Source organism: Mauremys mutica, chromosome 12 (genome assembly GCF_020497125.1).
Source record: "Mauremys mutica isolate MM-2020 ecotype Southern chromosome 12, ASM2049712v1, whole genome shotgun sequence".
NCBI lineage: Eukaryota > Metazoa > Chordata > Testudines > Geoemydidae > Mauremys > Mauremys mutica.
The window spans coordinates 37,222,801-37,294,889 of NC_059083.1; the positions used below are offsets into that span (position 1 = coordinate 37,222,801).

General features: G+C 43.5%; 2 protein-coding genes and 1 pseudogene across 2 annotated transcripts; 2 read left to right on the forward strand and 1 right to left on the reverse strand.

The window, feature by feature from the left end:
* Positions 1–428: 428 nt before the first annotated feature.
* On the reverse strand, positions 429–1,385 carry LOC123346734 (olfactory receptor 14A16-like). Its single transcript, XM_044984202.1, has one exon. The coding sequence runs from the start codon at positions 1,383–1,385 to the stop codon at positions 429–431; it is 957 nt and encodes a 318-aa protein (XP_044840137.1).
* A 15,557-nt stretch (positions 1,386–16,942) lies between these two features.
* LOC123346735 lies at positions 16,943–42,829 on the forward strand (annotated as a pseudogene).
* A 27,723-nt stretch (positions 42,830–70,552) lies between these two features.
* On the forward strand, positions 70,553–71,512 carry LOC123346253 (olfactory receptor 14A16-like). Its single transcript, XM_044983548.1, has one exon. The coding sequence runs from the start codon at positions 70,553–70,555 to the stop codon at positions 71,510–71,512; it is 960 nt and encodes a 319-aa protein (XP_044839483.1).
* The last annotated feature ends 577 nt before the right edge of the window (positions 71,513–72,089 follow it).

The window sequence follows — 72,089 nt, forward strand, 5'->3', positions numbered from 1 at the left end:
ACTTTTCATAAAGTGATCATTCTATATCTGCAAAAAAATTCTATATCTGATCTCTCAGTCCTTCTCCCAAAGGAAACTTTCACAACTTCAAGGGATGGGCCTGGGAGCTTAAATTCATAACGTTGTTAGATGTCAAAAATTATGGACTGAATAGGGACACTGGATTTATGGCTTATTACAACAATCCGTAATCCACTAACCACCCCACTCCCCACCTCCTTCCCTATGACTGGAGACATGTTAATGGACATCTTACTTACACTGGTATAAACCTAGAATAACTCCATTGACTTAGTGGAGCGAGTCTGGATGTACCACTATAAATACAGCATTTTGCATAAAAAATCAAACAGCATGTTCTTATGGGGACAATAACAAAGTATCATCAATTGATTGCATTTGTAAAGAAACACAGATAAAAACCATGTTCATAAGAGAAATATAGACATTTTATTCTTGCTGAATAACCTCCAGCCAGTGAGTTTCCTAAGGGAAGCTTTGATTTCCTTGTTCCTCATGCTGTAGATGATTGGATTCATTACTGGCAGCAGCACAGAATAATGAACAGCCACCATGAGATCCAGATTTGATGGAGAACTGGAGGTGGGTTTCAGGTAGGCAAAGACGCCAGTGGAAACAAACAAGGAGACAACAATGAGCTGCGGGAGGCAGGTGGATAGGGCTTTATGCCGACCCTGCTCAGTGGGGATTCTCAGCACTGTTTGGAAGATCCTAGTGTATGACAGAATTATAAGAACAAAACATCTTAAGACTAAGCATGCACTCAGGATGAGTACCTCAACTTCACCAAGGTACGTGTCAGAGCAGGCGAGCTTGAGTAGCTGGGGAATTTCACAGAAGAACTGATCCACCTTGTTACCACCACAGAAGGAGATTGCAAATGTGTTCCTGGTGTGCAATGATGAATAGACAATTACACTGATCCAGGCACTGGCTACCATTTGGACACAAGCTCTCCTGTTCATTATAGTCTCATAGTGCAGTGGTTTGCAGATGGCGACATATCGATCGTATGCCATGACGGTGAGTAAGGTGAAGTCAGATATAGCAAAGAAGACAAGGAAAAAGACTTGGGCCACGCATCCAGAATAGGAAATGGACTTGGTGTTCATGAGGGAATTAGCCATGTATTTGGGGACAGTGACAGAGATGGTGCCGAGATCTAGAATGGACAAATTCATCAGGAAGAAGTACATGGGGCTGTGAAGGTGGTGGTCTAGGGCTATAACCATGATGATGAGAAGATTCCCCATCATGGCTGCCAGGTAAATCACTAGAAACACCACAAAGTGCAAAATCTGCATCTCCCAAATGTCAGAGAATCCCAGGAGAAGGAACTCAGTTATGTTGGTTTGGTTGGACATTTTCTTTCTTAGTTCATCATGTCCTGCATGTGGAGGGAAAGACAAGGGCAATGGTCAGGATTATAGTGAGAGAGAGAGAGTGACCCTGATTCCCCTCTCCATAATCTCTCATGATGTGAAAGTCAAAGGTGCACAGCATTCGTCACTTCTATTAACTGGAGGAACAAGTGTTCTTCACCTCTCACAAACAGAGCACTACTCTGGTGTGTTATCACAGAAGTGTAAATTGGCATAGCTCCCTTAAAGTCAATGTAGCTTGGTCAGTTTACATCATCTGAGGATCTGGCCCAATATGTGGCTTGATCAAATGCAGTATGGAGGATGGAATAAAATACAACTCAAATCCAACAACATTAGCCAACATTTTGCCCCTATTGCTACAGACACCATGGCTTGCATCTGAAGAAGTGGGTACTCACCCACGAAAGCTCATGCTGTAAAACGTCTGTTAGTCTATAAGGTGCCACAGGACTCTTTGCTGCTTCTACAGGCTCATAACTTGGCCCTGAAACTAAAATGCTCACACATCCTGGTTTCAGCAAATGTGAAAAAATCAAGATGGGGGTGGGGGGTAATAGGAGCCTATATAAGGGTACGTCTATACTTACCTGCCATGTCGATGCATAGCGTTCGACTTCTCGGAGTTCGAACTATCGCGTCTAATGTAGACGCGATAGTTCGAACTCCGAACGTGCTCCCGTCGACTCCGGAACTCCACCACCACGAACGGCGGTGGTGGAGTCGACGGGGGAGCCGCGGACTTCGATCCCGCGGCGTCTGGACGGGTGAGTAGTTCGAACTAAGGTAGTTCGAGTTCAGCTATGCTATTCGCTTAGTGTAGACCAGGCCTAAGAAAAAGACCCACAAATTGGGACTGTCCCTATAAAATCAGGACATCTGGTCACCCTAATACGCACTTTCCTGGGAAATGCAGTGTAGACTTATCCGGAGTCCCACATGGCAGCACAACTGTGATGATTCCATCCCAACACCACACAGACAGCCAGCTGCCTGTTTACATATTGATTTATGGCACCACATCATATCTGCATTTCCATCTTTGGCCGATGATAGGCTAGTAGCGTTGCTCAGTTACTGCTAGGTTGTATTGTTTCCCTCTGTGAATTTATGTCTGCACTGTGCGGTCAGTGGCAGCCAGGAGACTTGGGTTCTACTCTTGGCTCTGCCACTGACCTTGACTGTGACATTGGGGCAGTCACTTCTGCCTCTCTTTCCCCTCCCTCCATTTGTCTGTCTTGTCTACTTTAAATGGGAACTCTTTTGGGGATGGACTGTTTCTTCCTAGGTGTATGTTCTGCGCACGTGTGGACAGTATTTTTGTTTAGAGGGCAGCAGTGTGGGACAGAGACAGTGACGGTAGAAGAGGAGAGCTGGCTTCTAGTTCCATCAATCTTCTGCAAGTCCTTTGGTAAGATCACAATAGAAAGGCTTTGTCTGAGGGCTTCAACTCTCTGGGCTTCAGTTTAGAGAGGTTAGTATGTTTAAAACATATTCTGTGGGCTACCAACTTCGTTACTTACTTAGTTTTACCATCCTGCAGCTACCTCTTTGAAAGACATAAACACAGTTGCAATAGAGGGAATGGGTTGGAAACTGTGGTGTCATTGGACAATATTCATGTTCCCCACCCTGCCTTAAAGCTAAATTTCCACTTAGGAGTACTTAGACAATTTCTGCTTTAGTTCAAAGGAAAATTGGATTTTCATTTGAATACATTTTCATGGAAAGTCTCTGCTAACCGTAAAAATGAAAATATTTTTTTTATTATGACTAAATATTTTGAGTTTCCAACAGTTTTAGGATACAATTGTTTGGTTCTCACAACCTCAACGAAAAGTCAATTTTTTCTGATGAACTTTTTTTTTTTAAATCTGATCATCTCTAGATGTCTGCATAATTTGATAGTATGACAGACCCAAACCAGTGGGGTACAGGGAGTCTGGTAGACGGCAAATCTACTGGTCACTGGATGAGTAGTTTTCTGTTCCCTGAGTGACCAGAGCAGGGGCTGCACTAGAGTAATCAGGAACCTGCTAGAACCAATTAAGGCAGACATGCTGATTAGGACACCTGCAGCCAATCAAGGCAGGCTAATCAGGGCACCTGCGTTTAAAAAGGAGCTCACTCCAGTCAGGTGCGGGGGAGCCAGAGGAGAGGAAGTGTGTGTGAGGAGCTGGGAGCAAGAGGCACAAGGAGCTGAGAGTGAGAAGGTGTGCTGCTGGAGGACTAAGGAGTACAAGGAGAAAGGTCCTGTTTTGAGGCTAAAGATGTTTGGAGGAGGCCATGGGGAAGTAGCCCAGGGAGTTGTAGCTGTCATGCAGCTGTTACAGGAGGCACTATAGACAGCTGCAATCCACAGGGCCCTGGGCTGGAACCCGGAGTAGAGGGCGGGCCCGGGTTCCCCTCAAACCTCCCAACTCCTGATCAGACACAGGAGGAGTTGACCCAGACTGTGGGAAAGATCACTGAGGTGAGCAAATCTGCCAATAAGCGCAGGACCCACCAAGGTAGAGGAGGAACTTTGTCACAATAGTTAAAGTCTTAAAGAATTCTAATGGCAATACATAGTTCTGATAGTAAATTTTCCCTGTATACTAATACCCTAACATATTTATTTTAATTAAATAGACAACTTACTTTCATAGACTCATAGAATCATAGAACTGGAAGGGACCTCGAGAGGTCATCTAGTCCAGTCCCCTGCACTCATGGCAGGACTAAGTATTATCTAGACCATCCCTGACAGGTGTTTGTCTAACCTGCTTTTAAAAATCTCCAATGAAGGAGATTCCACAACCTCCCTAGGCAATTTATTCCAGTGCTTAACCACTCTGAAAGAAAGATTTTCCTAAGATCCAACCTAAACCTCTGTTGATGCAAATTAAACCCATTGCTTCTTGTCCTATCCTCAGAGGTTAAGAAAAACAATTTTTCTCCCTCCTCCTTGTAACAACCTTTTGTGTACTTGAAATCTGTTTATCATGTCCCCTCTCAGTGGGATGGAAATTGTTAAAATCATGGTGGAATTCCTCGAGGGCTTCTTTTCCATGGGTCCAGATGATGAAGATGTCATCAATGTAGCGCAAGTAGAGTAGGGGCGTTAGGGGACGAGAGCTAAGGAAGCATTGTTTTAAGTCAACAATAAGATGTTGGCATACAATTTCCATCCCACCGTGAACCTCAGTCTAGACCAATCCACACAAGCGGTCCATTTCCTAGACACTACCGTGCTAATAAGTGATGGTCACATAAACACCACCCTATACCGGAAACCCACTGACCGCTATACTTACCTACATGCCTCCAGCTTCCATCCAGGACACACCACACGATCCATTGTCTACAGCCAAGCTCTAAGATACAACCATATTTGCTCCAATCCCTCAGACAGAGATAAACACCTACAAGATCTCTATCAAGCATTCTTAAAACTACAGTACCCACCTGCTGAAGTGAAAAAACAGATTGACAGAGCCACCTACTACAGGACAGGCCCAACAAAGAAAATAACAGAACACCACTAGCCATCACCTACAGCCCCCAACTAAAATCTCTCCAGCGCATCATCAAAGATCTACATCTATCCTTAAAGATGATCGCTCACTCTCACAGATCTTGGGAGACAGGCCAGTCCTCGCTTACAGACAGCCTCCCAACCTGAAGCAAATACTCACCAGCAACCGCAAACCATACAACATAAACACTAACCCAGGAACCTATCCTTACAACAAAGCCCGAAGCCAGCTCTGTTCACATATCTATTCAAGTGACACCATCATAGGACCTAATCACATCAGCCACACCATCAGGAGCTCGTTCACCTGCACATCTACTAATGTGATATATGCCATCATGTGCCAACAATGTCCCTCTGCCATGTACATTGGCCAAACCAGATAGCCTCTACGCAAAAGAATAAATGGACACAAATCTGACATCAGGAATCATAACATTCAAAAACCAGTGGGAGAACACTTCAACCTCTCTAACCACTCAGTGACAGACTGGAAGGTGGCAATTTTGCAACAAAAAAAAATCAAAAACAGACTCCAAAGAGAGACTGCTGAACTCAAATTAATATGCAAATTAGATACAATTAACTTAGGTTTAAACGGAGACTGGGAATGGTTGGGTCATTACACTAATTAAATCTATTTCCCTATGTTAAGTTCTCCTCACACCTTCTATGGGTTATCTCAATTATCACTTCAAAGGTCTTTTTTCTCCTGCTGATGACAGCTCATCTCAATTGATTGGTATGCGTACTTCCACCTTTTCATGTTCTCTGTATGTATAAATATCTCCTGTCTGTGTGTTCCATTCTATGCATCTGAAGAAGTGAGCTGTAGCCCATGAAAGCTTATACTGAAATATATTTGTTACTCTCTAAGGTGCCACAAGTACTCCTGTTCTTTTCTCTTGGAACAGTTTTCCAACCAGTTAAGCACCCACCTTATAGTAGCCCCATCTAGGTTGCATTTCCCTAGTTTGTTCATGAGACAGTATCAAAAGCCTTAGTAAAGTCAAGATATACCAAATCTGCTGCTTCTTTCCTATCCAAAGGGCTTTTTATCCTGTTAAAGAAAGCTATCAGATTCGTTTGACTCAATTTGTTCTTGAGAAATCCATGCTGACTGTTACTTATCATCTCATTATCTTCTAGATGTTTGCAAATTAATTGCTTAGTTATTTGCTACATAATCTTTCCAGGTACACAAGTTAAGCTGACTGGTCTGTAATTCCCTAGGTTGTCCTTATTTCCCTTTTTATAGATTGGCACTATATTTTCCCTTTTCCAGTCTTCTGGAATCTCTCCCATCTTCCATGACTTTTCAAAGATAATCGCTAATGGCTCAGATATTTCCTCAGTCAGCTCCTTGAGTATTCTAGAATGCATTTCATCAGGCCCTGGTCACTTCAAGACATCTAACATGTTTAAGTAATTCTTTCCCTGTCTCAGCCTCTGATCCTACCTCATTTTCACTGGTATTCACTAAGTTGGACTTTCAATCGCCATTTACCTTCTTGATGAAAACCAAAACAAAGAAGTCATTAAACACCTTTGCCATTTCCACATTTTCTGTTCTTATTTTCCCCCCCTCATTGAGTAACGGGTCTACCCTGTTGTGGAAGCAGGGAAAGAATTAACAAGGATTTGAAGGGCTCTTAATGCATGTCAGTTAGTTAGCATGAGTTAGGCTAACTGTGACCCTAATGACGTGAGATTTGTAGAAGCAAAGTTAGTGTAAGGCAGAGGAACGAACTGTGTAAAAAGTTATTACGACCTTGCACTGATAACCAAATATGCAGGCTTGCTTTTTCTAGTAGTGAGACAAATAAGATAGCAGAAATGCTTATGTATAAACAAAATGCAATTGTTTCTCTTTACTGTCTGTATTATTGCTAGTTATTGTCTGTAACAAAAGTATAAAGGCTTGCTGTAATTGTTTACCAATTGAGAGAGACCTGTCCGGGACTGGGGCGATCCTGTTTCCTAGGACACTCCCTCTCTCTATTGTAGTTACTAGAGAAAGAATAAAGTATTTGATTTTGCTGCACCCAAACAGAAAACGAGAACTGAGTTTTTCTCCGACACTGTCCTTAGTCTTCCTCTTGCTTCTAATGTATTTGTAGAATGTTTTCTTGTCAACCTTTATGTCCCCAGCTAGTTTGATCTCATTTTGTGCCTTGTCCTTTCTAATTTTCTCCCTACACACTTGTGATATTTCTTCATATTCATCCTTTGTAATTTGACCTAGTTTCCACTTTTTGTAGGACTCTTTTTTGAGTTTTAGATTTTTTGAGTGGTCTCTTGCCATACTTACTATCTTTTTTAAACAATGGGATAGTTTGCTCTTGCCTTTAATAATGTCTCTTTGAAAAACTGCCAACAGTCTTCAGTTGTTTTTCCCCTTAGACTTGCTTCCCATGAGATTTGACCTACCAACTCTCTGAATTTGCTAAAAAGTCTGCCTTCCTGAAATCCACTGTCTTTTTTGTGCTGTTTTCCCTCCTACCACTGCTTAGAATCATGAACTCTACCATTTCATGATCACTTTTAACCAAGGCACCTTCCACTTTCAAATTCTCAACCAGTTCCTCCCTATTTGTCACAATCAAATCTAGAACAGCCTCTCACCTAGTAGCTTTCTCCATCTTCTGAAATAAAAAAATGTCTCCAATGTATTCCAAGAACTTGTTGGATAATCTGTGGTCTGCTGTGTTATTTTCCCAACACATGTCTGGATAGTCTCCCATCACCACCAAGTCCTGTGCTTTGGATGATTTTGTTAGTTGTTTAAAAAAAGCTTCATCCACCTCTTCTACCTGGTTAGGTGGTCTGCAGTAAACCCCTACCATGACATCACCCTTGTTTTTTTATCCCTTTTATGCTCACCCAGAGACTTTCAACAAGTCTGTCTCCTATTTCTATCTCAACCTAAGTCCAAGTGTATACATTTTTAATATATAAGGCAACACCTCCTCCATTTTTCCCTGCTTGTCCTTCCTGACTAAACAGTACCCTTCTATACCAATATTCCAGTCATGAATATTATCCCACCAAATCTCCATGATGCCAACTATGTCATAGTTGTGTTTATTTATTAGCATTTCGAATTCTTCCTGATTATTCCCCATACTTCTCCCATTAGTATACAGACATCTAAGATACTGATTTGATTCCCCTCCTGCCCCCACAGTTCTGTCTCATCTCTCCCTTATTTCTGCTATAGCAGTGCATGCGCCCCCCAGATTCCGACCCTTTTCCCAGGTCTCCATGTTTTTTACTTACCTGTGGGCTTTAGTCACCTGCCCCCGTTGAACCTAGTTTAAAGCCCTCCTCACTAGGTTAGCCAGTCTGTATCCAAATATGCTCTTGCCCTTCTTCTTTATCCCAATTTGCAGTGCATTTGATCTTGCAGTGTTAAGAATCATTGGTCATTATCTAACCTAATCTATCTATACGCCCACTGCCAGGATTGTTTGGTTCTCTCTCTCTCTCTCTCTCGTATTCCCCCATCACTGTATTATCCAATAGTTGTTGTCGTGCCCCTTCACTGCATGTTCTGAGTTGTAGCGTCTTTCTGCAGTTCCTAGCACAGACGGGTGCTTCCCTGCTTCTCTCCTAGGGCAGGCTTGGGTGAGATGCGATGGACTAAATGGGATCAGGGACTGAAAGCCACTCCCAGCTCTAGAGATGATCCCACCTTGTGCAGGCTTCAGACACGGTCACAGCCCAGGGTGTCCCTACTCTGGGGCTAAATAGCTGAATCCGGTCTCCAGGGTTGTGATCCCATCTCTTATCTCACCTCTGGAGCAAATCACTCTGACAACCTGCACTAGCTGATCCTAACCCCCCAGAGGGGGAACAGCACCTGCCCTGGATCTCACACAATGGCAGCATCCCTGGAAGGACCCTTGGCTAAAAACAAGGCAGGGCTGAGTCACAAAGGGGGTCCTCACAGGATGGCAACATAAAATATAAATTAGTAGCACAGACATGTGACCTACAATAGCTGAGAGTCTAGTGGCACCAGAGTCTCAGCTAGTTCAAATCAGGGTAGCACCACTGGAGTGAATGGGTCAGACCCCCAGCTTCTGTAAATCACCTCTAGCTGCCTTGGAGTCAAAGGGTCCAGATCCCCAAACAGCTCTTGTGTAAATCAGTCCCAGCCCCACTGAAGTCGATTAGACCAGTTCCTCAGCGGATGTAAATTGGCATAGTGCTATGGAACCGGCCAGGTGACATGAGCTGAATATCTGTCCCGTGCTGTTTAGCTTTTTGCTTGTTCCTGTATCTGATATTCTCATTGCTGGACGTCACAATCCCATCTCAATGCTCATGGAATATTCCAATAATATGGTTAATAGAAACCTATGAGATGGGTACCCAGCCAGTAAATTAACAGATTAATATTATAACTACACAGCAACACCCCGATAGTGAAGGTTGCGTCATGACTTCTGTTTAAATTTCCACCTTTCTTTAAAAAAAATGACACACTTAGGCAAATTTCATTGACATTTAACGTGCCTTAGGAGGGTGCAGGGTAGGATTAGTAACCTAAATTTGGGGTCATTTGAGCTAAGAGTTGTGGAAATATGAGCCCACTTAAAAGTTTTTGGGTTTGTTTATTTTGCTCATAGCTAGAGATCAAACTATTGATGTGATCTGATTTCACTTCAGGACGAAATGCAGAGATAAAATTTCTCGATACTTTAAATGACTGCTTCATGGAGCAGCTGGTAAGGGAACCCACAAGGGGAGATGCAACTCTCGATTTAATCCTGAGTGGCGCCCAGGAGCTGGTCCAAGAGGTGACTATAGCAGGACCGCTTGGAAATAGTGACCATAATACAATAGCATTCAACATCCCTGTGGTGGGAAGAATATCTCAGCAGCCCAACACTGTGGCATTTAATTTCAAAAAAGGGAACCACACAAAAATGAGGGGGTTAATTAAACAAAAGTTAAAAGGTACAGTGGCTAAAGTGAAATCCCTGCAAGCTGCATGGGCACATTTTAAAGACACCATAATAGAGGCCCAACTTCAATGTATACCCCAAATTAAGAAACACAGTAAAAAAATTAAAAAGAGCCACCGTGACTTAATAACAATGTAAAAGAAGCAATGAGAGATAAAAAGACTTCCTTTAAAAAGTGGAAGTCAAATCCTAGTGAGGCTAATAGAAAGGAGCATAAACACTATCAAATTAAGTGCAAGAGTGTAATAAGAAAAGCCAAAGAGGAATTTGAAGAATGGCTAGCCAAAAACTCCAAAGGTAATAACAAAATGTTTTTAAGTACATCAGAAGCAGGAAGCCTGCTAAACAAGCAGTGGGGACCCTGGATGATTGAGATACAAAAGGAGCACTTAAAGACGATAAAGTCATTGTGGAGAAACTAAAGGATTCTTTGCTTCAGTCTTCACAGCTGAGGATGTTAGGGAGATTCCCAAACCTGAGCCAGCCTTTGTAAGTGCCAAATCTGAGGAACTGTCACTGATTAAAGTGTCACTAGAGGTGGTTTTGGAATTAATTGATAAACTTAACATTAACAAGTCACGGGGACCGGATGGCATTCACCCAAGAGTTCTGAAAGAACTCAAATGTGAAGTTGCGGAACTATTAACTAAGGTTTGTAACCTGTCCTTTAAATCGGCTTCTGTACCCAATGACTGGAAATTAGCCAATGTAACGCCAATATTTAGAACGGGCTCTAGAGATGATCCCAGCAATTACAGACCAGTAAGTCTAATGTCAGTACCAGACAAATTAGTCGAAACAATAGTTAAGAATAAAATTGTCAGACACATAGAAAAACATAAACTGTTTAGCAATAGTCAACATGGTTTCTGAACAGGGAAATCGTGTCTTACTAATCTATTAGAGTTCTTTGATGGGGTCAACAAACATGTGGACAAGGGGGATATGGTGGACATAGTATACTTAGATTTCCAGAAAGCCTTTGACAAGGTCCTTCACCAAAGGCTCTTACGTAAATTAAGCTGTTATGGGATAAAAGGCAAGGATCGAGAACTGGTTAAAGACAGGGAACAAAGGGTAGGAATGGTAAATTCTCAGAATGGATAGGGATAACTAGTGGTTTTCCCCAAGGATCAGTCCTCGGACCAATCCTATTCAACTTATTCATAAATGATCTGGAGAAAGGGGTAAAAACTGAGGTGGCAAAGTTTGCAGACGATACTAAACTGCTCAAGATAGTTAATATTAAGCAGACTGTGAAGATCTTCGAAAAGATCTCACAAAACTAAGTGATTGGGCAACAAAATGGGAAATGAAATTTAATGTGGATAAATGTAAAGTAATGCACATTGGAAAAAATAACCCCAACTATACATGCAATATGATGGGGGCTAATTTAGCTACAACTATTCAGGAAAAAGATCTTGGAGTTATCGTGGATCGTTCTCTGAAGATGTCCACGCAGTGCGCAGAGATGGGCAAAAAAGCAAACAGGATGTTAGGAATCATTAAAAAGGGGACAGAGAATAAGGCTGAGAATATATTATTGCCCTTATATAAATCGATGGTATGTCCACATCTTGAATACTGCATACAGATGTGGTTTCCTCATATCAAAAAAGATATTCTAGCACTAGAAATGGTTCAGAGAAGGGCAACTAAAATGATTAGCATTTTGGAACGGGTCCCATATGAGGAGAGATTAAAAAGGCTAGGACTTTTCAGTTTGGAAAAGAGGAGACTAAGGGGTGATATTATAGAGGTATATAAAATCATGAGTGATGTGGAGAAACTAGAGACGGAAAAGTTATTTACTTATTCCCATAATACAAGAACTAGAGGTCACCAAATGAAATTAATGGGCAGCAGGTTTAAAACAAATAAAAGGAAGTTCTTCTTCATGCAGCGCACAGTCAACTTGTGGAACGCCTCGCCTTAGGAGGTTGCGAAGGCTAGGACTTTAACAGTGTTTAAAAGAGAACTGGATTAATTCATGGAGGTTAAGTCCACTAATGGATATCAGTCAGGATGGCTAAGGAATGGTGTCCCTAGACTGTTTGTCAGAGGGTGGAGATGGATGGCAGGAGAGAGATCACTTGATCATTACTTGTTAGGTTCACTCCCTCTGGGGCACCTGGCATTGGCCACTGTTGGCAGACAGGATATTGGGCTAGATGGACCTTTGGTCTGACCCAGTACAGCCGTTCTTATGTTCTTATGGTCTGCTGTGTCAGATATCTGTGCAGAGCCAGGGCAGCACACAGAGGGAACACACGCACTCAGTTGACTGTTATCAACATTGAACAAAGCAGAGCACCACACTGGTAGCAGCCCCACCCCATTACCACGCGGCTCTGAGCGGGGAGGAGCTCAGGGGCCCCGCCAGAGCCATGCTGCATCTGTCCAGGGGAGCTCCTGGATGCGCTAAGGCTCTGGGAGAGGGGCAGAGACGGGGTCGGGTCAGGCTGGGGCCGGGGAGGGAGCCTCAGCCATTCTCGTGGGAGCCCCTGTGGAGCCGGGGCCTGGGACAAATTGCCCCACTTGCCCCCCCCAGGTGGCCCTGGTCTGATCTGTCATTTCTCATGAGCCCCTAGTACATTAGGTCTGATTATCATCCCATTGTCACTGGCCTAAATCACAAGGTACTGCGCTGAATCCAATAGGCATGATTCTACTTTCCATGTAGATGAGGGGTGGCTCTTCTGAAGGAAATGGAGTTATGTTGGTTTAAATTGGGAAGAATTCCACTGGAGTTTCAACAGCCTAATCAGGAGTAATCTACTTACTTATTTGGTTCTATGTGAGAGGAGAACCCAACCCACTATTAATAAATCAAATGCAATTTAATTTTGTTTTTTTTTTAGGTTGCAACTTTGAATGAGTCAAAGGGAGATAAGTGCTCAACTCCCATTGGCTTAGTCCCCTTTGAAACTCCCAGCCTCAGTTTATACAACACTGCAATCAGTAAACTAGATGGGCTTCCTAGAAGAGCTGCCCAAATGCTAAATCAGATGGGTAGATTGATTTATTAGGCAAACAATGGGAGTCCTCTGTATTGACAATGGTGTAAATTATAGCCAAGTCTAGCTCCACTGTACATCTGAGGTAAAAAATACTCATTCAAAAATATAATATAGAGTCCTCAGCTGGTTTACACATCATAGCACCACTGAGAATGCTGGGTCTATTTCTCTTTAGGCACAAATTGGCGCCAATCCAGGAAATCAATGGGGCTGTCCACTATATACCCCAGTTGAGGATCTAGTCCATCATGGTAGAATCTGTTAAAATAACAATAACTATTTAGTTTACCTAAATAGTCAAATCTGAAGCTGGAGGATCCTTTATTCACTGCAGATGACTTCTTTTTCTGACACCTAAGCATAAGACAGTAAAGAATGCCCATCAGTGTAGGTGGAATAGTATTAAAATTGCTGGTCTGCCAGCTTCTGGGACTGGATGAGAGAGAATGAATCATTTGATAACTGCCCTGTTCTGTTCATTCCCTCTGAGGTATCCTGCACTGGCCACTGTCTGAAGACAGGATACTGGGCTACAAGGACCATTGGTCTGACTCAGTATGGCTGTTCTTCTGTTCTTACGGTCTTAATGTAAAACAAGATTTTTTTCCTTGAAGTTTAATCTATTAAGCTATTAAGTTATTAAGTTACCTAAGAGCTTAAGAGGTGGCTTTAATATGATCTATAAAGGTCAGATTCTTGTAGGAATTTAGGTGCTTAAAGATGCAGATAGACATGTAGTGTAGATTTAAAAATCACGTCACTGCCATTGACTTCAATGGGAGATAAGTACCTAATTTGTCTAGTCACCTTTGAGAATCCCAATAAGTGCCTAACTGCATTTTTAGATGACTAAATACCTTTAACAATCTAGCCCTAAGTACCTGCAAAAGGAGAAGATTCCTGATAATTGAGGTGTCCTTAATCTAGCAGATAAAAGCAGAATGAGATCCAATTCAGCCTGGAAATAAGAAGCAAATTTTTCACCATGGGGGTAATTAACCATTAGAACCACTTGTCAAGGGTGTGGTGAGTTCTCCATCACCTGAAGTCTTTAAATAAAGACTGGATGTTTCCTTCAAAAGATACACTGTAGATCAGACACAAATTATGGGTTTGCTGAGGGAATCATTGGATGAAATTTCCTGGTTGAGGTTATACAGGAGGTCAGCAGAGATGATCATAATGGTGCCTTCTGGCTTTAAAATTTATGAATCGCTGAAGTCAGTGAGCCTGATTATCCCCTCACTCACCCCAGTGTAAACCAGGAGTAACTCCACTGGAGTGAGTGGTCTGATTCCCCTCTCAAACACCTGGTGTAAATTTTCCCCTTTCTGTGCCTCAGTTTCCCATTTGTAAAAGGTGGATAATGATCCTGGCCTCCTTGGTAAAGTGCTTTGAGAGCTACTGATTTAAAGCACCGCATAAGAGCGAAATATTATTGTTATTTTTTCTCTGGCAAAAGAATATGTCTCATTGTGCTCTGTTGTTCAGCCAACTCTCTTTGAGACAAGATCCAAGAATAATGGATGGAGGTTTGACACAAGGAACGAGCATGTGAAAGTTGTTCAGAATTCAGTGCAGAGCAACTCTATGAAGGTAGGTGTACGAGTTCACAAAACCCACATGGGGTTGTAGGAATTTGAGGACTGGCCCTTGAGTTATTTATTTAATGACTCCACAAGCAAAGCACTCAAAGTTCCTGAGAAAGTCTGTGGATTTCTCTGAAGATCATGTCCCAAGGCTGCCTCTGAGTAGATGAAATAAGCCTTCCTGAATGAAATACTTTTATTTTGCCTGAATATAGCAATTAAGAAGACAGTTGCATTTAAGATATAGATTGGTTATTTTCAATGATAGGTATATAAAGAGATATGCAAACAATTTATTAAGGATAGTTGATTGTTGACTCCATTAGGGCAGGCTGAGAACTAGAACCTTTTGACAAGTGTGTTAGAGAAACAGCATTATTATTATTATTAATAATAAATAATAACTGTATTGGTTTTCTCTCCATGTTCAGAGATCAGTTTCTTCTACATCTATTGTGATATCATTTCCCCTCCTCCCCCCAATTCTGGATACATCCACAGATCTAACACAGTGAGTATGTTTTGAAAATTCTTTGAATATCTTACCAGAATACGTAGGATTTACTCAAGTTTAATTGAAATCAGAACATTTTCTTGTTATTATTATTCCTAACATTTAAATTAATACTAGTTTAGATTCCTTGAACAGAACACATTTTGCATTCTGATTTTCTTTTCATTGTTTGTGCCAGGTTTTTTTAAGCTAGGATTTTCATTGGAGTTTAAAGGAGTTAGATGAACAAATCCCACTGAAATGCAATGTATGTGGGTGCCCAATTCCCTCAAACGTCTTTGAGAATGCCAGCCTGTGTTTCTGCATTGTGCTCACACTACTGTATAAAAACAGGTTAAACAATTTCTCTTGTATTTATAGTCAGCTTCTGATCAGTTTCACCTTCTTGCTGTCTTTCAGAATAATTGTAGTTTTGCAAATAATGCAGACTCTACACTTTCCAAAATAAAGCAATCTTCCCCTTAATTAGTCCAGATCAGATCTGATATTTTGAGAGAGAAAAAATAAGTTTTTGACAAGAAGAAATAAAAGAGAGAATGAAAAATCTCTGTAGTCAGCACATTTCAGAAAGAAGGACATGGAGTCCATTCCATCTTTTGTACAATCAAGATAATTATTTACTAACTGCACCTCTGTTACACTTGTGAAAACATACTAAAGACAGTGCAATTTGCAGGCGGGCCCATTAAACTGAGTAAAATGGGGTCACACTTTGTATTGGGGCACTGTTTATAAATGCTTTCCAAATAGGGTTGGACACCTTAGATTTTTATTGGGAAATGTCAATAAATCCTATTTCACCATACACACCCAAACCGATGAAAAAATATTTTCATTGGTAATAATTAAAATTGATAGGTAGGCAAAGTAAGGCAAATGCTGCTTGAGAACTTATTAGGGTTTGATTAAAAGCCACTTACTTTGTGTATTTTGACACATGATGTTGACAGTTTGTGTTTTAACAGTTATAAAGCTTTAAATGTTTGAATCTCAGAATAATTATTGCCTGACAGTCCCCCATTGTCTGTCCCTGCCATAATTTCCCACACTGTGGATATTTAATTGATAAAAATAAAATAAAAACGTTTAAAACCCATAATTTTGCACAACTGTGCAAAAATACAAAAACAAGGCTTAAAAATAAACATTGATATTATCTGTTGAAATTATTTAAAAAAATGATTTTTCCCAAGACTTCTTATAAGCAATTAAAAATTACAAGTATGTTAGAAACATGAGCAATATATGTGCATCAATAGAAAGCTTTACAAATGATTATGTCAGGGTTATAAGCAACATATTTTGACAGCTGGAAACAATACAAATTGCTCAAGCATTTATTAAAGCATCAATTATTTATTAATTGAACCTTATTATAAAGTATGACCAAAATGAGAGGTGAATGGAGTCTGGAAGTCTATGGTAACATCATGATTACCAATGGTTCAGAGGAGGTATAAGTCAAATATGAGGGTATCACCATCATCATCAACAGCGACAACAGTGGACTGTCCTATTGTTGCTAGAGTCAGGGGCCCAGTTGCCCACTAGAGGTCAGGCCCTTCCTTGAAAATATAAGCCAGGACTCTTGGGTGCTGTTTCAGGCTCAGGGTGAGGAGCGTGTTCTAGTAGCTCAGAAAAAGGAACTGGGAATTTGGATGCCCGGGTTCTGTTTCCAGCTCGTTAATGGGTGCCCATCTCTGTCTAATGCCGTGAGCCGACAACATGCTGAGGGTTCCCAGCACTCATTGAGAGTTAAATGTTCACTACACCATACAAATTGTGTTCAGAATCATGATATCTATGTGACTGCTCAGTTTCTTGTCTGTCAACAATGACCTGCATCTAACAAAATCACCTGTGTATTTTTTTGTCTTCCCTTTATGGTTTCATGTGTTTTGGCAGGTAGACCACCTGGCCCCAATGGTGAAGGGAAATCAAACCAATGTGAAGGAATTTATTCTGCGTGGGTTCCCTGGCTCTCGTTATTTGCAGATCTCACTCTTCATGCTATTCTTGTTTATGTACCTCCTGACACTCACAGGAAACATCACCATCATATCCTTAGTGGTGACCCACCGTCGCCTCCGCACCCCTATGTACTACTTCCTATGCAATCTTTCCTTCCTGGAGATCTGGTTCACCACAGCTACCATCCCCAAGACTCTTACCAATCTCGTGTCCCAAAGCAAAACCATCTCCTTCCTCAGCTGCCTCCTGCAGATGTATTTTGTTTTCTCCCTAGGCTGCACTGAATTTCTACTCCTGGCTGTCATGGCCTATGATCGCTATTTGGCCATATGCCACCCATTGCGCTATAGCTCCATCATGAACAGCACATTGTTCATTCAGTTGGCCATTGACTCCTGGGTAGGTGGCTTCCTGACTATTTCTGTGCCAGCATTTCTGATCACCAAGTTGAATTTGGAAACTATATTACCGGGACTGAGTCTCATTTAAAATAAGGCAACTTTGAATTCTTTTGGCAGTGTAAATGGGCCTTAAAATGGGTGTGACTGTAATTTACAAGGTCTGAAAGACCGCTTTACACTGCTGGAATGATGGAAAGGGGTCTTCTTTTCAATGAGGATCAGGCCCTCATTCTTTGTGTATGGAAACTAGCCTGATATGATATATTTCTCCATTTTACCCAGATACTTGCTTCTGACATTTAGCACTCTAGCACTTTTGATGGAGCTCCACAAGCATTGTGATCACTTTGCTTACAATCCAGAAAATGTTGATAAGACTCTCTGAAAACTTGGAGAAGACTTGGACGTTACTGGAAAGCTATGATAAAACTTTGTCACATCTGTCAACACGATGATGCAAATTGGACCGCTTCTTACAATCTTTCACATGATTTGACATCTTTCTAGCTCTATTACAACATTTTGACAAGGATCTATGGTGCAGAAGCCAAAGGTATTTAGGTGCTAAAATCAGGCTGGGACTTTCCAGGGAGTCTAACGGAATTAGGCACCAAGACCTCATTCAATTTTGATGGGATTTGCGGGCCTAACTCTCTTAGGCACCTTTAACAATTGCAACCTAAACAACAATAAAATATAATCATGGGTGTTGGTGTGGGTATTTTGACATGTGATTTTGACAATTTGTGTTTTAACAGCTTATAAAGCTTAACTTTTTGAATCTGAATGTCTATTGCCATTAAATAATTGCCTGGCCACTCCTCCTCCCACCCCCACCCCGTATAGTTTCTCGCAACTGTGAAAATTGAAATGGATCAAAATTAAAAAAATGCTTAAAAGTAAACAGTGATATTAACCATCGATTTCTGCCAAGCCAATGTATATAACTTTATCCACTCATGGTAAAATTTAAGTCTGTGGTGCTTCTCTAGTGAGTTAGATCATTACAGTCTGGCCTAGTGAACTCCAGAGATTTTCCGCTTTATCCTATAATGTTTTTATACTGTGGATTTCATGTTGTCTTAATTAGATTGTAAACTCTTTGGAGTAGGGACCATTGTTTGGTTAATCACCTAGCACAATGGGGTCCTGGTCCATGAATGCATGACTGGGGCTCCCCAGCAAAGTTGGGTTGCTGGAATTTTCAGAGGCATCCAATTCCCATTGAAAATCACCATCCAATTAGTCAGCCCCTCTGGAAATCCCTTTTGAGAAGTTGAATAAACCTTTTCCCATCTGAAGGATGATCCTTCACTGGTGTGAATGGTTACTGGCATAGGAGGTTCAAAGATATATTGGGTCCTGCCCTAATCTCATCCCACACCAAACTGGTGAACAGGTGTGAATAGGGAACAAGGAGTCAGGCGGTGGGCCTATAGTGGGTGTGCCCATGGTTGGGACTTCTGACATCCAACCCTCAGTGCACAAACTGAGTACACAGGAAACAATCCCTATGTAATGTGGTACTCCTGCTCCATTGAAGGAATAAATGAAGATTCTCTCCTCAGGTCAATGAATGGAGGGCTATGTTTCCAAGGCATTTAGGTGCCTAAAGTTGTGCATGGACACTTAGACACCTAACTCCCATTGCAATCAGTGAGAGTTAGGTGTCTAAATGCCTTTGAGGAACTGAGCCATAATGGGATTTTCAAAAGTTTCTATTCAAGTTAGCCACCTACCATCCAATGGGAGTTAGGCACCTCATCGGTTTAGGTGCTTTGGAAAATCCCACTAGGCTGTATCTTTATGTGCCTAAACACCTTTGAGAATCTGGCCTCAGTGTTAACAAGATCAAAGTGTGAGTTGGCACCTCGAAGTCTGGTTGCTGTTGCTCCTGCCGAGGATGTCTGGTACATGTGGAGGGAATGACAGATACTTTGTGCTCTATTTTATTTTCCTGTGTTTCAAGACGGTGAAACACTTTCAAACTCGATTGACTCAGGGAAAGATATCTTCTGAAAAAGGAATAGACAACAATAGATATTTGGATAGACAAATAGCGGAAGAAGGAAATAATGAAACATCCTGGTGGACAGATAGACAGAAAAAAAAATAGGTATATGGACAGATGATAATACAGATGCAGAGTTAGATGGACAATTGGATGGATGGATAGTTAGATAAAGCGACTATTAGCTCACTGGGGATACAAGTGCCACTCTGCTTCCCCTAGTGCCCATTATACAGTATAGCCGCCCGTTCCCCACCCCTCACCTTCTGCTGCCCCTAGTGCTCATTATACAGTATAGCCGCCCCTTCCCCACCTCCACCCTCTGCTGCCCCTAGTGCCCAATATACAGTATAGACTCCTCTTCCTCACCCCTCATCCTTCAGCGGTGGGGACACAGCAGGACACTACACATCTGAAAATAGCAGTGTAGACAGCACTGCTTGGGCGAATAGAGAGACGTGTGGAGTCTGTACTTGAGAACACACAAACAGGCTTCAGGGGTATCTTTACCCGTGCCTTACCATTTACACTGTGATTTATTCCTATGCTAGAGGGCTGGCCATGTCTGTACTCTACATGCCGCCAAAAGAAGCATGCAGTGTGGACAAACCTTGAGGTAAAGAGAAAGTTTACATGGTGTGTACTCAGGCCTTATTCGGTATTTACTTTCTTCTCATTCATTATTTACTCAGTGCTCACTTAGGCTGGTATTTTCAAAGGAGCCTATAGGAGTTAGGTGCTCAAGTCACACTGAAAAAGTAACTCCCTTAGGCCACTTTGAAAATCCCAGCTTACTGGTACTTGGGCCATGATTACACTGAAGTCAATGGGTAACTCCTGAGATTCTTACTCAGTTCTTACTAAGCCAAACTCCAGTTAAGTTTCTGCTAGTGTCTATGCTCTTCATTTTGGGTGGATGCAGGGAAGGCCTCAATTATCTGATCTGTCATTTCTCACGACTCCCTAGTACGTTGGGTCTGATTCTCATCCCATTGTCACTGGCCTAAATCACAAGGTACTGCGCTGAAACCAATAGGCATGATTCTCCTTTCCATGTAGAGGATGGGTAGCTCTTCTGAAGGGAATGGAGTTATGTTGGTTTAAATTTGGAAGAATTCCACTGGAATTTCAACAACCTAATCAAGAGTAATCTACTTACTTATTTGGTTTTATGTGAGAGGAGAACCCAACCCACTATTAATAAATCAAATGCAATTTAATTTTGATTTTTTTTAGGTTGCGACTTTAAATGAGTCAAAGGGAGATAAGTGCTCAACTCCCATTGGATTAGTCCCCTTTGAAACTGCTGGTCTGTCAGATCCTGACACTGGATGAAAGAAAATGTATCATTTGATAACTTCCCTGTTCTGTTCATTCCCTCTGAGGTATCCCACACTGGCCACTGTCTGAAGACAGCATACTGGGCTACAAGGACCATTGTTCTGACCCAGTATGGCCGTTCTTCTCTTCTCACGGTCTTAATGTAAAACAAGAGTTTTTCCTTGAAGTTGAATCTATTAAGCTATTAAGTTATTAAGTTACCTAAGAGGTTAAGAGATGGCTTGAACATGGTCTATAAAGGTTGGATTTTTATAGGGACTTAGGTGCCTAAAGATGCAGGTAGACATGTAGTGTAGATTTAAAAATTACCTCATTGCCATTGACTTCAATGGAAGTTAAGCACCTAATTTGTCTAGTCTCCTTTGAGAATCCCACTAGGTGCCTAACTGATCATAATGGCGCCTTCTGGCTTTAAAATCTATGAATCGCTGAAGTCAGTGAGCCTGATTCTCCCCTCACTCACCCCAGTTTAAACCAGGAGTAACTCTACTGGAGTGAGTGGTCTGATTCCCCTCTCAAACACCTGGTGTAAATCTTCCCCTTTCTGCACCTCAGTTTCGCATCTGTAAAAGGGGGATAATGATCCTGGCCTCCTTGGTAAAGTGCTTTACGATCTACTGATTTAAAGCACCACATAAGAGTGAAGTATTGTTGTTATTCTTTGGCCAGCAAAAGAATATGTCTCATTGTGCTCTGTTGTTCAGCCAACTCTTTTTGGGACAAGATCCAAGAATAATGGATGGAGGTTTATCACAAGGAATGAGCATGTGAAATTTGTTCAGAATCCAGTGCAGAGAAACTCTATGAAGGCAGATGTATGAGTTCACAAAACCCACATGGGGATGTAGGAATCTGAGGACTGGCCCTTGAATTATTTATTTAATGACCCCACAAGCAATGCACTTTAAGTTCCTGAGAAAGTCTGTGGAGTTCTCTGAAGAACATGCCCCAAGGCTGCCTCTTAGCAGATGAAATAAGCCTCCTTGAAGCAAACACGTTTATTTTGCCTGAACAGAGCAATTAAGAAGACAGTAGCGGATACGATATAGATTATTTATTTACAGTTATAGGTATATAAAGAGATATGCAAATGATTTATTAAGGGTAGTTGATGGTTGACTCCATTAGGGCAGGCTGAGAGCTAGAGCCTTTTGACAAGTTTCAAAGAGTGTGTGTTAGAGAAACAGCATTATTTTCTGCTTTTTTTTAAAAATAATAACGGTATTGGTTTTCTCTCCATGTTCAGAGATCAGTTTCCTCTACATCTGATGTGATATCATTCCCCTCCCCGCTCCCCCCAGTTCTGGATACATCCACAGATCTAACACAGTGAGTATGTTTTGAATATTTTCCCAGAATATGTAGGATTTACACAAGTTTAAGTGAAATCAGAATGTTTTCTTGTTATTATTATTCCTAACATTTAAATTAATACTAGTTTAGATTCCTTGAACAGAGCACATTTTGCATTCTGATTTTCTTTTCATTGTTTGTGCTGGGGTTTTTTAAGCTAGGATTTTCATTGGAGTCTAAAGGAGTTAGATGAACAAATCCCACTGAAATGCAATATATATGGGTGACCAGTTCCCTCAGGGTTCTTTGAGAATGCCAGCTTGTGCTTCTGCATTGTGCTTACACTACAGTAAAAAAAGCAGGTTAGACAATTTCTCTTGTGTTTATAGTCAGTTTCGGATCACTTTCACCTACTTGCTGTCTTGCAGAATAATTGTAGTTTTGTAAATAATGCGGAGTCTACACTTTCCAAAATAAAACAATCTTCTCCCCTATTTACTACAAATCACATCTGATGTCTTTAGAGAGAAAAAATAAATTTTTGTCAAGAAGAAAAGAAAAGAAAGAATGAAAAAGCTCTGTAGTCAGCACATTTCAGAAATAAGGACATGGAGTCCATTCCATCTTGTGTACCATCAACATAATTCTTTACTAAGTTCATCTCAGTTACCCTTGTGAAAACATACTAAAGAAGTGCAGTTTTCAGAGGGGCTCATTAAACTGAAGAAAATGGGATCACACTTTGTATTAGGGCACTATTTATAAAAGCTTTCTAAATAGGCTTGGACGGCTTAGATTTTTATCAAGTAGGCAAAGTAAGGCAAATAATACTTGACAACTTCTCATCATGTATGGTAATTGAATAATTATTGCCTGATGGTGCCCCACCGTCCCACCCCCATTGTCTGGCCCTGCCATAAGTTCTCAAACTGTAGAAATTTTGTTGATAAAATAAAATCAAAATGTTTAAATACTTCCGCACAGTTGTGCAAAAATTCAAAAAGAAGACAAAAATAAGCATTATTATCCATTGAAATTATTTAAAAAATGAATATTTCCAAGCCTTCTTATAAGCAATTAATAGATTACAAGTACATTAGAGACATGAGCAGTATATGCTCCAGATCATTATAAGCGCATCATTAGAAAGCTTTACAAATGATAATCAGTCAGGGTTCTAAGCAACATATTTTGAGAGGTGGAATCAATACACATCTTGTGTACCATCAACATAATTATTTACTAATTTCACCTCAGTTACACTTGTGAAAACATACTAAAGACAGTGCAGTTCGCAGAGGTGCTCATTAAACTGAAGAAAATGGGGTCACACTTTGTAGTGTGGCACTATTTATAAAAGCTTTCTAAATAGGCTTGGACAGCTTAGATTTTTATCGGGAAATGTCAATAAATCCTATTTCACCATACACACACACACCAATGAAAAATATTTTCATTTATAATAATTAAAATTGATAGGTAGGCAAAGTAAGGCAAATATTGCTTGAGAACTTCTCAGCGTGTGTGGTTATTGAATAATTACTGCCTGACAGTGACCCACCTCCTGATCCCCATTGTCTGCCCCTGCCATAAGTTATCACACTGTGGAAATTTAATTGATCAAAATAAAATAAAATAAAAATGTTTAAAACCCATACTTCTGCACAATTGTGCAAAAATTCAAAAACAAGGCTCAAAAATAAACATTATGATCCATTGAAATTATTTAAAAAATGAATTTTTCCAAGCCTTCTTATAAGCAATTAATAGATTACAAGTACATTATAAACATGAGCAGTATATGTTCCAGATCGTTATAAGTGCATCATTAGAAAGCTTTACAAATGATAATCAGTCAGGGTTGTAAGCAACATATTTTGACAGGTGGAATCAATACAAATTCCTCAAGCATTTATTAAAAGATCAATTATTTATTAATTGAACCTTATTATAATGTATGACCAAAATGAGAGGTGAATGGAGCCTGGAAGTCTGTGGTATCATCAAGATTACCAATGGTTCGAAGGAGGTATAAGTCAAATATGAGAGTATCACCATCATCATCAACAGCAACAACAGTGGACTGTCCTTTTGTTGCTAGAGTCAGGGGCCCAAGTTGTTCACTAGACGCCAGGCCCTTCCTTTAAGATGTCTCAAAGCAGACTTCCAAAACCAGAGGCACTCCCAGATCAATAGTCTCTTTTGAAAATATAGGCCAGGACTCTTGGGTGGTGTTTCTGGCTCGGAGTGAGGAGTGTGTTCTAACAGCTTGGAAAAAGAATCTGGGAATCTGGATTCCTGGGTTCTCTTTCCAGCTCTGGTAGCCCATCTCTGTCTAATGCCCTGAGCTGATCATGTACTGAGGGTTCCCAGCTCCCATTGAGAGTTAAATGTCCACTACACCATAGAATATGTGTTCAGAATCCTGAGACATATGTGCTTAGAATTTGGAAAATATATTACTGGAACTGAGTCTCTTTTACAATAAGACAACTTTCAATTCTTTGGCAGTGTAAACAGTCCTTAAAATGGGTGTGACTGTAATTTACAAGCTCTTAAAGACCTCTTTACACTGCTGGAATGATGTAAAGGGGTCTTCTTTTCAATGAGGATGAGGCCCTAGTTCTTTGTGTATGGAAACAAGCCTGATATGATATATTTCTCCAGTTTACCCAGAGCTCCACAAGCATTGAAATCACATTGCTTACAATCCAGAAAATGTTGATAAGACTCTCTGAACACATGGAGAAGACTTGGACGTGACTGAAACGCTGTGATAATACTTTGTCACGTCTGTCAACAAGATGATGCAAATTGGACAGCTTCTTACAATTTTTCACATGATTTGACATCTTTCTAGCTGTATTACAACATTTTGACAAGGATCTATGGTGCAGAAGCCAAAGGTATTTAGATGCTAAAATCAGGCTGGGACTTTTCAGGGAGTCTAAAAGAATTAGGCACCAAGACCTCATTCAATTTTGATGGGATTTGTGGGCCTAACTCTCTTAGGCACCTTTAAAAATTGCAACCTAAACAACAATAAAATATAATCATGGGTGTTGGTGTGGGTATTTTGACATGTGATTTTGACAATTTGTGTTTTAACAGCTTATAAAGCTTAACTTTTTGAATATGAATGTCAATTGCCATTAAATATTTTCCTGGCCACTTCTCCTCCCACCCCCGCCCCCTATTATTTCCCATAACTGCAAAAATTAAAATGGATTAAAATAAAAAAAAAAACTTAAAAGTAAACAGTGATATTACCCATCGAATTCTGCCAAGCCAATGTATATAACTTCACCCACTCAGGGTAAAATTTAAGTCCGTGGTGCTACTCATGTGAGTAAGATCATTACAGTCTGGCCTAGTGAACTCCAGAGATTTTCTGCTTTCTCCTATAATGTTTTTATACTGTGAATTTCATGTTGTCTTAATTAGATTGTAAACTGTTTGGGGTAGGGACCATTGTTTGGTTAATTACCTAGCACAATGGGGTCCTGGTCCACGAATGCATGACTGGGGCTCCCCAGCAAAGCTGGGTTTGTCACTTGGAAATAGTTGCTGGGATTTTCAAAGGGGCATCCAATTCCCATTGTAAATCACCATCCAGTTAGTCAGCTCCTTTGGAAATCCCTTTTGAGAAGTTGAATAAACCTTTTCCCATCTGAAGGATGATCCTTCACTGGTCTAACTTGTTACTGGCATAGCAGGTTCAAAGACAGATTGGGTACTGCCCTAATTCTATCCTACGCCAAACTGGTGAACAAGTGTGAATAGGGAACAAGGGGTTAGGCGGTGGGCCAGAAGTGGGTGTGCCCATGGGTGGGACTCCTGCCATCCAACCCTCAGTCCACAAATTGAGTACACTGGAAACAATCCCTATGTATTGGACTACTCCTGCTCCATTGAAGAAATAAATGAAGATTCTCTCCTGAGGTCAATGGATGGAGGGCTATGTTTCGAAAGGAATTTAGATGCCTAAAGATGTGCAGAGACACTTAGACACCTAACTTCCATTGCAATCAATGAGAGTTAGGTGTCTAAATGCCTTTGAGGAACTGAGCCTTAATGGGATTTTCAAAAGTGCCTATTCAAGTTAGCCACCTACCATCCAATGGGAGTTAGGCACCTCATCAGTTTAGGTGCTTTGGAAAATCCCACTAGGCTGCATCTTTATGTGCCTAAACACCTTTGGAAATCTGGCCTCAGTGTTTCCAAGATCAAAGTGTGAATGGGCACCTCGAGGTCTGGTTTCTACTGCTTCTGCAGAAGATGTCTGGTGCATGAAGAGGGAATGATAGATACTTTGTGCTTTATTTTATTTTCCTGTGTTTCAAGACAGCGAAACACTTTCAAACTCGATTGACTCAGGGAAACAAATCTTCTGAAAAAGGGAAGGGTATTTTTAGCACTTATTTTAAGAAAGTAAATGTAAAGCATCTTTAAGAAGGAAACACAGTGTCTACTAGATTGCAGCCCAGGGGAAGAAAATGAAAAACTGGCATCTACAGTCCCTGATTTCCCAGGTCAAATTGGGCCAGATCCCCAGCAGGTGTAAACTAGCATTGCTCAATTGAAATCAGTGCTGATTTACACAAGGAGAGGATCCGGGCCATGTGCTTTGACCACGGTTGTGATTCTCTCAGCTCCTCTGAAAATCAGACACACACTGTGTACACATGGGGCAAGATTCTGATCAGTGGAGTTATACCTGTGTCAAACCAATGCAAGTGAGTAGATGACCTGGCTCTGATGCTCTATTTGTGTTAGATCCACTGATTTTTATGGAGAATTTTCCACTGAACTAACAGCAGGGAAAAGAGACTATAAAATGGCTCCAATTATGCCAGCATGACTCTGGGGGAGAGAGGGTGGGGGTGGCAGATATTTACCTGGAGTCATAGAAACCAAAAACATAGAAGTGAATCAGAAATGCAGGCCCAGAACCTCAAAGGTATTTAGGTACCTAATTCCCACTGATTTCAATGGGAATTAAGTGCCTAAATACCTGGAAGAACTGGGCCACAGTTCTTAAATAGTTATTTTGTGTAAGCTACATCCAGTTAAAAACAGTGGAACTTCACTCTGTTTACTGAAGTTATAGCAAGTGAAATCCAATAGTCTTGAAGCAAAGTTCAGAATCTGGCTCTAAATCCATTGCTTTAAGAGAGATAACTCTAGATTTATGTTGAGGTAACTGAGGTCAGAATTCAGACTTAATTCCATTGTCTTCACTAGGCCTAACTGGTGGACCAAAAAAAAAGGTGGATCATCCTAATTCTGAGCAATGTCCTGACTAGATCTAGATGGAGAGAGGAACCCAGATGACACTGCCACTAGCTCCAGTTAAATCTCAAATACAACCTGAGATATGAGATTATCTCTCTCCTTGTGATGAGTCCTTTTTTCTTCCCCCACCTCATTTCTTCTCTTTCCTATCCTTCTCCTTTTCCCTCCTGCCTAATGAGATTCTGGCTTAGCTGGCCAAGACTGTATCTATTCCAACATGACTGTAGACTTGTGACCAAGAAGGGGAAACTAACAGCAATGCCCAAAATAGCCCAATCCTCACACAAGCTGGTCAAGTGTCAGAGGGCCTTTCTACACTGGTGTAAGGCAGGAGGCAGGCAGCAGAAAGCGGAGGAAGCCGGCAATCACTCTCTGGGCATTAGAGAGGGAAAGGAGGCAATCCAGGGGGAGAAGAGAAGCCCTGGGATCCTGGCTCCGAAGGAAGGGTGTACCCAGAAGGGTGATGGAGCGGAATCCTGAAAGAGGCAAAGTAGGAAAAGGCTCAGGGAAATGGCAGCAAGGTTTGGGACAGAGCAGCCCCTGGCTGCTGATGAGAGGGTCCCTGAGCAGGAGCCTGGAGGAGAGGTCCGGGTTCCCCTACCAGCCCCGGGGGAAGTGGCATTGCCTTGGATTGCAATTTTGAGGGATTTAAGAAATCAAAATCCTCCTATACTGACTCTTGTTGACTCTTGTCCTCAACAAGGACAAGTGTAGAGTCCTGCACTTAGGACGGAAGAATCCCATTCACTGTTACAGATTAGGGACCGAATGGCTAGGAAGCAGTTCTGCAGAAAAGGACCTAGGGGTTGCAGTGGACGAGAAGCTGGATATGAGTCAACAGTGTGCCCTTGTTACTGTTAGCCAAAAGGGCTCGTTTCCCCCTGGAGCTTACCTAATTACACCAAGGAGGCACGGAGACAGGAAGACGAGTACCACACCCTTTATTGATCGGTCAGCTGAGCGGGTGCTCTGATCGGCTAGTGCCAGAAGAGAGACACACCTTACATGGCCAGATGGGCCTACCTTTATACCCAGTAACAAACAACTTCGCCTACGTTCGTCTACGTCATTTGGTTGACCTGTAGAACCTGTACATGTATCTGTTAGGGGATAATTGGGTACGCAGGATACATATATCATTTTGTGGGGGACACAAGATACATACAGCTGTTGAGGATACATTTATCACGATAAGGGGGAGACAGGATACATCTATTGACCCTTTGTACTAGATACTTTGGATGCATACATGGAAAAACAGCTGCATACACTTGAGGAGCCAAAATGGCTGATAAGCTATCCAAACAAGCTAATAAGCAATTAGTTGACATAGGTAGATGTATGTCCCTTGTTCCTGTTAGGTCGATTAAAGTTTCAGGCCTACTACAGAAAAGCTTCATTGACACTGGTTTTCACCAACATTACCAAGAAGGCTAGTGGCATTTTGGGCTGTATAAGTAGGGGCATTGCCAGCAGACCAAGAGACGTGATCATTCCCCTCTATTCGACATTGGTGAGGCCTCATCTGGAGTACTGTGTCCAGGTTTGGGCCCCACACTACAAGAAGGATGTGGAAAAATTGGAAAGAGTCCAGCGGAGGGCAACAGAAATGATTAGGGGGCTGGAGCACATGACTTATGAGGAGAGGCTGAGGAAACTGGGATTATTTAGTCTGCAGAAGAGAAGAATGAGGGGGGATTTAATAGCTGCTTTCAACTACCTGAAAGGGGGTTCCAAAGAAGATGGATCTAGACTTTTCTCAGTGGTACCTGATGACAGAACAAGAAGTAATAGTCTCAAGTTGCAGTGGGGGAGGTTTAGGTTTGATCTTAGGAAAAACTTTTTCACTAGGAGGGTGGTGATCTCTGGAATGGGTTACCTAGGGAGATGGTGGAATCTCCTTTCTTAGAGGTTTTTAAGGTCAGGCTTGACAAAGCCCTGGCTGGGATGATTTAGTTGGGGACTTGTCCTGCTTTGAGCAGGGGGTTAGACTAAATGACCTCCTGAGGTCCCTTCCAACCCTAATATTCTATGATTTTATGACCATTCAAGCTGGAAATTCATTCTAGATGTGGCTATGGCAGTATTATAGCCATAGGTTTCTCCAGCTGCCGATGTGCCTCTGATTTATACAATGTGAAAGAGCTTCAGCAGGAGACAAGGAAACAGGCCTGCTCCAAAAGTGAAGGCCAAAAGTATAAGTGGGTTCAAAAAAGAACTAGATAGGTTCATGGAGGATACAACCATCAATGGCTATTAGCCAAGATGGTTAGGGATGTAACCCCATGCTCTGGGTGTCCCTAGCCTCTTACTGACAGAAGCTGGGACTGGATTACAGAGGGTGGATCATTCAGAATGTCCCTGTTCTGTTCATTTCTTCTGAAGCATGTGGCAGTGGCTACAGTCAGAGACAGGATACTGGGCTAGATGGACCATTCTTATGCTCAAAATACCTTAAAACCCAGAGATTAAATCACTTTCCTGAGAGATGGGAGACCTAACTTCCCATCTCTGCTCCCCGTCAGGCAGAGAGGGAAACTAATCAACGGTCTCCCAAATTCCAAGTGAATGCCCTCACTGCTAAGTTAAAGGTACTGGGGAGGCACTAAGGTTCCCTGAGCTGCTTTGTGAATTTACACTTTTGTTCACCTCCAGGTGAAACCATGTGTTGAATTTCTGTCCAATTCACAAATAGTATGGGGTTGACCAAAGTTGCAATTTTTGGCTATTGTCTGAAAAATGTCTCCCAGCTCTATACAGGGTAGCTACTCCTTTGTCTCATCTCCTATTCTGTCCTGACATCTGACAGAGTCTATCTGCTCTTTTCACATCCCTTAACCTGTGTATCCACCTATCCGTGATGCCTAAGGATGGCCGGGTATTTCCCATGCTATCTCCTCTGCTGCCCTCTAGTCGTTATTAGATAGTATGGTTAGGCTCTTCAAAGGAGTGTCAGGGAGATGAAATGATTTGCTATTTGGGTTTCTAGCTCCTTAGGCTGCTTTGAAAATCTGAGCCTAAATACCTTCCTTTGTATTGACTGTCCCTGAGATTTGAATACCCAATTCACTCTGGCTCTTTTGAGACGCCAAGCCTCAGTGATCTCATTCCTATGCATTACAGAGTGTTGCTTAAGGGCTGACACAGCACAATGTTACTAGGAGCTTTTTACAGTGAGTGAACTTCAGGGATCTTGTCCCCGGGGAACAGGACAACATTTAATCAGCTCTCAAGAAATCAGCTCTTTGTCTTGGAGTCAGCCAAAGAAAGGCTCTTTGGTTCACTCTCACTGATAAACTTACATACCCTGAAGGGTTTCGCTGCTCTGGGTAAAGAATATTGGATCTCCTTGGATGCTGTATGCAGAGGCAGAGAGAGAGAGAGAGAGAGAGATTAGACAGAGAGATCAGTAAGAAGGTAGAAAACAGACTAAGAAAACAGAAAGAGGAGATCACAGGTCAGAATGATCTCACCAGATTTATAATCCACTTTTAAAGGGAGGTGAGTTGATTCACATCTTATTCCTTCTTAATCTTTTTTTTTTTACCCTTTCCATTTGAAAGGGTAAGATTCTGCTCTCTTTATCCAGGGTTAGTCTCTCTGCAGAGTCCCATTGACTCTATGAGTCTATGAGACTTCTGCCTGGATGCAGCAGTGTGTTCACAGGACAGGGAGTCAGTTGCCGCACAGGGGCCCTGGTTGGCAACACATTGATTTGAATCACCCATCTCTCTCTCGGCAGCACTGAGACAATTGGGATCAGTCGGTGCATGTAGCAGTATGATCTATTTGTGTGTGTGTGTGTGTGAATGCAGTGTTTCTCAACCTGTTTGATATGAGGGACCAGCTTGCTGCCTTCCTAAACTGTGTCAGGGGGATCTTAGGGACCAGCGCAGGCCCACAGACTGGTCATTGAGAAATACTATTAGGAGGTGGCAAGGTTAGGGGCAGGACATTCTCTGGAGCAGGGGTTTAGCTTTAGAATTCACTTTGCACAGAATCTGCCTCTGTTGACATTCAGGTTTTAGCACAAGGCCGTCTCTCTGCTTAGGCATTTGTTTGATTGGCTTCATTGCCATTTTCACTAAAAATCAAGTTCAAAATAGCTACTCACTTCCATGGGGACAGGATAGATTCTCTTCTGTATGAACAGACTGATATTCAGACGTGCAGGATACTGAGTCAAAAGTCCCATTGGGTGAGATTTTCAAAGGAGCTGAACTGATTTAGTTACAAAAGTCCCATTAATTTTCAAACAGACCCCACTTTCCAATTTAGGTCACTGTACCCAGAGGATGTTTGCTAGACACACACACTTATTATGATTTTTATTATTCTCCTTCACTATTATATAATGGGGATTTTCAAAAATAAAATAGATTTCAAAACATACAAGATCTTTAAGCTTAAAAAGGGGAAGCTACTGTCTAAAATGTATCCCCAGGAGTCATCAATAAATCCTGATGCCAAACTGACTCTGTAGGTTTGGATAGTCTGGAGTTCCGTTAAACCTTCTGCAGAATTTCTGCTTTTTAGATGCTCAAATACTTTTGTTCTCCTTTGACTTTCCTTAAAATCCTCACAATGCCAGTGATTGCTGTCTGCCGGAGGTCACTGACCATGATGTCTCGCATTTCTAACATGTTCTTGTGCTGCTCATTTAAACCCTAAGGGTCACTTCAAGTGCTCCAATAATCACTGGGAACATCTTTGTTCTAGTTTTCCAAAATATTTCCTCTTCATGGCAAAGTTCTTGATACTTTGACATGTTCTCTCCTTGTTTCTTTTTTATGTGTCTGTCTGCTGGTCTGGCAATATGAGTCAGCATGCGCTTGTTTGTCTTCTTTTCCACAACTATGTCCAGCCTCTTTGCTTGCACTGTTCGGTCTGTGACAATTGCCAGATCTCTTCATTCTCTAGAGCACTTTCAATTCAGTGGTTGTAATAGCGCATGATTTGTTTAAATCCATACGTGCCACCGAGGCTCCAAGGGAGACACTTGGAAACCGCATTGTATCCATTCATATCTTCTCTCCCAGCCAGGCTCCTGCAAGTGCTCAACGCAGGCTCCTCTGTCTCTTCATTTTTGGAACACATTCTGCAGTTTTGTCATTCAATTTTGCTTTGTGCATCATTAAGCCATACACATGTGCTCTCCTAATCATGTTCTCTGTCTCTCTTTTGAGGTATTTTTTTTCAAGCCGCGAGTTTGTTAATCTTCTCTCACTAACGGGTTTGATCCCTCTCCACCACTGGCTGTCCATTCATTTCTTTGTAAATCTTTCAAACCTTTCTTTGGAAATTGTCTTTCTCCTTTCTTTCATGCTTTCTTGGGCTGCGATGCAGCTCAGTCACCGCTTGTTAACACGACCAGATGATCTTTATACTGGTTGACTCTGCATATAATTTGATGTTATATTCTTCATTGTCAATTGCTTCCTCCACAGATAGCAGACCATTTCCTCCATCACATCATCAGATGTGAATCCTGTCCAAGTCTTGATTGATATTCAATGCTCTATGCATCACCAGGAGCTTGGTTCTCCCTGTCACAATCTATCCTGGACATCTGTTCTTCAAACTTTTACTAAGGTGTTCAAGTGTTCTTAGACCTTTCAGCCAGAATCCATGCATTCTAGTCTGGGTGCTTTCCAAGTTTTCATTCCTCTCTGTACTTCATCTATTTCTTCCTTTGATATACCTATGTATTCCTCTATTGTGTGCTTTCAAAATTTTTCTCTCACATTTTTATCTAGTCTGCTGTCTGATTATGCTGTACATCCTCAGACCTGATATCATTCCAATAGCTCTGAAACTCCTTCACATTATTCATTGACTCTCTATTTTTTCCTGTTCTGCTTTTTAACTTTCATCAGATCAAAGAATCTCCTAGGGTCTCTCATGAAGAGTATGTTCTCTTGCTACTGACAAATTTGTTCTGAATATCTTCAAGCCGATGACTCTGAGCAATCAGCTTCTGTTTACATTGTTCCTTCACAACTCTCACATCCCTTTCATTCAGCTGATATTTCCCTCCAGGGCTATTCGCTTGTCTTTTCCCGTCAAATGATTTTTGTCAAATTCATCCAGTAGATTGGTATCTCAACACAAATACTTATTTTTTCTGGTTTATCCTTCATTTCCATGGAGCTTCTTGAATATAGGAAGTTTTCTGGTGGTTCATATCCTCAGATGCTTGATGTTAAAAGGAAGAGCTGCTATTGGCAGCTGTAGCATAAATGATAGAATTCAGTTGGCTAGTACTTGTTGGCCTTACTGCTTCCTTGAGCGCTTCATTCAATACATGCATGATATCAACCAGTCTTTGCTGGTCTACAGATTTCATCCTTGGTAGCGTTGCTCAGTGCTCCATGTCTCTTACATTCTGTATGATCTCAATCAACAAATCATTTATATTTCCTGTACTTTCTTCAGGTGCTGTTTCACTCATATTTGTCTTCAATATTTCTTTCATTTGTGGCTGCTATTTGTCCTGTATTGTTGCTTCTACCAAATGTTACACACCACTAATCTCCTTTTTCAGGATTTCAGTCTCCATTTGTGTACATTCTCCTCTTTGGAAAAAGCTCTCCGCTCTCTGCTGAATCTATGTTTGGTCATTTCTTTTTTCTGTATTGTTATTGTTTCTCTCGTTCCACGTTGGAACATGCATTTTCTCCAGCTTCTCTCTTCCAGTTTTGCAAAAATTCATCACGATTGTCTTTCTTTAAAAAAAAACAACAACAAAAATTAAAAGATCTACTCTAGGAACAATTTTGTGGATGTTCTATGGCCTGTGTTATCCAGGAGGTCAGACTAGAGGATCACATGTATCCCTTCTGGCCTTAGAGTCTATAAATCTATGCGCCATCGGATCCCTTCTTGCTTTACACTACTAGCCCATTTCACTTCTGTTGACAATGATCTCCTATTTCTTAGGTTGTTTTGGCCATTGTATGACATTGACTTGGGGTAACCCACCACCACACAACAAACCCTGCTGGGTAACAAGCCTGTGGGCGAGCTAAGTTCTGATGATGTCCCTCTTTATGCTGAAGCAGCAAAGAATCCTGTGGCACCTTATAGACTAACAGACTTTTTGCAGCATGAGCTTTCGTGGGTGAATACCCACTTCTTCGAATGCAAGCAGTGGAAATTTCCAGGGGCAGGTGTATATATAAGCAAGCAAGAAGCAAGCTAGAGATAACGAGGTTAGATCAATCAGGGAGGATGAGGCCCTGTTCCAGCAGCTGAGGTGTGAAAACCAAGGGAGGAGAAACTGGTTCTGTAATTGGCAAGCCATTCACAATCTTTGTTTAATCCTGAGCTGATGGTGCTAAATTTGTAGATGAACTGGAGCTCAGCAGTTTCTCTTTGAAGTCTGGTCCTAAAGTTTTTTTGCTGTAGGATGGCCACCTTAAAATCTGCTATTGTGTGGCCAGGGAGGTCGAAGTGTTCTCCTACAGGTTTTTGTATATTGCCATTCCTAATGTCTGATTTGTGTCCATTTATCCTTTTCCTTAGAGACTGTCCAGTTTGGCCGATGTACATAGCAGAGGGGCATTGCTGGCATATGATGGCATATATTACATTGGTGGACGTGCAGGTGAATGAACCGGTGATGGTGTGGCTGATCTGGTTAGGTCCTGTGATGGTGTTGCTGGTATAGATATGTGGGCAGAGTTGGCATCAAGGTTTGTTGGATGGGTTGGTTCCTGAGCTAGAGTTACTATGGTGCGGTGTGCAGTTGCTGGTGAGAATATGTTTCAGGTTGGCAGGTTGTCTGTGGGAGAGGACTGGCCTGCCACCCAAGGCCTGTGAAAGTGTGGGATCATTGTCCAGGATGGGTTGTAGATCCCTGATGATGCGTTGGAGGAGTTTGAGCTGGGGACAGTGCAAATAAGTGGTGGTCACATTAACACCACCCTATACCGAAAACCTACCGACCGCTATGCCTACCTTCATGCCTCCAGCTTCCATCCTGGGCACACCACAAGATCTATTGTCTACAGCCAAGCACTGAGGTACAACCGTATCTGCTCTAACCCCGCAGACAGAGACCAACACCTAGAAAATCTCCACCAAGCATTCTCAAGACTACAGTACCCACATGAGGAAATAAGGAAACAGATCAACAGAGCCAGATGTGTACCCAGAAGCCTCCTACTGCAAGACAAACCCAAGAAAGAAACCAACAGGACTCCACTGGCCATCACATACAGTCCCCAGCTAAAACCCCTACAACGCATCATCAGGGATCTACAACCCATCCTGGACAATGATCCCACACTTTCACAGGCCTTGGGTGGCAGGCCAGTTCTCACCCACAGACAACCTGCCAATCTGAAGCATATTCTCACCAGCAACTGCACACCGCACCATAGTAACTCTAGCTCAGGAACCAACCCATGCAACAAACCTTGATGCCAACTCTGCCCACATATCTACACCAGCAACACCATCACAGGACCTAACCAGATCAGCCACACCATCACCGGTTCATTCACCTGCACGTCCACAAATGTAATATATGCCATCATATGCCAGCAATGCCCCTCTGCTATGTACATCGGCCAAACTGGACAGTCTCTAAGGAAAAGGATAAATGGACACAAATCAGACATTAGGAATGGCAATATACAAAAACCTGTAGGAGAACACTTCGACCTCCCTGGCCACACAATAGCAGATTTTAAGGTGGCCATCCTACAGCAAAAAAACTTTAGGACCAGACTTCAAAGAGAAACTGCTGAGCTCCAGTTCATCTGCAAATTTAACACCATCAGCTCAGGACTAAACAAAGACTGTGAATGGCTTGCCAATTACAGAACCAGTTTCTCCTCTCTTGGTTTTCACACCTCAGCTGCTGGAACAGGGCCTCATCCTCCCTGATTGATCTAACCTCGTTATCTCTAGCTTGCTTCTTGCTTGCTTATATATACACCTGCCCCTGGAAATTTCCACTGCTTGCATCCGAAGAAGTGGGTATTCACCCACAAAAGCTCATGCTGCAAAACGTCTGTTAGTCTATAAGGTGCCACAGGATTTTTGCTGCTTCTACAGAACCAGACTAACACGGCTACCCCTCTGATACTTGACACCTCTTCATGCTGTTCATAAAAATGATTGATTTGCCTGTATTCTTCATATTGGCTTGGTTTGGCAGGCTATACCAGCTGGGTGCCAAACCAGTATGTCTAGGCCTTGGGTTTATTATTAATTAATAATTGTTATTAATTAATTTTATTAATGAAATCCTATGCATTTTAATAGGGATAAATCCAATAAGACAAAACAGATCTTCAATAGGGTTTTCAACAAAATCCTCTAAACAAACCCTACAAAATCTAACAGACAAAGAGATTGTTTTTATAAAATTGGTCAGATCCCCAGATTGTGCAAATTGGCCATAGCTATGCTGGAGTCAAAGGCCCAGGTCCCCAGATGGTGTAAATCAGCTGTACATCCACTGCAGTCTGGGGGGCAGATTACAGAGCTAGCAGGCCAGAGAGAGAGAGAATGTCTTTATAGCCTGATAGCAAAAGCACTTTCCCCCAATGCCGGAGACCCAGAATTCGGTCCCCCTTCTCCAATGCCTCTTTAATTATTTAACCCCAGTGGAACAGCTGGAGGACAAGTGCTAGTAGTAGTAATAGGGCTCAGATTTTTCTGGATGTGATAGCTGATGGATTTCTTCATCAAGCAGTTGAAGAGCCAACAAGGGGGGGATGTCATTTTAGATTTGGTTTTGGTGAGTAGTGAGGACCTCATAGAAGAAATGGTTGTAGAGGACAACCTTGGTTCGAGTGATCATGAGTTAATTCAGTTCAAACTAGATGGAAGGATAAACAAAAATACATCTGGGACTAGGGTTTTTGATTTCAAAAGGGCTAACTTTAAAGAATTATGGAAATTAGTTAGGCAAGTGGATTGGACTGAAGAACTTGTGGATCTAAAGGCAGAGGAGGCCTAGAATTACTTCAAGTCAAAGTTGCAGAAACTATCAGAAGCCTTCATCCCAAGGAAGGGGAAAAAAATCATAGGCAGGAGTTGTAGATCAAGCTGGATGAGCAAGCATCTCAGAGAGGTGATTAAGAAAAAGCAGAAAGCCTACAGGGAGTGGAAGATGGGCGGGATTAGCAAGGAAAGCTACCTTATTGAGGTCAGAACATGTAGGGATGAAGTGAGAAAGGCTAAAAGCCATGTAGAGTTGGACCTTGCAAAGGGAATTAAAACCAATAGTAAAAGGTTCTATAGCCATATAAATAAGAAGAAAACAAAGAAAGAAGAAGTGGGACCGCTAAACACTGAGGATGGAGTGGAGGTTAAAGATAATCTAGGCATGGCACAATATCTAAATAAATACTTTGCCTCTGTCTTTAATAAGGCTAATGAGGAGATTAAGGATAATGGAAGGATGACAATTGGGAATGAGGATATGAAGGTAGATATTACCACATCCGAGGTAGAAGCCAAACTCGAACAGCTTAATGGGACTAAATCGGAGGGCCCAGATAATCTTCATCCAAGAATATTAAAGGAACTGGCACATGAAATTGCAAGCCCATTAGCAAGAATTTTTAATGAATCGGTAAACTCAGGGGTTGTACCGTACGACTGGAGAATTGCTAACATAGTTCCTATTTTTAAGAAAGGAAAAAAAAGTGATCCGAGTAACTATAGGCCTGTTAGTTTGACATCTGTAGTATGTAAGGTCTTGGAAAAAATTTTGAAGGAGAGGGTAGTTAAGGACATTGAGGTCAATGGTAATTGGGACAAAATACAACATGGTTTCACAAAAGGTAGATCGTGCCAAACCAACCTGACTCCTTCTTTGAGAAAGTAACAGATTTTTTAGACAAAGGAAATTCAGTGGATCTAATTTACCTCGATTTCAGTAAGGTATTTGACACGGTTCCACATGGGGAATTATTAGTTAAATTGGAAAAGATGGGGATAAATATAAAAATTGAAAGGTGGATAAGGAACTGGTTAAAGGGGAGACTACAACGGGTTATACTGAAAGGTGAACTGTCAGGCTGGAAGGAGGTTACTAGTGGAGTTCCTCAGGGATCAGTTTTGGGGCCAATTTTATTTAACCTTTTTATTACTGACCTTGGCACAAAAAGCGGGAAGGTGCTAATAAAGTTTGCAGATGACACAAAGCTGGGAGGTATTGCTAAGACAGAGAAGGACCGGGATATCATACAGGAAGATCTTGATGTCCTTGTAAACTGGATTAATAGTAATAGAATGAAATTTAATAGTGAAAAGTGCAAGGTCATGCATTTAGGGATTAATAACAAGAATTTTAGTTATAAATTGGGGATGCATCAGTTGGAAGTAACAGAGGAGGAGAAGGACCTTGGAGTATTGGTTGATCACAGGATGACTATGAGCTGCCAATGTGATATGGCCGTAAAAAAAGCTAATGTGGTTTTTGGATGCATCAGGCGAGGTATTTCCAGCAAAGATAAGGAGGTGTTAGTACCGTTATATAAAGCACCGGTGAGACCTCATCTGGAATACTGTGTGCAGTTCTGGTCTCCCATGTTTAAGAAGGATGAATTCAAACTGGAACAGGTTCAGAGATGGGCTACTAGGATGATCCGAGGAATGGAAAACCTGTCTTATGAAAGGAGACTAAAAGAGCTTGGCTTATTTAGCCTAACCAAAAGAAGGTTGAGGGGGGATATGATTGCTCTTTATAAATATATCAGAGGGATTAATATTAGGGAGGGAGAGGAATTATTTAAGCTTAGTACCAATGTGGACACAAGAACAAATGGATATAAACTGGACACTAGGAAGTTTAGACTTGAAATTAGACAAAGGTTTCTAACCATTAGAGGAGTGAAGTTCTGGAACAGCCTTCCAAGGGAAGTAGTGGGGGCAAAAGACATATCTGGCTTTAAGACTAAGCTTGATAAATTTATGGAGGGGATGGTATGATGCGATAGCCTAATTTTGGCAATTAATTTGGCAATTGATCTTTGATTATCAGCAGGTAAGTATGCCCAGTGGTCTGTGATGGGATGCTAAATGGGTTGGGATCTGAGTTACTACAGAGAATTCTTTCCTGGGTGCTGGCTGGTGAGTCTTGCCCACATGCTCAGGGTTTAACTGATTGCCATATTTGGGGTCGGGAAGGAATTTTCCTCCAGGGCAGATTGGCAGAGGCCCTGGAGGTTTTTCGCCTTCCTCTGCAGCATGGGGAACGGGTCACTTTCTGGAGGATTCTCTGCAGCTTGAGGTCTTCAAACCACAATTTGGGGACTTCGATAACTCAGACATAGGTTAGGGGTTTGTTATAGAAGTGGATGGGTGGGATTCTGTGGCCTGCATTGTGCAGGAGGTCAGACTAGATGATCATAATGGTCCCTTCTAACCTTAAAGTCTATGAGTCTATGAGCTTCAACAGGAGAGACTGAGGGAACCCCATATCACACTGTCCCATACTCCCTGCTGAGCAGGGTTTTTGTGAATCCCAGTGGGGCCTGATTCTGGGATTTAGTCACCTAAAGTGGCAGTTAGGGGCCTAAATCCGTTGTGACTCTAGTCTATTTTGTCCATTGAAAACACACATTTGGAGTAGGGCCCTCTTTACATTCATCCTACTGATCGGATATTCAACACAGGCCACTTCAATTTACCTTTATGATATGTGTTCCTTTCATTCTTGCAGGTCACAGTTTTCCTGAAAAAAAATTAATGGAAAATCAAACCACAGTGAGTGAATTTATCCTCCTGGGACTTTCCAGTGTCCCACAGATGCAGATTTTCCTCTTCCTGCTGTTTTTAGTTATTTACCTAGTCACCCTAGTGGGGAATGTAATGATCATGCTGGTCATAAGGGCTGATCCTCACCTACACACCCCATGCACTTCTTCCTCTTCCATTTATCCTTTGTTGATATCTGCTATTTCTCAGTCACGGTGCCTAATATGCTGATGGATTTCCGAGCAAAGCAAAAAGCTATTTCTGTTGATGGATGCATTGCCCAGATGTTCTTCTTTTTCCTCTCAGCTGGTACAGAAATTTTCATTCTCTCAGCCATGGCGTATGACCGCTATGCAGCCATCTGTGACCCATTGCATTATGTGCAGACAATGAGCAAAGCGATCTGTGTTCAGCTGGTGATTGGTGCATGGACCATGGCCTTCTTAGGTGCCACAATTAACACAGTTTTTGCCCTCAAGTTGCATTTCTGTGGGCCCAATCAAATCAGCCATTTCAGCTGTGAGCTCCCTCTACTATTACAACTGTCCTGCACTGAGATTCTTATCAATCAAGTGCTGCTTCTCACTTCTACTGTGATACTTGGGTTGAGCTCCTTCCTCCTCACACTGATCTCCTACATTCACATCATCTCCAACATCCTGAGGATACGCTCTGCAGAGGGCAGGCGTAAAGCCTTCTCCAACTGCAGCTCCCACCTGATTGTGGTCAGCTTGTTGTATCTGACAGCTCTTTTCCAGTACATAAAACCCAGCTCGGTCTCCTCTGTGGTTCTGGATGAAATATTCTCCATCCAGTACAGCGTCTTGACCCCCATGTTAAACCACATCATCTACAGCCTGAAAAACAAGGAGGTGAAAAGGGCTCTAGGAAAAATGTGGGGAAATTCAAGTTTCTCAAGTAGCGATGATGTTTTTATTTTTTATAAATAAGAACGCATGGAATGATGGATAACCATTGTTCTGGACGTTTTTCTGCTCAGATATCTCACTGACACTTTGGACCAAATCCTCAGTTGGGTCTCCTTCATCCAGGGTGAATGCTATAAACACCAGACTATACAGTCATTCACACCTTCTCGCTCTTTCTCTCTTCTTCCCATCCCAATCTCTCTTTAATCTGGGACACTGACCGCAATAGAGGTATGACTGATTGACACCAGCTGGGGATCTGGCCAATTCTGTACAAGAAAGATCTTTGTCTGTTACACTCTGTAGTTCTTCTAGGATATTTTCTTAAAAACCCATATTTAATATCTGTAGCATCTTATTGGATTGATTGCTGTTAAAATCGCTAGGGTTTTCTAATAATAAAAATCACTGGAGCCAATGGGTGTAATCCCTAGCTAGGGCTATATTCACAAAAGGATTTAGGATTGAACAGGAGAAATTGAGAAAGATCCGCATCAGGTATCCTATATCCCAGTGGGTAGGTCACCCACATGGGAAGGGGCATATCCCATACGACTACCCTAACCACTGGGATAAAAATTATGAACGGTCTCCTCCTCCTAATTCCTTCTTCATCTCCCCCACCCCCAGCTTCTTGTAACAACATCTTAGATGGGGTTAGAAGGTTCCCAGCTGAGAATCTCAAGCAGGAGGTGCCTTCCCACAGAGAATACAGGAACTGAACTCTATGACAGCAGCAGGGTTTTCAATACACCCCTCTCCTCGCCATCTCTCATTGGCTAGGGAACCACTTCTCAAGCTGTTTTTTTAAAATCCCTTTCTTAGGTACTTACCTCTCCCCATTCATTGTGGAGGGAGTCTGGGCACTGAACTCAGGTTTTGTGCATCCCAGTGATTTTCTAGGCAAACAAAAGTTAGCTGATTTAATGCTCAGCAACACAATACCTACATCCCTTTGAAAATCTAGCCCTTGGTATAAATTGACTGAGACCCATTAAGGCAATGAAGCTAGATGGGTTTACATCAAGTGGGACTCTGGCTCGTAGTGTTCATATTCTCAATTGATTTTGGTCTCCTCAAATTTCACTCACTGTCGAGTTGGAAAGACCTGTGTATCACTGAGTTTCCACTTAAGCACTAAACACAGTAGGAAGTGGTGCTGGCACTCTGCACACAGCTGAAATTCACCTTTCGAGGCAGATCCCCAGCTGGCGGAAAGCAAGATAACTCCACTGAAATAAACAGGGCTACACCGAGGTATGCCAGCTCAGGATCTTGCCTAAGCAAATAAAGATATGATATGACTCAGAATCCACTTGCTGTGAAAGTTTGACTTAAAGAGATATGGGCTGGGCTAAATGAAGAGTTAACCAATAGGCTGAGATTCTTAAAAGAGCTTAGGGCAGTTAGGTACCCAACTCCTATTGGATGGGGAAAACTTAGCCCCAGTGATGTGCCAAAGGTGAGCCAGAAAGTCTGTGGAGAGGAAGACAGTGAAGCCTGATCTCTTCTGTCCCTGTCCAATGCTTTTAACCACAATATCATCCATGTGTCCACTGGGAGTCCCATATCTCTGCCCATACCAGCCTAGTATTGACAAAATGCACTGCCGGCCCCAGTTAACAAAGACACTACTCTCTTCTCCCATTTTCACTGGGATGATTTCTTTTCACATGCTTCACATAAAACAAATAGAGCTGGTTGAAAAATGGGAATATTTTCATGACAACATGTCCCTCTTTCTCATAAAAATTCAAATCCTTTGCAATCAGATCAGTGAATGAAAAATAGCATGACTTAATTACTTTCGCCTCCTGGTTTTGCAGAGTATCCTGCCTACTACGGCTGACTCCATTGGACTCTAATTTCTTTAGGACAGGAATCATGAATACTTCCATTTTTGTTAGTTCTGGTGATTTTTTTCCCCATAACATCTTTTTCCAATCTGAAAGTGTGATTACATAACAGAAAATTTCTGTCAGAGAATCTGTATTTTAACAAAAAATAGTTTTCTGGAGGGGAAGGAGTTTTCATTTCAAATTGACCTCTCAAAATGAAAGGAAAGTTTTTGTTTTAAAATGTCAAACAGAAATGAAGTGTTGTTATAGCCCTGTCATAGGGCTATTGTATGGGTAAAATCCATTAATGTTTGGGAGGAGCTCAGATAGCACGAGGGCTGCAACCCAAAGACAGTGCTCTGCACTCCATTGTGTTCCACAATATAGCTCTGATGCTGGGACGTTTCAGCACTGAGCTGGATACATACAAGAGTGCGATTTTCCAAAAGCCGCTAAGCTATTTAAGAGCCCAAGTCCCAGCGACTCTAGCAATGAGAGTTATGCTGCTAAATCACTTAGGTGCTTTTGAAAATCCCACCCTCAGAGCCAGATTTCCAACAACCTGGCACCCACAACTGAGGACAGATTTTCCCAAAAAGCTCCACTCCCATTTAGGCAATGAAAAGAGCCAGTTTTTCAAAAACGTTCATCAGCCAGCAACTCTTGAGTGGCACTTAGAGACAGATTTTTGACACAGCTCATCACCTGCCGTGCTGAACTGTTTTGAAAACATGGTCCTTAGTTTGTGCCCTCCCTTGGCCATCAGCCCTCAGTTCATGAGAACTAGCTGCTCTCTTTCTTCCTCTGCTCTGCCTCTCCATCCTGGCCTAAGCATTCAGGCCTAAATATACACATTATCCATTCACCAGCTCCCTCAGCTCTATGGGAAGACACGTTCATCCTCTCTGCCTGAGCCTGCAGACAGCCTGAGACAATAACTCTGAGAGACAGGAGTTGCCCTGAGAATTACCAATACCACAACGCTTGACTGAGTCTGCACAGAGCCAGAGACAATCGTGCTCAAAGGGGACATCTGCCTTGAGTGTAATCGATGCAGCAACATCTGCCTGAGTCCACAGAGAGCCCGAGATAGTAGCTCTTAGTGGAGAGAACTGCACCATTCATCTTAATGGAGTGTTGGATCCACTGGTTATGGGCGGACCCCACCACCCCCACCTCAGCAGGGGACACTGTGCTGCATTACAAGAGTGTTCTATAAATGAGAGATGTCTCTATCTACGTCAAAAGTTAATGACTGAGGCGTCAGTAGGTGGCGCTCCTGAATATGTACCTTTGTAGGAGTGAACAAACTTCTTGTTTTGCTTGCACTGCAAATGGCTTCCTCTCTTCAGCTCTCTCCATGCAGCTCTTAACAGCCATCACAGCTGAGGGTCTCCAGTTGATTGTAATGTGGATTTGGATAAACCACTAGCAAGCGATTGGCCATGAGTGAAGCCCACTATTGGCTGGGTATGCAAGCGGTAGGCAATGCAAACTGGTGGTGCATTTCCTCATTGCACGTAACATTGCAAGTCCTAGGGCAGTGCCCCCCACCCAGGCATGTGACGTACATGCTTTCGAATAGCACAAAGTCTCCAACCAATAAGGCCGGCATGTGTGTGTAACTTAAGACCGCGCGGTAAAAAAAAAAGAGGGGGGAGATGTCCTCATAAAACTTAAAGCTGTGGAGAGTTGAGACCATAGCATAAAAAAGTGGGAAAAGTAACTCCTCATGAAAGGCTGACAGGTATTTGGGGGGGGAAGACATAATTTCTCCTCAAGGTCAGCAACCAGGGTGACTAAAAACCCATGGCATCAAAAGGAGAGGCAATAATCAGGCCTCAAAAGTACTTGGAATATAAACTTGTTAAAACTCGGCAGGCAGCAGATAAAAAAGCAAACTACTTTGCAGCCGGACCAGAGACAGATCTGGTTACTTGGTGGAATCAGCAGAAAAGTGACAAAAAAGACAAAGCAGTAATAGTTATACTGGATATTCTTAACATAAAGAAGAAAAAATTGTGACTTTAAGATCTCAAAACCAAGCTCTGAAAGATAAGAGCCTGTGCTCTAAAATATGTAACTGTCTGGAAATTGGAAAAAATCCCAAAGCAAAAGAATCACCATGCCTGGGACACAACTCCAGACTGGGAGCAGGAGAGCACACTCCTGGCATTTGCCAGCCAACTGCTCCACCAATTAACTATCTGTGGGAAAACTCAGCAGCACAAAACAAAGGGGAGGAATCAGAACCCCTTCAATATGTTATATCCTGGGGGGCAGCCGGTTTAGGAAGTAATCACTTGAGGCCAGACAGCAGACAGCTAACAAAACTACCATTTTATTTACAGACACAGAGCTCACCCAACTGGCCGAAACTGGCTGGGCTATCCCCTAATAATCTAACTCAGTTGCCATAGCAACAAAAACCATGACAACCAAATACACAACATATTCCTCCCCCCCTAATAAGAACATCCCCTAAATAAAACACACACTAGACTAGAGAAGGAGGGTAGACTGCCTCCATTCCCGGTTAAACCCTGGGGATTATTTTGCCCCATAACCGTGGGTTCGCCCTAGCTAAAGATCCAGCCAATGAGGAGGCCTTCTGTCTCTAGGTGGATTACGGCAAACTTCTGGTGTTGTTGCACCTGAAAGTACCATGGGCTCAGGGTCTGCAGCACGAACAGGTGAGGAGGTGGTATAAGCTCGTGCTGGGCAAAGGGGTATCTCAGCCGCCGGCAGTAATGGAGGAGAACAGTCAGGAACAGGTGATTCGTGATTCGGTGTCTCACCAGAAGAGGTGAAGTCAGATCCCTCAACTGCAGATGTGTCCTGAGGACTGGCATGACCTGGCAACAGCTGATCTACATGTCGCCGCCAGGTAAGATTCTCTGCAGTCCGGACTGTGTAGGAAACAGGTCCTGTTTGAGTGATGATTGTGGTAGGGACCCATTTAGCTCTAGAAGTATAATTCCGAGCCAGAACTGGCTGTCCTGGGCTAAAGGTTCGGTCTTTTGCTCTGGGTGCCCGTCCGATGACTTGATATTGCTGCTGATGTTGCACAATTTGTCGGGGTTCAGAAGGTTTCAGCAGATTAAAGCAAGTGTGCAGCTGTCGTCCCATCATTGGAAAGGCCGGCGATGCCTGGGTCGTAGCATGAGGGTGTGTTTCTGTAGGAAAGTAAGAAGGTATGCAGACGCTTTTGAATGGAGTGTTGTCCCCTTGCTGATTTCAAAGCGTGTTTCATTGTCTGCACAAATCTTTCAGCTAATCCGTTGGTGGATGGATGATATGGTGCTGACGTGATATGGTGTATCCCATTTGCCTTCATAAAATTTTGAAACTCCTGAGAGACGAACTGCGGTCCGTTGTCGCTCACAAGTTGTTCTGGCAGACCAAAATGACTAAAGAGTCCTCGTAGTTTTTGGATAGTACTCTCTGCAGTAGTGGACTGCATTATTGAGACTTCTGGCCATTTAGAATGGGCATCTACTGCCACCAAGAACATGCTTCCTTCAAGGGGGCCAGCAAAGTCAATGTGAATACATTGCCACGGGTTTTCAGGCCAGTCCCATGGGTGTAGGGGTGCCCACTGGGGTGCATTCCTCACACCCTGACATGACATACAAGCTTTTGCCTTTTCTTCAATAGCACTGTCCAATCCAGGCCACCAAAAATAGCTTCGTGCAATTTCCTTCATGCTCACTATTCCACAGTGACCGGAATGTAGCTGTTCTAACATCTGTGATTTCAGTGGTGGTGGAATAATGACACATCTCCCCCACAACAAACAACCAGATTGGACCGATAACTCCGTCCTCCTGGACATGTAGGTAACAAGGTTGGGTGAGACCGGAGAGGTTTGTCGAGATTTTCCGTGCATCACCAGGTCCATAACGTGGGACAATACTGGGTCAACGCGAGTTGCCTTGTTTATCTGAGTAGCAGTGATGGGTGTATTCTCTACCTGTTCAAAGTAGAAGATTTCCTTTTGGGCACTATCTTGATGTTTGATCGGCAAAGGCAACCTTGAGAGGCCATCTGCATTGCTGTGCAGAGAGGATTTCCGATATTTGATTTCATATGTGTGTGCTGAAAGTAACAATGCCCAACGTTGCATACGACTAGCAAATTGACGTCAGAGGTCGATGGTCTGTGAGAAGAGTAAACTTTCGCCCAAACAGGTACTGATGAAACTTCTGAATTCCAAAAACAATTCCTAATGCCTCACGTTTGATTTTGGCGTAGTTAGTTTCTGTTTTGCTTAGAGTGCGTGAAGCAAAAGCAATAGGTCTCTCTTCTCCCGAAGGCATAATGTGTGACACGACTGCTCCCACTCCATAAGGGGAGGCATCGCAGGCCAATTGCAGGGGTACGGATGGATCAAAGTGCGTTAGAACTTCAGAATTTAGCAATGCATCCTTAGCTTTGTTAAATGCAACATCACAGGCTTCAGTCCACTTCCAGGCCTTGTTCTGCCCAAGGAGCTCATGAAGTGGTTTTAGCAGTGTGGCTAACTGTGAGATGAACTTTCCATAATAGTTCAGTGGTCCTAGAAACGAGCGCAGCTGGCTTACATTTTGAGGTGGGGGAGCCTCCACAATAGCTTTAACTTTTGCAGGGGCCTTATGAAGACCTGCAGAATCAATGACGTGTCCCAAATATTCAACAGAGGGCTTGAAGAATTCACACTTGTCTTTGCGAACTCGTAGCCATACTCTTCCAGTCTTTGTAGGGTAGCCTCTAAATTCTTTAAGTGATCCTCTTCATTTCTTCCAGTGACCAGGATATCATCCAGATAGCACTGAACTCCTGACAAGCCACACAAGGTCTGGTCCATAGCCCTCTGGAACAGGGCGGGAGCAGATGTTATTCTGAAGGGTAGGCAACAGTATCGATAAAGCCCCTTATGAGTCACAATAGTCAACAGCTCTTGGGACATTTCATTGATGTGCATCTGTAAATATGCTTGACTCAGATCAATCTTACTGAACTTTTGTCCCCCAGCCAGGCCTGCAAAGAGGTCATCGATGCGGGGAAGCGGGTATTGCTCTGCACACAACACTGGGTTGACAGTGACTTTAAAATCACCGCAAATCTGGAGAGAGACATCTTTCTTCACTATTGGAACAATAGGAGTGGCCCATGAGCTATGGGTAACTGGTATTAGGATTCCATTGGTGACCAGGCGCTCCAGGTCTGCTTCAACTTTTGGCCTGATGGCATATGGCACAGTTCGGGCTTTCAGATATTTTGGTGGACTGTCAGGTTTAATGTACAATGTCACAGAGATTCCCTTCATACTTCCCAAATCATCTCCAAAAACAGCAGCATGTTTCCTTAGTATAGGGGTTAGACTGGTTTCTTCTTTAGTCATTCGGTTCACTTCTGCCCAGTTCAGTTGAAGCTTCCCAAGCCAAGACCTACCCATTAAGGCTGGGTAGTTACCTCTCACCACAAACAGTGGCAATTTAGCAGCCTGTCCATTGAGCTCCACCTTAACATCAATAGTGCCCAACATGGGCACAGCTTCTCCCGTATACGTCTTCAGAACAGTTTTTGTTGCCTTAAGCAGAAGATGCTGTAGCTTTTCTTTATACACAGTCTCGGACACCAGCGAGACGGCTGCACCGGTGTCCAGTTCCATGCGTATAGGTTTGCCATCCAACAACGGGGTTACCCAGTATTCATGTGAGCCCACTGCCAAAGACAAAACATGCAGTGGCACTTCCTCTTGCGCTGAGGTGTCATCTTGATCATCCTGGGTCTGCTCTAGGGTATGCAGGGTTCCTCTTTTTGTCGGCCAGACCACTGGCCTCCTTTTCTTTTGTTTACAGGCACACTCAATGTATCCCTTTTTGCCACAGTGTCGACACACCAGGTCCTTACACCAGCATTCTGATGCCTGGTGACCGGCTTACCGCAGCAGTAACATTCTTGACTCTGCACCGTTTTGTGGGTCGGTTCTGGTGACAGTTTTTGCACCCTAGGGGATGCACCGATGTAGTGCGCCTCCCTTGTAGCCAGTTCCATGGAGACAGCAATATCAACAGCCTTCTGTAATGTAAGCTGAGCCTCTGTCAGTAGGCACTTCTGTATAGCTTCACTGTAGAGGCCACACACTTACCTGTCACGCAGGGCATCATTTAACATCTCTTTAAATTCACAGTGTTCTGCTAGCTTTTTTTAAATTGCTACAAATTGTACAACTGGTCTCTTTTGTGGAACGTATATCTTTCAGCAATTACCAGTGGTTTTGGGGAAGAATGGGACCCCAGGATTTCCACAATGTCACTGTAAGATTTAGTCTTAGGGTAGGCCCATACTTACCGCACGGGTCGACGCGGAGAGTTCGACTTCTCGAAGTTCAAACTATCGTGTCTAATCAAGATGCGATAGTTCGAACTCCCCACGCGCTCCGGTCGACTCCGGAACTCCACCACCGCGAACGGCGGTGGCAGAGTCGACCTTGGAGTCGCGGACTTCGATCCCACGGCATCTGGACGGGTGAGTAGATCGAACTCGGGTACTTCGAGTTCAGTTATGCTATTCGCGTAGCTGAACTTGCGTACCTTAGTTCGACCCCCCCACCCTTAGTGTAGACCAGGCCTTAGGCTTAACAGGGTGTAGTAAGCTGCGTAGCAGGGAGTAGGTTTTAGCCCCTACAACACTTAAGAATATTGGCACCTTCTTCGCTTCTGTAATGTCATTTGCAATAACAAAAAGCTCAAAACGCTCAGTATACACATGCCACTGCTCTATATTCTCATCAAAAGGTTCCAGGGGCCTGGTCAGAGTAGCCATGATTTTTAGTTTCACTTTCACAGTCAGTGCAAACAAGCAGGTTTTTTGTTTGTTTGTTCTTTACCTTGACTTCTACTTCCTTCTGTTACTGGAGTAGCACCATAATCCCATCCTCGTCGCTACTTGTTATAGACTTGGGGGCAGCCGGTTTAGGAAGAAATCACTTGAGGCCAGATAGCAGACAGCTAACAAAACTACCGTTTTATTTAGAGACACAGAGCTCACCCAACCGGCCGAAACTGGCTGGGCTATCTCCTAATAATCTAACTCAGTTGCCATAGCAACAAAAACCATGACAACCAAATACAGAACACCATACATTTCTTCACATAACAGGACAAATTTGATCACCCACAGAAATAATAAAGAAGCACCACAAGAATTAATTGCCCCAGGGAAGCAAGTACAGCATATCGCTCCAATCAAAACACAGCTAAGAAGGTTCAGAAATGTTAATGTGGAGGTTGAGCCAGTAAGGGGACTTAAAACAGTAACAACTGAAATTTACCGTCCCTTCACCCCCAGGAAAAACAGGCAGTACTGTCTGATTTACCCGAACTCAAGCGTAATAACAAGAATACTAAGTTCTGGGACAAGCTGGATGGCCTGATTGAAATACATGGCATCCATAGGAAGGTAGCAGCAACCACATCCTCCAAGGAAATTGTAGCAGTTCATGCAGTCAGAACCACTACCTGCTTCACTTGCAATAAGCCTGGACATCTGGCACGTGACTGTAAAAATAAAAATAAAATCAAAACATGCAGTAATTGTAAAAGGAGCTCGGGGAAGTAATCAACCCCAGAGTAAGCTGCATTGAATGGGCCGAAGGGTCCAAACAGGAAAGATCATCTCAAAATATAGCCATGATTGCCAGTAATAGGATAATAATACCAGAGTGGGGGTGGGGGAGGAAGACCAGTGAAAACCCTGTGTTCCCTTCACCCTGAAGTGTGAGCAACAGATAAAAAAAAATTGTGGGCTAGTAAACATGAAGCCTATATCTGTATAAGGACCAACTCACAAAGCCCACAGGCAGGACCCAATTAAACCAGAAGCCTTGAAGGCAGTTAAAGATATAGTCACTAATTTGAAATCTAGAGGGATAATTAAAAAAACCACCTCCGCAACTAACTTCCCAATTTAGCCCATCAGGAAGCCAGACAGGACCTAAAAATTAACTATAGACTACACCCATCTTAACTGGGTGACTCTAAAGGCACATCCTATTGTGGCAAGCCCTGACACTATTCTTAATTTGCTCACACCAGGACACTCAGTATTTTCAGTCCTGGATGTAGCTAATGGATTTTGGAGTATTCCCCTTTCAAAAGACAGTCAGGAGAAATTTGCATTTACAGTAGGAGACCAGCAGTACACTTGAACCTGAGTACCTCAGGGGTTCCATAATTCTCCCTCCATATTCCACAGAACTATGGTAGAAGTAATAGCAAGAGTGCCTTTGGAAGGGGATACTGTGATACTGCATTATGCAAATAATTTGCTAATTGCCAGTTCAAATGAAAAGGACCATCTAAAAACCATCTAAAAGACTGTTCATGTATCTTCGTAAGGCAGGATTTAAATTAAGCCCTGAGAAAGCTCAATTGCAACAGCAACAAGTTTTATACCTAGAGTATAACATCTCCAAGGAAAAAAAAGCACTCACAGTAGACAGAAAGCAGGCAATTAGAGGATTAAAAAAACCAAGGACAGTTAAGGAAATCCAGAAGTTCCTGGAACTCCTTAATTTCTGTAGAACCTATATAGCGGAGTACTCAGAAATGGTGGAACCAATTCAACCCTCACTAGAGGGGGAAAGCCTGCAAATAAGTTAGTAATATGGGGCACAAAGCAAAAAATGGCATTTATAAAAATAAAACAGGCTTTAGCCTCTGCCCCCAGCCTGGGCTTACCGGATATGGGAAAGCCGTTCCACCTTTACTACAGACACAGCGGGACCCAGTACTCAGCTGTTCTAACCCAGCTTCAGGGAGACAGACAGCGTCTGGTACCATATACCTATATACTATAAAACCCCCTGTATCCCAGGGATTACTGGAGAGCGTAGCAGCTCTAGATTGTGCTACATGGGCTGTGAAAGCGTGTGAATCATACACTTTCACAGGGAAATTAGTGCTCCATACACTTATTAATCCCCTCAACACCAGGTGACTAAGATCTGTAACAGATGCCTGCAGAAGTCAGTGGAAATCAACATTGTGCTTGCAAAACCTTAACTTCTCCATAGTAAAAAATAAGAAAATAAATGTAGCCAAATATCTGAACACAGATGGAGAGGTACATGAATGTCTTATAAATAATAAAAAAAAAAGTATGAGGGTCCTTCTAACTACTAATATATGTGCAAAAATTGGGGGAAAATTGGGAACATTTTGGTGTCACCAAAATCAGTTAAAATTGTTTCAATCAGCATCTGTCAATGTCTCCACAGGTAAACAACAAAAGGTAAAAGAGAAAGGACTGAAGGGTGACCAGGACGACCAGAACAACCATGGGGAGTCTTCTGCTGTGGCTCCTGCTGTCCCTGTGGTGCATGAGGAAGGACACAAGTAGTGTGCCATGTGTGAAGGGAACTACAAAGTCTTGGGCTATCCCTCATTTGAACACAGTTACATGGCATATTGCCACGATGGCTTGAGAGGAAACACACAGACCTCGATACTGGAATTTGTGTGGGATTTTGTGAAAAAGAAACCAAACACTCATGAAAAATTATGTGCCAATTATACTGACATGGTACCAGTTAAGGTTGGGCCTGCTGAATCAGGATGGGGCTTACCACTTAAAGTATGGATGGAGGTAACCCCAAAGGCATGGCATACATTTGTTAAACGATGGCCCAAATTAGAATGTCCATGACTGGTAACAATTAACTGGGTTATCAGAGACAGAGTGGAACCACCCAACTGTGTGTCATGCCCTGAACAAATCCCTGTTCCAAAACCAGGATTGATAACGATAGGACCAGTACTACTGGTCCTCACTACAGGGTAGAGGTGCGTATTCCTTTAAAGGAAGTGAACAGACAATGTGCAAAGATCAGGCCTCAAATGAGTAGAAACATTACTAGCTTAACAAACCAAACTGGCGTTTTCTGTGTACCTGCCCATATAATGTTCTAACAAATCTGTCTAGGTTCAAAGTGGCCATTACTGAGAAACTGGTGCACACGGAGCTGGTCCAGATGAACGGTACCTACTGGTGTGTGACTGCCCTGAACCACTCCATTGAGCTAAATGGAAAGCCCTGCCTCTCGAGACATCCATCCATGTGCATGACGGTTCCCTGAAGGTCAACCCTGACTGTTGATGGGACGCGGCTCCACCGTACTCTGCCAATGATGGGTGACCTAATATGGGATCCAGAATGGCACTACGGCAGTAAGTATTTAGAGGAGGGTCTACAGGGCCTGCAAGCGAAGATCAAGGAGTTGGTGGCTGAGGCCCAGAGGCATATGGGGGAAGGCCGTCTGAGGTACACTCAGATAGGGGAAACCATGGACAGGCCCAATGTGAAGTACTCGAAGGCAAGGAACCAGTCAGTGGAGGTTAAAGCGATGATTATGGGCAATGCCATTTCAGGTGACAAGGTCCCCTAGGGATGGATCTGGGTGCTATTTTGTCAAATTATGTGGAGAGTGTCTATCCTGACATTCTTGATGGTACTGGTGCTTTATCGGCGACTCAGCAGTAGGCTGGGTACATTAAAATTGGTATATTTAACCTGGCGGGTTAGGGAACCCTAGGGTCAAGAGGAGGGACTGAAGGATTAAAATCCATGTGCATTTTATATAACAACCTGGTATATGAATTGTGCCAGCTCTTTCTCAGACCCAAAGTCCAGAGTTTGGTCAAGAGACCAGAGGCCTAGCAAATAGTGATTAGCTAAGAGAAAACTGGGGTAAACAGATAATCTTGTTTATCTGAAATAGGCCTGGTCAGCAAATTGCCAGGTGTTGGAGCTAAGAACTAAATAATTGTGTCTTATTCAGAGTTGCAAATTGAACGAAGGATCCCTGTTCCTATTGTGTCAGTCTCTTCTGTGGGAAACGTTCTTCCCACAGATCCAACCTTGAGTTTATGAAAAGTTGGCACATGTCAGTATAAGATATGTCAGCCTTCCACCTCCCTTCCCAGGGACCAATGCCTGCCTTAAGACATAAAGGGGACAATCTTTATTGCCATATACTTTCATGGTTTCTTTGCTTTAACCCCTAGGAATGTACCTGTTGGACAATCAAAGGAGTTACTCCATTCCTATGGACCCCAAATCAGAATTCAACATATATATTTTATACTAATAACATTTCATCAAAGTATTAATTAAATGTTAACTTGCTTACTTAAGACCATGGGCGGAGACATTATGTAACCTTTTAACCATTGGTTAATGCGCTATCTTGTCTTGCTGCAAAACCTATCCCGGGGTGTGGAACTGCCTACCCTGTCACTTTCCCAGCCCATGGAAAATCTATATATTCTATTGTAATCAATTGATTGACAGTGTCTCTGAGCCTAATAGGCCAGGTGACACTCCGCCAGCGCTGTGCATAATAAACTCCTATGCTTGGCCTCTACAGGGTGTGGATTTATGTCCTTCAACTTGTACGGACATTATCACAATAGTGTGTAGAGTATGAACAAAGGGATATATTAAGAACATAAGAATGGCCATACTGGGACAGACCAAAGGTCCATCAAAGCCAGTATCCTGTCCTCTCACAGAACCCAATGGGAATGAACAGACAGGTGATCAAGTGATCTATGCCCTGTCACCCAATCTCAGCTTCGGGCAAGCAGAGGCGAGGGACACCATTCCTACCCACCCTGGCTAATAGCCACTGATGGATCTATCTTCCATGAATCTATCTAGCTCCCTTTTGAACCCCCTTATAGTACTGGTCTTCACAACACCCTCTGGCAAGGTGTTCCAGAGGCTGACAGTTTGTTGCGTGAAAAAATACTTTCTTGTGTTTTTTTTTAAACCGGCCACTTATTAATTTCATTTGGTGGCCCTTTGTTTTTGTATTATGAGAAGGAGTAAATAACACTTTCTTATTTACTTTCTCTACACCACTCATGATTTTATAGACCTCTATCATATCCCCAATTAGTCACCTCTTTTCCAAGCTGAAAAGTCTCAGTCTTATTAATCTCCCCTCATACAGAATCCCTAATAATTTTTGTTGCCCTTTTCTGAAACTTTTACTATTCCAATATATCTTTTTTGAGATGGGGTGACCACATTTGCACACAGTATTCAAGGTGTGGGTGTACCATGGATTTATATAGAGGCAACATGATATTTTCTGTCTTATTATCTATCTCTTATTTAATGATTCCCAAGATTCTGTTCACTGTTTTGACTGCTACTCCACGTTGAGTGGAAGATTTCGGAGAACTATCCACAATGGCTCCAAAATTTCTTTCTTGCGCCGTAACAGCTAATTGACACCCCATCATTGTATATTATATGTTTTCCAAGGTGCATTACTTTGCATTTATTGACATTATATTCAATCTTTCATTTTGTTGCCCAGTCATCCAGTTTTGTGAGATCCTTTTGTAGCTCTTCACAGTCTGCTGGGACTTAACTATCTTGAGTAGTTTTGTATCATCTGCAAATTTTGCCACCTTACTGTTTATCCCATTTATGAATATATTCAAAAGGACTGGGCTCAGTACAGATCCTTGGGGGACACCACTATTTTCCTCCCTTCATTCTGAAAACTGACCATTTTCTCCTTTCTTTTGGTTCTTATCATTTAACCAGTTACCAATCCACGAGAGGACCTCTCCTCTTATCCCATGACCAATTACTTTGGTTTAAAGTCTTTGGTGAGGGATCTTGTCAAAGGCTTTCTGAAAATCTAAATACACTATATCCACTGGATCTTGTTTGTCCTCATACTTGTTGACCCCCTCAAGGAATTCTATTAGACTGATGAGGCATGATTTCTCTTTACAAAAAACATGTTGATTATTTCCCAAAAATTATGTTCATCTATGTGACTGACAATTTTGTTATTTACAATAGTTTTAACCAGTTTGCCTGGTAATGAAATGAGGTTTACTCACCTGTAGTTGCCACGGTCACCTCTGCACCCTTTTTTCAAAATTGGTGTCACATTAGCTACCCTCCAGTCATTTGGTACAGAAGCTGATTTAAATGATAGGTTACAGATAACAGTTAGTAGTCCTGCAGTTTCACATTTGAGTTACTCCAGAACTCTTGGGTGAATACCATCAGGTCCTGGAGACTTATTACTGTTTAGTTTATCAATTTGTTCTAAAACCTCCTCTAATGACACCTCAATTTGGGACAGTTCCTGAGATCTGTTTACCAAAAAGGCTCAGGTTTGGGAATCTCCCTCACATCCCCAACAGTGAAGATCGATGCAAAGAATTCATTTAGTTTCTCTGCAATGGCCTTATGATCTTTGAGTGCTCCTTTAGAATCTGGATTGTCCAGTGGCCCCACTAGTTGTTTGTCAGGCTTTCTGCAAGGTAGGTGAGGTAACATATTTTATTGGAGCAACTTCTGCTGGTGGAAGCCACAAGCTTTCACACTTCTCAGAGCTCTTCCTCAGGTCTGGAGAAGAAAACCAGAGTGTCCAAGCTAAATACAAGATGGGACAGATTGTTACACTAAGGAGATCACACATGTTGTAGGAGACCACTTAAAATGAAGTGGATAATTAACATGAAGTAGGTGATTAACACTCTGCAGAGTAGGCATCATGGACGCAGACTCCAAAGGAGCTACAGCCAATTTACACTACTTCAACTAATACGAATTACAGGTGTTTAAAATGTCATGCAGCATTGCATCTGGAGCCCAATGAGCCTTTTAGTTTAGTGCTGTCTGCAGTAAGAGGAAAAACAATGTAAATGTTGAGAAAGAAAGAAAGAAAGAAAGAAAGAAAGAAAGAAAGAAAGAAAGAAAGATTCTGGGCCATTCATCCCAACAGAAGTTGAAGATCAGATACAGAAAATCTTAGCAACGCTGAATTCCTCCAAAGTTCTATCCCAAGTAGAAATGAATCTCTCCATCACCATTAAAAGTTTCACTAGTAATTAATCCCAAGGGGCAAAGAGCTAAGAAAGTGCAGACAGGTTAGGAACTTTGGAATCAGCTTTAGATCAATTTCACATGCAAAGAATATGGTTTTGAAACTATGTAGTGGGCCAGATCCCCAGCTGGTGTAAACAAGCAAAGCTCCATTCAAATCACAGGAACCAGATTCCCAGTTGGAGTAAATAGTCCCAACTACTCTGAAGTCAATGGAACTGTATCAATTTCCACTGGCTTTGTACCTGGCCCTTAGTTTTTAGTCTTTGCCTATCGGTAGCTCCTAGTGATCAGCTTCAGGTAACCATGTCAGCCTGAGCAATAGGTACCTCTGGTTGCAGCATCCCAGGAGATGCTGGTGCAATGCAAGAGACAAAAAAATCTCTCTGTTGGCCCAGAGGTAATTATGTGAGGTTAATGAAGGCTATTCTAGGCCAACTGAGGCTCTGGTGCCACTGGGCTCTTAATTATTGCAAGTCACATGTCTGTGCTGTATATTTTATTTCTGCAAACACCTTGGGGTACCATTTCAGACTCTGCCCTGCTTTTTTTTAACCAAGGGTTCTTCTTCCAGGGTTGCTGCGATCATGCGAGATGCAGGGTGGATGCTGTTTCACCTCTGTGGGGTTAGGATTAGATAGGGCAGGTTGTCAGGATGATTTATTCCTGTGAGGAGATCAAAGCCGGGCTCACAGACTTGGAGTCCGGATTCAGCTATTTAGCCCCAGAGCAGGGACATCCTGGGCTGTGACCATGTCTAAAGCCTGCACAAGCTGGGATCATCTCTACAGCTGGGAGGGGCTTTCAGTCCCTGATCCCATTTAGTCCATCACCTCTCACCCAAGCTTGGCCTAGGAGGGGAGCAGGAATCTCCCACCTGTGGAGTAGATCCTGATCTGCTAGGAACTTCAGAGAGAGCCAGCAACTCAGGACATACAGCGAGGGGACAGCAAAGGGATGCTGGATAGATAGATAGATAGATAGATAGATAGATAGATAGATAGATAGATAGATAATGTCCAAACTATTCTGATGCTTGAGAATCGACTGCATCACAAGCTGAAAAAAATTCCACAAACACCAGAACAGTTGTTGCGTTGCATGCGGGCCGGATAAAGCACAACAACCAATATGATTGCAAGCTGAATCGTTTATTATGTACAATGCATCATATTATATAGACTTCTCCATATTAGCAAACGTCAGACACACCAACATCACATTGCTGCTGATTGGTTCTTTGTCTGATACACATGCTTTTCACACGCATGGCCCTTTGCTTACTGATTTCCCATTTCCCATGCAACTCATCTGATTTATGGACTTGTTTATCACCTTGAAACCAATCCCAGCTAGGCCACCTGGCGTCTGCCTCCCTCTGGCAGTTCTCAACTTTCTCATAACAACTTTATCTAACGCCTCTGTTCTTGATGTGCTGCTGCTGTAAGTTCCCACCAAGGCAGCATAGGGATGATGTAACTCCACAAACAGTAAGTTTACTATTTCAGTTGCGTATTTGGGGCTATTTTTATTTAAGAGCATAAATGTGAAATTACAATCTGACTTGTTTTAGGGATGGTCTCCCGTGCTTAGTCAATCCGAGATACACTACTTATGTTACATAAACAATGTATCTGAAGTAAATGTAGCATAGATCCACTAACCACAGTGTCCACACTATGCTATATCGAAGGGAGATGCTCTCTCGTCAACATAGCTTCCACATCTCATTGAGGTGGATCACTGACATCGATGGAAAAGTGCTCTCCCATTGACATAGTGTGTCTTCACCAGACCTGGTAAATCGATGCCGCTGCATCACTTAGGAGTTTTGATAAATCCTGCTGGGTGCCGGTCTCCATCTTTAGCTGCCTAAATCCCTTTGTAATCCTGGCCCACAGAAATAACAGAAGCTGGGCTTTAGTCAGGGTACTCTGCGGGAGATCCTAGGGCCTGTGCTATGCAGATATCAGACTGGAGGATCATACTAGGCCCTTTTGGCTTGAAAATCCATGAATTCATGATGTTTTGCCTCTGGGCCTCTGCTTCTGAGCTGTTTAGGCCTCGTGGAGTGAGTCCCTGCAAGCCCTCAGAGATGGATAGACAGCCTTCTACAGCAGCAGCCCTCTAGTGGCACAGAAGCTCAAAGTCAGCTCATCTACAGACAGCATCAGGTCTTCGCCTAGTTCTGTCAATTTGTTCTCAGAGTGATGGCTGAAAGGGCTCTTAAGGAGCTGTGTCTTTGGCTTCTAGATACTACAGCGGTAGGGAAATGGAGATAGAGAAATTATGATCAAAGAATCCTGGTGCTAGAAGATCAAACACATCTCAAGTTGGGGAAAAAATCCACAGTGAGCAGCACAGTTAATTCATATTTCAATTAAATACAGTTGTGGTTTAATATACAGAACAAATGTACAACCCTAAAATAATTATTATTTGAACCCTTTAAGGCTTTAGCTATCAATTAAGTCAGAGAGCTAGAGCCAATCAGAAAAAAAAATCAGTGCAAATCTTTGCCTTTGCCTTTGCCTTTGCCTTTGCATCAGATACCCAAAATCAGAAAAAGATTCGGGATTTGGCAACCAACCATGTATTTGTTTTTAGCAAAATGCTAGTGTTAAGTGAAAATGTTACGTTGCCAACAAAAGAAAATTGAAGTTTTCAGTTTAAAAAAAATATTGTTTCAAGTATAGCAGAAACTTTCCTTGGACATTTTTGTTTAGATTTAAATCCCATTTTGTAAACAAAAATAGGCAGAAAATCTCCAACCGCCCCTAATTGGAAATTGAGCTTTAAACAAAGTTGGGAAGCATTATTCTTGTATTTAATAATACAGCCATTTCAAACCTGTTTCTTCTATTGCAACTGTGTTTATGTCTGTTTCAAAGGAATAGTTATGGAAAGGTAAAAAAAACAGCATAGCAGCAAAGCGTGCAGATTGTGTTTTGTACACTCTAGCACCTGTAAACTGTAAACTCAGAGTCAGCTTTGCACCAGCCACCTGAAGCCTGTCTATCTCAACCCTGCCCAAGGACACAGAGGAAATGAAGGGGAGAGCATCAAGACCTCCTGCTCTAGCCTCATATCCTCTGTCCCAAACTGCTGCCACCTGAACACCAAAGCTGTAAACAGGTGCACAGAACATATACATACTAAAACACAGCCCCTCCCTAACCAAGATCATAGTCCTAGTAGACAAGGCAGTGAAAGTGGGGGAGAGGAAACAGAGGCACGGAAAGGGGAAGCGACTTGCCCAAGGTCACCCAGAAGGTCAGTGGCAAAGACAAGAACATAACCCAGGTCTCCTGATTGCCACTGACCTGCACAGCGCAGATATGAAGGTAGAGAGGGAAACGATAAACCATAGCAGTAACAGAGGGATGCTCCTGTCCCATAATTACACAGAGACACAAGTGAAGCATGTAACAGGGGCCATGAATCAATCTGTAAGCAGGTAGCAGGATGTTTCTGCACAGAACTTAGTGTGGAATCATCACAGATGAGCTGGTGCTCGGGCCATTGGGTATGTCTGTGTTGTGTTTCCTTGGGAAAAGGGGATCAGGGTGTGCTGCTGGTTTAGAAGTTTAGTTTCCTGTCCAAGTTGTTAGCCTGCTGTTTGTCCTAAGAAGCAGGGATGGCTCCAGGCACCAGCAGACCAAACACATGCCTGGGGCGGCAAGCCGTGGGAGGCACTCTGCCGGTCGCCGCAATGGCGGCAGGCAGGTTGCCTTCGGCGGCATGCCTGCGGAGGGTCCGCTGGTCCCGCGGCTTCCTCGGACCTCCTGCAGGCGGGCTGCTGAATCCGCGGGACCGGGGACCTCCCACAGGCAAGCCACCGAAGATATCCCCCCTACCGTGCTTGGAGAGGCAAAATACCTAGAGCCGCCCCTCCTAAGAAGATATGACTAGAAGGGACCTGGGTCACTGAGTCCAATCCCCTGCTCTCACTGGCAACCCAGTCATACAATTCCCATCCTAAACTGACACAGCTCAGTGTTAACACCAGTTAGGTTGTTTGTCCGCAATGGCTCCTATTGGGAGGCTGCTCTGTATCATCCCTCCTCTGATGGGGACAAACTTTCTTCTCATTTCCAAGCTAAATTTACTCATGGACAATTTATCCCCATTACTTCTTGTGTCAACATTCTCCTTTAGCATCAATAGCTCTGCTCCCTTCCTCGTGTTTACCCCCCGATGTGTTTATGGAGAGTGATCATAACCCCTCTCAGCCGGCATTTTGCTCAGTTAATTAGCCAAACTCTTTTAGTCTACATCTACTCAGCAAGCAAGGCTGTGATTCACCAGCTTGCATTGACGTGCTCGTGTGCTAGCTTTGTGAGCATAAATAGCAGTGTACCTGCGCTAGCCATGCAGAATGCAAACCCACCTGAACTCTGGGGCTATTTACTGTATTCAGCACAGTTTCCCCTTCTGCCATGGCTATACTATTTTCAGACTTGTGCTAGCCACACTCGAGGTATTGCAAATAGCATATATGATCTGGGAATCACTCCCCTAGCTCGTAGTTTAGATGTAGCCTTATTCTTCTTTCCTAAGCTAGCTCTCCATTGTCGCAATAGGATGACCATCATTCCTAAGATTGTTGGGTTTGGGTTGTAACTTGTTCCATATTTACATTACGTTTTATCAAGCTTCATCTTGGTCCAGATCCTCAGATGGAGGAAATGGACGCCATCTGTTGACTGTAATGGAGCTGTGGCAATTTAAAGTGGTGTTACAATGCTCCTCACTAGTGGTGTGATTGTCAGAGATGAGGAGGTGGGAGGACATTAGCCTGACCACTGCCCTTGCCCTTCTTTCCACAGACAGTCCATGATATACTGAGAAAGAAAATGTCCAACCTAACCACTGTGACTGAGTTCCTTCTCCTGGGGTTCTCTGAGGTTCGGGAGCTGCAGATTTTAAACTCTGTGGTGTTTTTAGGGATTTACCTGGCAGCCCTGGTGGGAAATCTCCTTGTTATCATCCTTGTAGTGGTTGACCACCACTTTCACACCCCCATGTACTTCTTCCCGATGAATTTGTCCATACTAGACCTCGGCTCCATCTCCGTCACAGTCCCCAAGTCCATGGCCAACTCCCTGTTGAACATCAGGTCAATTTCTTATTCTGGGTGTGTTGCGCAAATCTTTCTCTTCATTTTCTTTGCTGTTGTTGACTTTGCTTTTCTCACCATCATGGCATATGACCGGTACGTTGCCATCTGCCAACCACTGCACTATGAGACTATAATGAACAGGGGAGCTAGTGTCCAAATGGCAGCCAGTGCCTGGATCAGTGGAATTCCCATTTCTACTATGCAGACCGGGAACATAGTTGCATTACCGTTTTGTGGTGGTAACAAAGTGGATCAGTTCTTCTGTCAAGTATCAGAGGGGTAGCCATGTTAGTCTGGTTCTGTAAAAGCAGCAAAGAATCCTGTGGCACCTTATAGACTAACAGATGTTTTTGCAGCATGAGCTTTCGTGGGTGAATACCCACTTCTTCGGATGCATCCACGAAAAGCTCATTCACCCACGAAAGCTCATGCTGCAAAAACGTCTGTTAGTCTATAAGGTGCCACAGGATTCTTTGCTGCTTTTACAGTTCTTCTGTGAAATTCTCCAACAGCTCAAGATCACTTGCAATGACGCATACCTCAGTGAAGTTGTTATTACTTCTTTTCTCTTGTTCTTAGGCTTAAGTTGCTTTGCTTTTATAATTGTGTCATATGTTCAGATCTTCAAAACCATGCTGAGAATCCCCTCTGAGCAGGGCTGGAATAAAGCCTTCTCCACTTGCCTCCCTCACCTCACTGTGGTCTCCTTGTTAGTTTGCACTGCCACCTTTGCCTACGTGAAACCCACCTCCAGCTCAACATTGGGTCTGGATGTCATAGTGGCTGTTCTTTATTCCGTGATGCCTCCAGTTATGAATCCAGCCATCTACAGCATGAGGAACAAGGAGATAAAAGGTGCCCTGAGGAAACTAACTGAGGGGAAGTTATCCAAAAAGAATAAAATTTCCAGATTTCTCCCATGACCATGTTTTCATTCTGTGCCTCTTTAAAGATATAATCGACTGATGACATTATTGTCTCCATGGGAATGTGATGTTCAGGCTTTTTATGCAAAAAAGTTGTGTTCACAGTAGTAATAATGTAGACTAAGTTCACTGAAGTCAGTGGAGTTACTCCACTGTGAATTACATGAGAATCTAGCTATCTAGCTATCTATGTATCTAAATTATGAGGGTATTTAATTCATTTCTGCATTTCCTTGTTAGAAGCGTGAGTTAGCTGAACTCGACCTTCTGGACAAGAACCAGCTGTCACTGGGAAACGTTAACTCTGTGTTAATAATGTTTTTTGCCATTTTATTTCCTAGTTTTTCAACAGAAAGGAAGCTTGTTGATTGGAGTTAGTGGTCATTCTGGCAGCTGTAGGTGGACATGGATATGGATGATGGGAAGCTAGAAAGGAGCTGTATTCTGTGCACTACTTGGTCATTCTGGGTTCCCCTCAGCTTCACACCCTGAGCGGCTGCACTTCCCCAGACCATGGCACACATCGGGAGGGGTGATTAGGGAGAGGCTTAGTTCCCCCTCCTGTCAAAAGAGAAGGAGAAAGGCCCCAAGATCACAAAAGAGGGAGAGGGAGGGGTATCCGACACCATAAATGCATCGCGAGCCCCCTGATACTGGCACACACAAGGGAGGTGAATGTGGGGCTGTCAGGCACCCTGCCCCTCGTTCTAGTTCTGGATCCAGCAGCATAGGAGATAGACACACAGGTGCAGAGAGCGCTGATGGAAACACAGCTCGGTGCTGTGCTCGCTTTATTGTTCACGCTGCAAAGCTGGACCTAACAGGAAAGTGAGGCTTTGCACTGGGGAGGGGAGAGAACATAGAGCCCTCTGAACATTGAAAGAGACAGGACATCACACCCCTCTGTTCTCCCAGTTCCCCATCCCTCACCCTCATGTCCCCTCTTCCCAGTGTCCCACCCCTCATCTCCTGACCCCCAACCCTTCTCCTACCCACCCCCCCATTCGTCCCTTTCCCCATAACCTCCCTCCCCTCGCTGCCCCCCAAACCCTACTCCCGCAATTCCCACCAGCTCTTCCACCCTCATCATCCTCCTCTCCCAGCAGATAACTGCATTTCAAAAATTGTTTCATTACCATCTAAATATCCTGCAGTGCCCAGGTGACATTTCCCTACAGTTAGAAACCCTCAGACAGAGCCAGGTGCCTCCTTATTCTTAGGTTCAGATTTCAGCTCAGGGTTAGAACTGAACTCAAAGTGCCCAGATGGCATGAGGGTTTGTCAGCCACTACTGGACATTCCCCCTTCAAGGACTCACAGCCTGTGAGCCAGAGGTAGCTTTGAACTTGTTCATCCTCTCTCCATGCACGTGCTCAGCGTAATCCATTCGGTGCGTCTCCAAGCCCTTCAAAGGCTGATGGGCCTAACTGAGAGCTAAACCCTTTGGCTAATAACGCTGTCACTTTATTTCCTCCAAAGAGCTGGTGAGTGGCCCTTGAGCACTGGAAACACTCCCTGCTATTCGGATCTGAGCCCTGGTTTGATCTCTGTCTGTGCACAATAAATCAGCACCAAAACACACCAACATTAAGAAAAGTGAGAAGTGACTCCTTTGGAGTCGATAGGGCTGATTCCCTCTCACTCACCCTGGTGTAAATCAGGAGTAACTCCTTTGTACTGAATGAGGCTGGTTTCCACATCACTCACCCCAGGGTGTTAGAATGGAGTATGTCTGGTCTAAGGAAGAGGACATGCAGGTCCTTTGACTCCAGCCCCTGCTGAGGTGTGACCCTTCTGTGTGGTCCTGGGCCCTTCAACCCCAGAATCCCCTGGGGCATGGCCCTTCTCTATGAGGTGCTCTGCCCTTCAGCCCCCCACTAATTGCAGCGTCCCCTACCTCATTTCACTATCCCTCTGTGCCCCCTCTGTAAACTCCCCACCTGGTGAATCTCAAGGAGCACCCACTGATATAAGAGTGCCTGCTGTACGCATCAAGGACAGCATGACTAGATACCAGGAACGGGACATGCTGGGGTACGATGGGTGGGGGTGTCTAGTGCCCTTGGTCTGACTGGGTCCAGCAACAGATGCTGCACTACCCACAGCCTGGAACAATAGTGGTGGGATGGAGAGATCTGCCCCCAGTGCAGCAGCTGCCACATTGTCTGCCTGAGTCTGAAGAGGGTCTGAGACAATGGCTCTGGGAGAAGGGAACTGCCCCAGGCATCTCCATGGCATTTGAATTCCCAACACCAGTGCTCTGGAGCACCCCAACAAGCCCACCAATGCAGGGGGCTCTCTGTGCAGGGGAGGGAAAGAACACAGCAGTCCTGACCGCCTCACCCTAGCAGACACATCCTGGCTGGGGCAGGGCCGCCCAGAGAATTCCGGGGGCCTGGGGTCTTCGGCGGCGGGGGGCCCCCACTCAGGGGCGGCCCTTTCCCTGGGGGGCGGCATTTGGCTCCGGTTGAGCTCCCGCAGGCATGCCTGCGGCAGGTCGACCGGAGCCCGGGACGAGCGGACCTGCCGCAGGCATGACTGCGGCGGGTGCCGTGGTCCCGCGGCTCTGGTTGACCTGCCGCAGTCATGCCTGCGGGAGGTCCAGCCGAGCCGCGGGACGAGCGCCCCCTCCGCAGTCATGCCTGCGGCAGGTCCGCTCGTCCCGGGCTCTGGTGGACCTGCCGCAGGCATGCCTGCGGGAGCTCAACCGGAGCCGCGGGAAGAGGGGAAACACTCCAGGGGCCCCGGAAAACACTCGTGGGGGCCCCTGCGGGACGCGGGGCCTGGGGCAAATTGCCCCTCTTGCCCCCCCCTCTGGGCGGCCCTGGGCTGGGGAGGTAAGGATTGTGGGGACCATGACTGCCCTCTGCCTGTCTGTGGGCACCTAGCTGATCCCAAGGGGTTGGAGGACAGTCACCTGCTCCTCTTATGGCACAGAGCAGGGTCCCATGCCATTGTCCCAGCCTTTTTTTGAAGCCCTCTTCACCTCCATGCATGGCCCTGGAGTGTCTGAATCCAGCCCTGGGAGTCAGCAGAGCTTTATGGGAGTAACTGTGCCTCTTTCCACAGGATCCTGGGAACAGCCCAGCTCAGAGTTGTGACTCTTGGAGGGACCACCACCAGCTGCTGAAAATAGAGGGACAGGGACCACCCCCAGTGAACAATTCTGCACTGATCTCCATTTCAGGGAGGTTCCCTGTGAGTTAATGGCTGGTTGGAGACCTGCATCATGTCAATTTAATTCATTCTCTGATCTAATTTAACCACGAAGGCTCTCATGATCCATGCCAATGTCTCACCCTGCTGACCTTTTTGTCTCAGCAATACTTTGTGGAAGTGAGTTCCCCAGGTTAGCTGTGTGCTGGTTGGCAATGGGCAGAGGCCACCCTGGAAATACTGTTCAGAAAAGGGGCTTGGCCAGGAAGAGGAAGGAGGAGAGTGGGGAAGGAAGGAAGTGGTGACCAGGGCTTGCCAATGGGGAGAAGGAGGAGAGAATGGGCAGGTGTTTGGAGCCAGGGGTGAGTGGCTGTTCCCTGGAGCTGGGGCCATGTCAGGGGAGTGGGGCTAAGCAGAGGAGAGAACTGGTGGGCAGAAGAGGGGACTGGTGGGCAGAGGGGTTAAGCAGGGATCTCTGAGGAAGCTGAGTCAGGAACTCTGGGTAAGAATTGACTCGGCCATGGGAGGGTGAATCTCAAAGAACAGGGGCTGACAGGGTCTGTGGGGTGGAGGTTTTGAGAGGGGTGGGAGAAGATTAAGGGCTGTGGGTGTTTGCTTGTGGGTCTGGGTTAGGTGAGGGAGAGAAACACTCAGAGTCTAGGGTAAGATGGGTTCAGTGGGTGAATGATGGATCATCTCTAAATAAAAGTTTCTTTATAAAATTTTCATCCAGTCTCAATTATTATCCCCCAGATTTTGGTAAAGTGAGGCACAGAGAGTTGAGGTAACATAGCTGCATAGCTGGGCTTTCATCACAGGAGTTCGTAGCATCTCAATGCGTTTTTTGTCTCTGTCTTCACAGACAAGGTCAGCTCCCAGACAGCTGCACTCTGCAGCACGGTATGGGGAGGAGGTGACCAGCTCTCTGTGGAGAAAGAAGTAGTTCGGGGCTATTTAGGAAAGCTGGACGAGCACAAGTCCATGGGGCCGGATGCGCTGCATCCGAGGGTGCTAAAGGAGTTGGCCGATGAGATTGCAGAGCCATTGGCCATTATCTTTGAAAAATCATGGCGATCGGGGGAGGTCCCGGATGACTGGAAAAAAGCTAATGTAGTGCCCATCTTTAAAAAAGGGAAGAAGGAAGATCCAGGGAACTACAGGCCAGTCAGTCTCACCTCAGTCCCTGGAAAAATCATGGAACAGGTCCTCAAGGAATCAATCCTGAACCACTTAAAGGAGGGGAAAGTGATCAGGAACAGTCAGCATGGATTCACCAAGGGCAAGTCATGCCTGACTAACCTAATTGCCTTCTATGACGAGATAACCGGCTCTGTGGATGAGGGGAAAGCAGTGGATGTACTATTTCTGGATTTTAGCAAAGCTTTTGATACAGTCTCCCACAGTATTCTTGCCAGCAAGTTAAAGAAGTCTGGGCTGGATGAATGGACGGTAAGGTGGATAGAAAACTGGCTAGATGGTCGGGCTCAACGGGTAGTGATCAATGGTTCCATGTCTAGATGGCAGCCGGTATCAAGTGGAGTGCCCCAAGGGTCGGTGCTGGGGCCGGTTTTGTTCAATATCTTCATTAACGATCTGGAGGATGGTGTGGACTGCACCCTTAGCAAGTTTGCGGATGACACTAAACTGGGAGGAGTGGTTGATACGCTGGAGGGTAGGGATAGGATACAGAGGGACCTAGACAAATTAGAGGATTGGGCCAAAAGAAATATGATGAGGTTCAACAAGGACAAGTGCAGAGTCCTGCACTTAGGACGGAAGAATCCCATGCACTGCTACAGACTAGGGACCGAATGGCTGGGTAGCAGTTCTGCAGAAAAGGACCTAGGGGTTACGGTGGACGAAAAGCTGAATATGAGTCAACAGTGTGCCCTTGTTGCCAAGAAGGCTAATGGCATTTTGGCTTGCATAAGTAGGGGCATTTCCAGCAGATCAAGGGATGTGATCATCCCCCTCTACTCAGCACTGGTGAGGCCTCATTTGGAGTACTGTGTCCAGTTTTGGGCCCCACACTACAAGAAGGATGTGGATAAATTGGAGAGAGTCCAGCGGAGGGCAACAAAAATGATTAGGGGGCTGGAGCACATGACTTATGAGGAGAGGCTGAGGGAACTGGGATTGTTTAGTCTGCAGAAGAGAAGAATGAGGGGGGATTTGATAGCTGCTTTCAACTACCTGAAAGGGGGTTCCAAAGAGGATGGATCTAGACTGTTCTCAGTGGTAGAAGATGACAGAACAAGGAGTAATGGTCTCAAGTTGCAGAGGGGGAGGTTTAGGTTGGATATTAGGAAAAACTTTTTCACTAGTAGGGTGGTGAAGAACTGGAATGGGTTACCTAGGGAGGTAGTGGAATCTCCTTCCTTAGAGGTTTCTAAGGTCAGGCTTGACAAAGCCCTGGCTGGGATGATTTAGTTGGGTTTGGTCCTGCTTTGAGCAGGGGGTTGGACTAGATGACCTCCTGAAGTCCCTTCCAACCCTGAGATTCTATGATTCTATGATCTCTTTCTCTAGACACCAGGCTGTCCCAGTTATCATTACAGGCTGGGATTCTCAAGGGTGTCTAAGGGATTTACGAGCCCAAGATGTACACGCCTTTCTGCCATAGGCTCCTTTGCAAATCCCAGGCACCATTTTCAGCAATTCAGGGGAAGCCCGGGCCTTGGAAGTTAACAAGAGACACAGGGCCAGGATTACAAAGGGGTCTAGGGACCTAAAGGAGGAGATAGCTGCCTATTGGGATTGACAATAGCATCTAAGCAGGTTAAGCTCCTCACTCCCACTGAATGACCATGGGACTTAGTCCCCTAGCTCATTTAGGAGCATTGATAAATCCCTGTAGGTGCCTGTCTTCATCTTTGTGATCCTGGCCCACAGGTAACACAGAAGCTGGGCTGGAATCAGGGAACGCTGGGGGAGATCATAGGCCTGTGCTATGTTAGGGGCAGACTAGAGGATCAGAATGGCTCTTTTGGCTTTATCCCCTAGGCACCTATGCACTTGCCTGTGGGCCTGTGCTGCTGAGCTGTGCAGGGCTCCAGGGCGTGAGTCCCGCTAGCCCTTAGAAAATAGACATGAATAAATCACCTTCCCGCAGCATCTGTCCTTTAATGCCAGTGATGCTCAGCGCCAGCTACACACAGCTCATCTGCAGACCCAAAAGTTTTGAGTCAAGTTCTGGTTGAGCAGTCTCAAAATGAAGGGGGAAAGGATTCTCAGATGCCTGTGCTTTTAGCTTCTAGATTCTGGTAGATATTGACCAAAGAATCCTGGTGCTGGATGGCTGAATGGATCATACGTTGGGAAAAAAATCCACAAAGATCAGCACAGTAAGTTTTCTATTTCAATTAAATATGTTGGCGGATCAACATACAGGGGAAAATTAAGATGATAAATATGAATTACAATATAAACTTGTTAAGACTTTTACTCTCAATTTAATCAAATATCTACTGCTGATTGGAATTTTTCCATCCTTCAGGAAAATTTTGACTTTTAACTGAAAACCTCAAATCCATTTTTTTTTCAATTTTTGGCAAATGAAAACTTTTTGCTGAAAACTGGATTATTTTTATCATAAAACAAAAAATGTTTGGGTTTTGAGTTGTCAATTTCTTTACAAACCAATCGCAATATGTTTGGAGAAAAGCAGACAGATTCTGACATTTGTTGTTGTTTAGCTGAAAACCCTCTTCCCATTAAAAAGAACACAGATGAAAATTTCCAACCTGCCTTAAACTTCAAATAAATTGGGGAACATTAATATTGCCTGATAAGACCTTAATTTCAAACCATTTATTCTACTGCATCTATGTGATTTCTCTTCCAAAGGAATAGTTGTCCTAGTAGACAGAGCAGAGAAGGGGAGTGAGGGAGGGGAAACAGAGGCAAAAAAAGGGGAAATAACTGGCCTAAGGTCACACAGCAGGTCACTGGCAGAGACAAGAGTGGAGTCCAAGTGTCCTGACAACCCCTGCACTGCACAGCGCAGAGTAAATGATACAACATGGTGACAGAGGAATGCCGCTAGTCCATTGTTACACGCAGGACGAAGTGCAGCTGGGAGTTGGTGCCATAAATCATTTTGGAAGCAGGCAGCAGGCCATCTAGGCATAGCGCTTGGCGTAGAAAAATCACAGATGATCTGCTACTTATGATGCTGGGTGAGTCTACATGAGAATCAGGCTGTGTTGGCATTTTAGTCTATCCATTTATGGCCAACCTGTGAGCTTGGTGATGGTTGCAGTAGAGGGACCTTCTTTGGAAGAATTGTTGGGTTTGGATTGTACTTTGTTCCATCCTTCATAAAGATTTTAACAGGCCACATTTTGGGCCAAATCCTCAAAAGTGGTAAAGTAACGAAGCTCCATTGACTTTAAATGAGCCGACCCAATTTACACTGATGTGATAATGTGACTGATTGATTATCAGAGGTCAGGAGCACTAACAATACCTCATCATTGCAAGTGACAAGTGCTGTGCACCTTTAACATTCATATAATGAGATATTACATAAAAAGGAATCAGGGCCAGTCCCACTGTCGTTCTAACTCTGATCATTGTCCTTCTCATTCCCCCTACAGCCATCACACAATGTACTGAGGAAGAAAATGTCCAACCAAACCACCATGATCAAATTCCTTCTCCTGGGATTCTCTGATGTTCCAGAACTGCAGATTTTGCACTTTGAGCTGTTTCTAGTGCTTTATCTGACATCCCTACTGGGGAACCTTCTCATCACCACAGCCATAGCCGTCAACCATCAACTTCACACCCCCATGTACTTCTTCCTGATGAATCTGTCCATCCTAGACCTTGGCTCCATCTCTGTCACCATCCCCAAATCCATGGCCAACTCCCTCATGAACACAAGATTGATTTCTTATTCTGGATTTGTCGCCCAAGTCTTTCTTGTCTTCTTCTTCGCTTCAGCAGATTTTGCCATACTGACCATCATGGCATACGACAGATATGTCGCCATCTGCCAACCACTGCACTATGAGAGAGTGATGAACAGAAGAGCTTGTGTCCAAATGGCAGCCAGTACCTGGATCAGTGTTATTCTCTATTCTGCAGTGCACACTGGAAACACATTTGCAATATCTTTCTGTGGAGGCAACATGGTGGATCAGTTCTTCTGTGAAGTCCCCCAGCTCCTCAAGCTTGCTTGCTCTAACTCAGACCTCAGTGAAGTCGGGTTTCTCATCTTTAGTGTGTGCTTAGCCTCAAGCTGCTTTGTTTTCATAATTGTATCATATGTTCAGATCTTCACCACAGTGTTGAGAATCCCCACTGAGCAAGGCCGGCATAAAGCCTTCTCCACCTGCCTCCCTCACCTCATTGTGGTCTCCTTGTTTATTTGCACTGGGACCTTTGCCTACTTGAAACCCACCTCCAGCTCAACCTCAGGTCTGGATCTCATGGTGGCTGTTCTCTATTCTGTGTTGCCACCAATGACGAATCCGATCATCTACAGCATGAGAAACAAGGAGCTCAAAGGTGCACTGAGTAAAGTGATAGGTTGGAGGTTATTCTCTAAGAATAAAATGTCCATATTTCTCCATCGGTAACAATTTCATTCTGTGTTTCTTTATATAATTAGCTGATGACATTATTGCCTCCCTGAGAAAATAGTGTTCAATCTGTTTATGCAGAATTGGGTATTTACACTAGGAAAAATCCAGACAAACATTACTCAAGAAAAAAGGTGTTATTATAGGTTTACACCAATGTAAATATGATTGGAATCTATCTTCATATACTGCTATCCACCACCAGACTATCTGAGCACCTTGCCCATAAAATCAGTACCCATAGCAAAGTCCTTAATGAGGTCTCTGGCTCTTCTTATTTTGGGGGGATAATCTCTGATTGAGATATCAATCCAATTGTTCTTTGTGTTTTTTGTTTACCTGTTTGTCAGATTTTTATTTATTTATTTATTTTGCTTCACTTGTTGGCTGGTTTGGTTTGTTTCTTTGGAGGTGGGAAACCCTGGGGAGGTGGTGAGTGTTTGGTTAGACAGGATTTTTGATGTTTGCCCTCTCTTGGAAGTGCCATTATGTCATCTCTGATGGGGTTTTCGGAGCGAGCTGAAGGTTTGCTCCCCACAGTGACAACCTCATTAATCATAATGATCGATTTCTA

Excerpts from the sequence above, each read along its gene's own strand:
- LOC123346253 (XM_044983548.1), top strand. The coding sequence starts at position 70,553 with ATGTCCAACCAAACCACCATGATCAAATTCCTTCTCCTGGGATTCTCT.
- LOC123346734 (XM_044984202.1), bottom strand. The coding sequence starts at position 1,385 with ATGTCCAACCAAACCAACATAACTGAGTTCCTTCTCCTGGGATTCTCT.